General features: G+C 34.4%; 3 protein-coding genes and 1 pseudogene across 3 annotated transcripts in view; 3 read left to right on the top strand and 1 right to left on the bottom strand.

Moving 5' to 3' along the window:
* Positions 1-6,728: 6,728 nt before the first annotated feature.
* Positions 6,729-7,241, top strand: LOC104877662 (phosphoenolpyruvate carboxylase 1-like; the record flags this gene model as incomplete). The annotated part of the gene is made up of 1 exon (XM_010646432.2): positions 6,729-7,241. A coding segment is annotated over one exon (513 nt), but the record flags the coding sequence as incomplete, so codon positions are not given.
* Positions 7,242-23,610: 16,369 nt separating this feature from the next.
* LOC104877661 (phosphoenolpyruvate carboxylase 1-like) lies at positions 23,611-25,966 on the top strand (annotated as a pseudogene).
* A 5,712-nt stretch (positions 25,967-31,678) lies between these two features.
* LOC104877621 (uncharacterized) lies at positions 31,679-33,382 on the bottom strand. Its single transcript, XM_010646264.3, has one exon. The coding sequence runs from the start codon at positions 32,651-32,653 to the stop codon at positions 32,018-32,020; it is 636 nt and encodes a 211-aa protein (XP_010644566.1). The 5' UTR covers positions 32,654-33,382; the 3' UTR covers positions 31,679-32,017.
* Positions 33,383-59,008: 25,626 nt separating this feature from the next.
* LOC100254821 (uncharacterized) overlaps positions 59,009-60,948 on the top strand; it is a 3,354-nt gene continuing 1,414 nt past the window's right edge. The window contains exon 1 of the mRNA XM_002266538.4: positions 59,009-59,361. Coding sequence (XP_002266574.1) covers positions 59,310-59,361 — 52 coding nt within the window. The 5' untranslated portion in view covers positions 59,009-59,309. The remainder of the gene's footprint in view (positions 59,362-60,948) is intronic.

The raw sequence follows: 60,948 nt of genomic DNA, 5'->3' as shown, positions 1-60,948 counted from the left end.
ATGTTTTTAGTTTTAACTAGAAGTTGAAATTGAAGTCATAATTTAAAAAAAAACACTATTGATATTATAATAGCTTTATGAAATATGAAAGAATGTCTTGTATAAGCCAAAATTATTCGAACTTCTATGAGAAGCAAAATTTTGTTTATTTCCATATAAACTATTTTTTTAAAACCATAAGCTTCTTGAACAAAATTTGCCAAACATAAATAGAAGTTTTTATCGAGCTTAAAAAATAATTTTTGACTTGTCAGAAGTTAATTCAAAAAGGCCTTCATTGGTTTAAAAACTAAAATTTATTTGAATTTTAGCCTCCATTGATTTAAAAGCTAAATTGTTTTGAGTTTTAAATTATTTTTTAAAATTACTAAACTTATTAAATTATTCAATAAAAAGTCTTGAAATTCATTTTCCTAATAAAAAATTTGGAAGAACAATTCTCTAGTTTACTTTGTTTTATAAAAATTGTTTCTAAAATCCATCAATAAAATAATGATATAATTTTTTTAAAAAAATCATTAAATCACATGTCTAAATATGTTTTTATTATTTAGTCAAAAGAAACAGAAAAACTCTAAAGGATTTTTTTTTAATGAAAATAAAAAATTATTTTAAAGCATATATATATATATATATATATATATATATATATATATATTATTGACAATTTATTTCTTTTTCTTTTTTTCATTTTCATTACCATATTTACTTGGCATTGCATCACATGCCTAAATAGATTTTTATTATTTAGTAAAAATAAAACCTCTAAAGGATTTTTTTTTAAATGAAAATAAAAATTTATTTTAAACTATTTATAATTTGAGATTTTTTAAAAATAAAAATAGAAATTATTTTAAACCATATGGGCAAATATTATTGGTAATTTTTTTTCCATTTTACTTAATATTAAAATGGAAACAACGTATCATTCTAATTTTGCATTCTTATACATCCAAACATAAAAATTAGAATTACCAAATTCAATCGAAGGAATATGAATGAAAACAAAATATTAAGTCCTGCTCCATATTCCCACTTACCAAACATGCATTTAGGGTTATTTGATTAAAAAGGACGAAATCATCATCAATTTGTAAAATTAACCCTCCATTTTTTTAGCGTAAAAAACCCATTTTGTACTAGAATGCCCTCACTTTTTTCTTACAAAAATGACTATTTCTTTTAAAACACACATGTAAATAGTTGAAGTATTTAAGGGTATTTATGTAAAAAAATGAGCATTTTTTTTTAAGTTAAAAAATGGGAGAAATTAATTTTACAAATTTGGACATCCCTCTTAACCAATTAATTCATAAATTTATAAAGGAAATATAAATTATTCCTATTTATTTCTCTCTCTGTATATATAAAAGAAAGGTAAAAGCCAACAAACTACTTGACTTTATTATCATTATAATCATTTTCTTATATTTACTAATATACAAAAATTGGAATAATAACATACTAAAAACCTTTTTGTTTTGAATAATTTTAAAATAAACATATTTTTTTTAACATTTTAATATGACCAATATCATCTATTTTAACATTTTTCTACATTGTCTTGAAAAGAAAAAATGACGAAAAAAAATTATTAAAAAATTATAAGACAAAAAATGGTATTTAGAAACTATTAAAGTAACATTTTTTGTGTAAAATTTTGAAATGAAACTTCTTTCATTAATATTACCTATTTATTTAAAAATATCATAAAAAATATTATATAAATAATATAAAAAAAATGAAAAAGGAAAGCACAATAAACATATTAATAGACTTTTAGTTATATCTTTTTAATTTTTCTAATTTATTTCTATATTTATATTCTATAATTGAAAAAGTTAAATTTTAAGTAAAAATCAATATTTTCTATAATTTAAATTTATTTTAAATTTTATTCTCTATTTTACCATTTTATTTTATAGTTAATAATCTAACATTTTAGTACATTTTTTGAATTAATTAAAAAATCTTTCGTTAAAATAAGATTAATAACAACATTTTTAAAATATATTTGGAATTGAACGTTTTTTCTATAATTTTTGTATACATTTTAGAATTTTCATATTATATGTATTGTTAATATATGAAATAAAAAAAATAGGTTGAAATCATTTTAAAAATATTTTTAATAGTTTCATTTTAAATTGTGGTTTAAAAGATAATTTAAAGTTATATATTGAAATAAACTTTTCAAATTAAGGTTTTATTTTGCACGCCAGTTTAATTTATCATTTTTTTAATATTTTTTTTTTAAAATTAATCATTAAGAAATTAAATTTAAAGAAAAAAAAAAAAACAAATAGGGTGCACTATAGATGATACAATATAATTACACACCATAAATTTCTTTTATACAATTTGACTATCATTTTGTAATTCAATTCTTTAAAGGCATTTTTGACATTTTGAGAAAATCATATTGTAGACCCCTAGGGGGCTTGTTGTTTTATTTATTTATTTTTTATTTTATCTTTGCAGGTTATTTTTTACTAGGAGGGCTCTCTGATAACCATGTGCTGCATCCTAATGGGTTAAAACATTATAAGACAAAAAAATGGTATTTAGAAACTATTAAAGTAACATTTTTTTTGTTAAATTTTGAAATGAAACTTCTTTCATTGATATTACCTATTTATTTAAAAATGTCATAAAAAATCTTATATAAATAATATAAAAAATGAAAAAGGATAGCACAATAAACATATTAATAGACTTTTAGTTATATCTTTTTAATTTTCCTAATTTATTTCTATATTTATATTTTATAATTGAAAAAGTTAAATTTTAATTAAAAATCAATATTTTACGTAATTTAAATTTATTTTAAATTTTATTCTCTATTTTATCATTTTATTTTATAGTTAATAATTTAACATTTTAGTACCCTTTTTGAAGTAATTAAAAAATCTTTCGTTAAAATAAGATTTATAACAACATTTTTAAAATGTAATTAGAATTAAACGTTTTTTTTATAGAATTTTTGTATACATTTTAGAATTTTCATATTATATGTATTGTTAATATATGAAATAAAAAATTAGGTAGAAATCATTTTAAAAATATTTTTAATATTTTCATTTTAAATTGTGGTTTAAAAGATAATTTAAAGTTATATATTGAAATAAACTTTTCAAATTAAGATTTTATTTTGCAGGCCAATTTAACTTATCATTTTTTTAATCTTTTTAAAAAAATTAATCATTAAGAAATTAAATTTAAAGAAAAAAAAAAAAACAAATAGGGTGCACTGTAGATGATACAACATAATTACACACCATAAATTTCTTTTATACAATTTGAATATCATTTTGTAATTCAACTCTTTAAAGGTATTTTTGACATTTTGAGAAAATCATATTATAGACCCCCATTTAGGGGGTTCATTTTTTTTTTTTTTTTTTTTTTATCTCTGCAGGTTATTTCTTGCCAAATGGAGGGCTCTCTGAGAGCCATGTGTTGCATCCTAATGGGCTATCAGGGAATCACGTTAGTGGTTCCAAGGCTGCAATGAGAGTGAGACACCTGTAAAGGAGAAATCAGAGGAGCGTTCTTTTGTTAGAGGGGAGCGTAGCCAGTTGTAGGGAGGGGGGGTTTTTCATTGCTGGTTTTGGAGAGATATTTTGGAGGGGTTTTTCTTTAGTTTGGGAAGCAAGCTAGAGAAAGTTAGAGGCTGGTTTTGGGGAGAGATATTTGAGGGGAAGTTAACTTGGAGAGCAAGCTCGGCCGAGGAGGGCTTTTCTTTGCTGGTTTTGGAGAGATATTTTAGAGAGGTTTTTCTTGAGCTTGGGCAACAAGCTAGAGGAGGTTGAGGGGGGGTTTTTTAAGATATTTTGGGAGGAGAGGTTAGCGGAGGAGATAAGTTTTGCTAAACACGAGAGTTGAAACTTAACTATATTCACTTGAGGAATCCAGGTATGGACACTGCAATCCTCTCGTTTCTCATTATTCACTATTTTCCTCAGTTTGCTATTGATTTTTTTTTTTCAGCATTATGTTGATTGGGAATGGACATAGAGGGTCATTTGCTTATTATGAATGATTTCTGAGTTGCCTTGATGGGGTTCTAACGTGTTTATTTATTTTATTTTATTTGGTTTTGTTGAGGTTGGTTCGACTCTGTTCTTTAGATATTTGCAACCATGTTTCTTGTTTGCATTTGCAACCCTTTTTGTTCATCCCACTTGCTTCTTCAAGCTCATTGACCACCTGTGAGATGAATATGTGACTCATGGATTTTATATTTTCTTAGTCATGTTTGTTCTAACTCTGTTTTGATTTCTCTTCCTTTTTATTTTTCACCTATTTTGACTTGCAATGGAAGATGGGTATTCCTTTCTTAAGGATTAAAGCGAGCTGGGCAGAATGAGATTGTGGGCTATGAGTTTTGCAGAGAGATGAAAAGAAATAAGCTAACAGAGGAAGAGCAGAATTAGAAAAGTCCTTTGAGATTTGATTGCAAATAAACAGAGGATGCATGGTGGCTTGGTTTTTTAGTTCGCATGCTTTCTGTTGCTGATACACTCACCATTCCGTGGGATTCAAGTACCAATGTCTGCATTGGAGACTTTTGTTTTGAGAGTGGGAGATGAACTTGTAGCAGTGAAAAATGTATGGGGATCAATAAGGCATTGCCATGGCTCATCCAAGCTCAAACCTTGTAGTGAGGAAACTTTCATGGATTACTTTAATGTGTTCTGGGGTTAGAATAAACAGTGAGATGTTAGGTGGAAATTCAAATGTCACTATGTGAGATTTGCATATTTGGGATTCTACAGCTGGGGTACAAATAAAGATTGATAAGAGGAAAGAAGGATATGTGGTGAGTATCATCATAAATATGGGGAGGGTTAAGGTACCTATAAGGTTCACTAAGGGCTCCAGTGATCACCCAGGTGATGAATGAGACCCAAAAGTTATTTTGAAAATAAATGGTATTTTTATAAGTGATGTGGTCTCTTCCTCTTTCAGTGGGCATTTCTACAAACCAATACCTAGACCCAATAGAAGACAACAAAGCTGTTATTGTCGATGTGGACCTAAAATACAACAGCTATAGTGCTGCACCAAACGGTGCTATTGGCAGTGGCTGCATGAGATGGACATGTGGAAGTACCATCTGAGCCTGTCCTTTTGTTATATCACTCCTCCATACCTAGGAATAAGACCAATGCCTTTAATATCCACTGATTATCCATTGCATCCATTTTTATGCTCATGTTTTCACTTTTCATCCCACCATTCATAACCCTTATCTCCATTCCCATGTAAACTCCTCACCAATCATCACCTCATTCTCCATACTTTCCATCCATAATTCGTCTTATGTAGTTTCACCACCACTTATTCCACTTTTTTTCCCATTCTTTTCTGTTCACCACCCATTCATTTTTTTTAATATTTATTTATCCAACCATGATACACGCGACTCATTACATGCATGGCTAGCCTTTATTCCAATATCAATTAATCCGCCCCATCACCATACCCATATCAATGCCCATTAAACCCATTCGTTTATCACATTTTTTTGATACCCATTCACCGGTCTTTCTACATACATGGCCATCCTTCATACTCACAACTCCACCTCTCGATATCCATTAAACCCATCATTTCATCCATCCTTTATTCCACCAATCTCATACCCATTCTTCACTGCCCACTTCTTCACACCCATTTCCATGTCTATACATTCTATCAACTCTTTCAATACCCATCATGTCCACCATTCCCATACTCGTTCCTCTATCCATCGCCACACCATTTTTCTTCACCGCTTTATTTCTTAAACTCCCATCCATCCAACCCGCATGTGCGCTTATTGAAGAGTATATTCCTTGGCACAAAGACACGCAAGACTGGCTTATGATTGAAAGTAGAGTTCCAAAGGACTGTGAAAAACCATAGTCCAAAGAAGGGTCTCGAGTCAGGTGAGTCCGATTGAGTGATGCATCAATATCATTTTAGCACCAAAGAAGATGTAAGAGAAGTTGAATATGTGGTGGCCAAGGTTCCATATCGGCCACAGAAACAAGCAGAGCATAATAATGATACTCTTGTCATTAAGGATACTAGAACGGGCAAGAGTACCATTCATGATGTCATTCTTGTTGGGATGTAAGTCTTACCCTATGCTTAAGAGTGTATTGCAGATTTGACGCCTGAAGAAAATACAATCCCTATGCAAGAGAAAGACTTGCCTCCATATCCTCACATCAACACGACATCCAATTATTAGATTATGGATTCTGGAACATCATTAGAAGGAAATATTGACATGAGAGACCAAAAAGCAATACCGAAAGCTCCTCCTTCGTATTGTGTGTAATATTGCATGCAGAACCAATGAAAGAGAATATGTCTATTGATTTGTCAGAATTCTGGTTATTCCCATTATCTCCTAAATTCTATCCACTTGATCAGCAAGATTGGGAAGATAAAATAATCTAGGACAATTTTTCTGAAGTTGGTGACAATTCTACGGAGAGTTGTGAAATCTCCGGACCTGATTCTGAAGTTGTAGTTGATAAAGAAACATAACTAGTAACCAAGGCTCAAAATCAGAGGTCAAAGTTCCAAGTGGCAGTAGATGACAAGGATGGTAAAAATCTTGGGCTTCATGCAAGAGCTATGCTCATTACTCGTCCAGTAAAATCTAGCACTGGGGATTTTATCGAGGTACCTGTTCATGAAGGTTTTTCCGATGGGTGATTCAATATTGCTAACGAATTGTTGACGTTCTGGACACGTTTCACGTCATAGTTGAACTCCCAATAGACAACTTTGGAGCATACATCATCTCCATGGCCACTACCCCATATGATGTGCTTGCAGCCGAGCTCTTTCAACGTGAATGCCATGTGAAGCAACCATTGAGAGTTGTTCTACTGTTTGAGAAACTTGCTGATCTAAAGGCTACTCCAGTTGTTGTTGCATGTCTGTTCTTAATAGGCTGGTACAAAAATCGCTTTAATGGGAAACAAGAAGTCATGATTGGGTACTCAAATTCTGGGAAAGACGCTAGAAAGCTCTCAACGACATGGGCATTATACAAGGATCAAGAGGAGCTTATTAAAGTTGCTAAGCAATATGGTATCAAGCTAACCATGTTCCATGGTCGAGGCGACACAATTGGAAGAGAAGGTGGTCCAACCCATCTTGCTATATTGTCTCAACCACCAAATACAATTCATAGTTCACTCCGAGTTACTATACCAAGGAAGAGGCGTTTATTTTGATTCGTGAATTCCAGTCACCTAATGAAGAAATGAAGAAAATTGTGTTGAAAGTGATGAAATAGTGTGTGAGGATAGAAGAGGCAAAGATTGACTGTAATCGAAATGACATTTTCTTTGAGTTTTTAAAAAAATTATGGGTGAGAAGGATGGCATTGGATAGGAGAGATTACAGGCAGCTTGTGAACACAACTGTAGAGATTGCAAACAAGGTTGGTGTTGATGGTATAATAGGAAGAATAGTTGAGGATCTTAAAGATGGGACTAAACCATATATGAGAATGGTTGTGGAGACTATCGAGAAGGTGGTTGCTAATTTGGGTGCATCTGACATTAATGCTCACTCAGAACAACTTCTGATTGATAGAATCCTATATGCCTTCCAAGAGTAGACCAACGCTGATGCCAATGTGATGCTTAATGGGTTTGGTGAAATTGTCAATACCCTTGGGCAAGAGATGAAACCCTATATTTCACAGGTAGATGGTTCCTATCATAGACAAGCTGACTATGTTGGTAATGCCCTTAAATGACCTGTCCATACAGAAAGCTCACATGATTCAGTTGAAGATAAGCTATTGGTACAACAAACCCAACAACAATATGAGATTCACACCTAAGTGGTCATTATTTCCCATCTTTTCCACTTATGTATGGACTGTATAGCCACTTTTAGGCCACATATCTTTCTGCCATTGTTCTCTTTTTGACTTTGGAAAATAATTGCCTTATATCCCATTTTGTGAATGTTTTTAAATTCCAGTTTTCAAATAATCCCAACTTTCCCCTCCTTCATCCTTAGAATGTTTAGGTTTCAAAAATCTTCCCATTTTTAATAAAATCTTGCTGCCATCTTCCTTTCTGACAAGCAATTTTCACACCTCCTCTATTTTTAAAATGTTTTAAAATAAGCAAGAAATCAAATCCCGTAATTCCAAATAATGGAGTCATTGGAATTGATTCATGTAAAATAAATTGGGCTTTGGTGGGGGTCCAACATCAAATAAATTTTCTTTAAAATAAAAATGAATTTGAATGAAGTGTCATATGTGCTTTTGGTGGTTCCTTATCTTGTTTGGTGACATGAATAACATATTTTATGTTCGTTACTATGCACTAACCCCATTTCATGATAGCGCCTTATGGCTCGTTGTCCAGGTATGCCTCCACTCCTATTCTGGTCATTCTCTATGCATGTTCTGATTCCTATATGTGCATGATTGATCGATTTGAATATCTATTGATTTTCTTATTGATTGCCACGTAGCTTCATTTTATTAGTAGAGACCCGACTTTAGGGACTTTAGAGGGTCACGCTTGAACTTAAGATGAAACAAACGTGGCGTTTGATGAGTCAATAAGTGGGTACTCATCTCTTGATTGCACATTGAGAGTTCCCGAGTTTTCACTTAGGACATTGACATGTTGATCGTGTTGGTTGATCATCTTGATTGAGGATTCTGATATGACGATTCTTTTTGCGCTCCATTGATATATTTGTTTGAGACATTTGATATGTTGATTATGATGATTTATTTGTCTTGATTGAGGATTCCGAGATAGCTATTTTCTCTGTGCTTCATTGCCATATTCGTTTGAGATATTAACATGCTGATTGTATCGATTGGTCATCTTGTTTTGTTTGGCATAGCGACTCTGATTTTGACATGTTTATTGTGATCCCTTCCTATGTATAGACTCACCATTATATATCGTTTGACTTGTCATATTGATTCTCTATATTACATATCCTTTTGATCGTCTTCGAGCATGATGTCCGTATCACTTTTCATTTGATTGTCATAGTTTATATGTGGACGTGAGTGATATATCTTGTACTTTACTTGACTGCATGTTGCATGACTGCCCTCTTTCTGCATGGTTACATGTCGTTTGTCCGTGTGGGCCGCACATCTATCCCCTTACCTCCAACTCTCTTGGTCTTGATCATTCCCTTCATTCTGGTTCTCACTATTGCAAGTGTGAGGCATTCTGTGTGCTTATTCTCTGACTAAGCCAGAAATTAGGAGTAGGGTCTAGCGACTGGCTATACAGATGTTTGGGAGCATTTTGGAGGTGCTTGACACATTGATGTCGATTGGAGTCCGATCATTGAAGACTTGTATAGCCCGGAGCTAGGTTTCATGGATATTTGTGCTGCCAGTGTGTTTTATCTTTCCGTTCTAGCTTCCTAGGGTTTTCGGATGCACCCACACCATCACTGCGCATTCTAGTTGACCATTGAGCGCTGAGAGTTTTGAGAGGTTTCACTATAGGAAACCCCCTGCGATGTCGAGGTAGTACATGTGTGGAGGTGATGACCACCTTGCATTGAAGCGCCCTGTCTCTTCGGAGGCGTGTAGAGGGTTGCATACCACCGGAGAGTATAATCGTTTCTGTTAGGGATCTTTTAAAGTCCACCCATATCCATTTAGAGCCACCTTGACCTCGTAGGTTGAGCCATAGATCCTTCAATTAGGGCTCCCTCCCTACATGTGGGTGCATCTGAGGGCCTTCGGAGCCTCTGTGGTCACATTTTGGATTCGATACTCTCTCTTTTTAGTCTCCAGTTGAGAGTGCACAGAGATCAATGCGAGTTTGAGTACGGTCGGACAATCCATTTTTGTTTCGATGCCTTGCTCGCTTCAGTTCATATTATCATTGCTTCCATGTTTTCCCCGTGCCACATCTTTATTCCGCTCTTCATGCTTTGTAGGATCTGATCTTCGTTCACAGTCTGGATTCACCTTCTTGGGTCAGAGTAGAGGGGAGATTGGTTCGGTATTTAAAGAGATCGAGTATGGATCAGTAGGTTGTTACAGTGGATCAGTTTATGGCTGCTATGGCTTCTATCCAGGAGGCTTTGGCTAGCCTTAGACAGGAGATCGGTGGTCAACAAAGTAGACCACTAGCTGTTTAGGATGAGACTCCTGACGACTCATTGCCGCCTCCGCCACCTCCACCTATTCCGACAGTGGCTCAGGCTTCGCCCTATTTGTTACACGGACAATCTGAGATTGTTCCTCCCGCTGTAGTTCAGACCACAGTCGTTGATGATGCCCATGCGCATATGGATCGTCTTGAGCAGCGCATGAGGCAGTTGAGAGTGTCAGATGGATCAGCTGATTGAGATGATCTTGAGGGTATGTCGGTGGCCAGTTTGCCGGCTAAGTTTAGGATGTCTAACATCGAAAGATACATAGGCATTGGCTGCCCTCGTATCCACCTTTGGCTTTATAGCACGGTGATGAGAGTTCATGGTTTGGACGAGTCTCAAATGATCACTCTATTCCCACTATATCTGAGTGGGGCGACCTAACACTGTTTTGCATCCTTGGAGTCCTCGCGACGCCGAACATGAGATGACTTGGCCCAGGAGTTTTTACTACAGTTTTCATTTAACACTGTCATAGATGTATTGAGGAGAGAGCTCGAGGCTCTGAGATAGAGGACAGCTGAGTCTGTTTCATCATTCATCTCCCGCTGGCGCGGGAAGATTGCTGAGATCATTGATAGGCCTTCAGAGAGGAATCAGATGCAGATGGTTTTAAGGAGTTTACAGACCAAGATTGCCAGGCACGTGGTCAGAGTACCATTCACAGATTTCGGTTATCTGGTTTTGGCTTTATATGAAGTCGAGGATGGCATCTTGAGAGGATTGTGGACATATTCTTTCCCTAGTGATGTTAAGGGGAAGAAACCCTTCAGAGGACAGAGGTCAGTGGATGTGAGTGCCATTAGTTCTTCCAGTCAGAGATCTCCCAGGCATCATCAACCGATCCCACATCTTCCCGAGGCTCATTCTTCATATCCACCTCAGCAGTACAGGCCAAGGGCACCTCGTCCGACTTATGATCAGACTTACATGCCTCAGACACTAGCTTTGCCTTACTATGCCACCCAGGGCATCGAGAGACCACTTGTTTCATATACGGTCATAGGACAACCATGTTATGTGGCATAGTTCGCCGCGAGACCTACATCTTCCTATCCTAGGCCTAGAGCTCAGTAGACCTCTGCTTCCTTTGCTTTGAGGACACAGAGACAGTTCTCACAATTAGGCATGCCGTTGAGCCAGGCTCTTCGAAAGCTTACCGAGGCTAGATTGATGACTGTTCTCACTCCTAGGCCACCACCTCAGCCTATCCCACCCCAGTTCAGAATGGATTTGCACTGTGCTTATCATCAAGGGCCTGGACACGAGACCGATCATTGTACCGCTCTCAGACATGCCATCCAGGATCTGATCGACCAAGGTTTGGTAGATTTGGGTCAACCAAGTGTTACCATAAACCCATTACCTGCCCACACTACACATGCGATTCCTTCACCGACTGATGGCATACATTTCCTGGAGTTCTATGATCTTGACGACCATATCCATATGCTTAGTTGGGATGACACAGAGCCAGAGCCCATGGTGTCAGATGGGATTTATGAGATGAGTAGGGCAACTTTGGGACCTCGGATGCCTACTCCATTCAGACTAGTTCCCGAGGTGGCATCAGTGCAGATAGCCACTATTGAGCCATTGACCTTTCCTCATTACATTGTTCAGATGCCATTTGTCTTGATCCCAGATGTTGAGGAGGTTCAGACTCCATATGATGATGTTTCTCAAACTCCGAATGTACAGTATATTCTTCGAGGAGACAGGGTATTGCGACAACCGCCCTCCATAGTTGCTAGACCTGTAGAGGGGACATCTGCTCCAGATGAGGTCAGGAAAGAGGACAACGAGATTTTGAGGCAGTTGTAGAGCACTCAGGCTCGCATTTCCATCTAGAGCTTGTTAGCATCTTCCAGTACTCACCGAGATGTACTGATTTGAGCCTTGAGCCAGATCAGAGTCTAGACTACCACCACCCCAAAGGGTTTGATTCATATGGTGACGGTAGGCAAAGCCACATGCATAGTATTTTTGGATGACGACTTGTCGCTAGAGGGCTCGGACCACACGCGTCTCCTTTATATATTTGTTAGTTGTTCAGGCTGCCGAGTCCCATATGTTCTTTTGGACAATGGCTTGGCCCTGAACGTCTGTCATCTGACCACCGCCATTGCCTTCGGTTATGCACCTTCTGATTTCGGTCCCTCTACTCAGACAGTTTGAGCTTATGACAAAACTCGGAGGGAGGTTATGGGCACTCTAGAGATTGAGTTGCTGATAGGTCTGACCACTTTTGTCACTATATTCCAGGTTTTGAGGATTCCCACATCCTTTAACTTGCTTTTGGGTCGACCTTGGATCCACAGAGCTGAAGCCATTCCTTATTCCCTTCATCAGAAGGTGAAGTTTATTCACGATGGCCAAGTCGTCACAGTGCAGTCTGTGGGAGATGTGTTCATTTCTGCCGAGCCTGTACTTTAGATTAGTCACAGTGATGACAACTTACTCCTGACTGGATTCACCTTTGATGAGGTGTAGACCCTAGAGAGGGAGGATTTCTGCCGAGATTTCGTAGCCATGTCGTTTGACCAGCACAGTAGCATAGTGGTGCTCGACATGATGAAGGGTATGTCTTATCTTCCCGACATGGGGTTGGGACGACGTCAGCACGGGCCCAACAAGTTCATGACTTTCCCCGATTATGATGTACCATTCGGGCTCGGATTCATCCACACTGAGGCCGATTATCGATATATGGCACGATTGCGCAGGGAGAGGGTGAGGGCTCGACTGACTCATACGCCCTTTGATTATCTTATTCGCTCATACACATTGAGCTTGATGGATTACTTCGTGAGGGCATTGGAGCCATAGGCACCTTCAGATGGGATCATTGGGAGACTTAGCATTACTTAGGAGGCCGAGCTTTAGTGCCCCGTCCAGCAGTTACGATTGAGTGATGGAGCCCCAGGCACATCGATTTCTGCATTGACCGTCCCTTCCTCTCCAGATCGCATGAGCCTCATGACGCCTTGTTTCCCGGATGAGATCGATGAGCACAGGGCATTTGCTGAGGTCGGAGATTACCAAGGATGTTATAGCTGTTGATAGTTTATTTGATGGCCTTGTTAGCTTGGGTGAGGGAGCGTCCGACTTTGTGGACCCACCTCTTTCCTTTGATGTTTTATCGAGATTTGTCTCTCGTCATGACGATGTTTCTGACTGTTCATTTATGGACTTGGGCATTTTTGAGTATCTACCTATCTGTTATGATATTGCTTTATCTGCACCATCTTCACCCACATCACAGATTTTTGATATTGATGATGAGATTGTACAACATGACTTAGATGATGACTCATCTTTTGTTTCCGACTTGGATCCTATGGATCGGAGTGTTTCACCTGCTACAGGTGATATAGAGCTTGTTGATTTCAGTACAGTAGATCAACCTAGGGAGTTGAGGATTGAATCGGATTTATCTACAGATGAGAGGGATAGCCTTATCCAAGATCATACTTGGACGTTTTCGCATGGTCATATGAGGACATGCCGAGCCTTGATCCATCCATTGTCCAACATCATTTGCCACTTCTGCCCCATGCCAGACCGGTTAAATAGAAGTTGAGACGATTGCACCCTCGTTGGAGTTTGCAAGTGATGGAGGAGATCCAGAAGTAGCTTAGTGTGAGATTTTTGTCAGTGGTTGAGGACCTGGAGTGGTTGGCCAATGTTGTCCCTGTTAAAAAAAAAAAGGGCAATGTGAGAGTTTGTGTTGATTTTTGAGATCTCAACAAAGCTAGTCTTAAGGATGATTTTCCTTTCCCACATATCGATATGTTAGTTGACAGTACAGCAGGTTATTCGATGTTGTCCTTTATGGACGGATTTTTCTAGTATAGTCAAATTCTGATGGCTTTAGAGGACATGGAGACGACGTCCTTCATTACCGAGTGGGGTACTTATTACTATCGAGTCATGCCATTCAGATTGAAGAACGCAAGAGCTATCTATCAAAGAGCAACGACCACACTTTTCCATGACATGATGCATCGGGATGTCGAGGTTTATGTAGACAACATGATAGTGAAATCCCAGGATAAATCAGATCACCTAGCAGCTCTGGAGAGGTTCTTTGAGAGGATCAGATAGTTCAGATTGAGATTGAATCCCAAGAAGTGCACTTTCGGAGTGACTTCTGGAAAGCTCCTTAGATATATGGTCAGTGAGAGAGGCATAGAGGTAGATTCGGATAAGATCAGAGCCATCCTTGACATGCCTGCACTGAGGACAGAGAGAGGGGTCAGAGGCTTCCTGGGTAGACTTCAGTACATCAACAGATTCATTGCCAGATTGATAGACATCTCTGAGCCCATTTTCCAACTCTTGAGAAAGAATTAACTTACTGTTTGGGATGATCAGTGTCAACACGCATTTGAGAGGATCAGAGAGTACTTGTTGTCGCCTCCAGTCTTGGCACTTCCTACACCAGGCCGTCGTTTACTCCTATACCTATTAGTCTCAGACGTAGCATTGGGTTGCATGTTGGCTCAGCTCGACGATTCGAGCAAGAAGCGAGCCATTTATTATCTTAGTAAGAGGATGCAAGATTATGAGACGAGATACGTCATGATTGAGCGCTATTGTTTGGCATTGGTTTAGGCCACTCGCCGACTGAGACATTATATGATCGAGTATTCAGTGCACTTGATATCCTGTCTAGATCCTATGAGATATTTGTTTAACAGGCCCGCTGTGGTAGGTCACCTCATGAGATGTTTGGTACTTTTGATTGAGTTTGACATCCATTATGTCACTCAGAATTCCATTAGAGGAAGCATTGTTGTAGATCACTTAGCCTCATTACCAATTTCCGATGGTAGAGCCATTGATGATGACTTCCCAAATGAGGATGTTGCTACTGTGACTAGTCTGTCAGGTTGGCGCATGTACTTTGATGGTGCAGCCAAACATTTTGGATATAGGATAGGTATCTTGCTGATATCCCCTCGTGGCGATCACATTCTTAGATATGTTCATTTGGTATTCTCGGATCGACATCCTGCCACGAACAACATTGTTGAGTATGAGGCTTGTATCTTGGGATTAGAGATGGCCCTTGAGCTCAGGATTAGACAGATGGAGGTGTTTGGTGACTCCAATATGGTATTGAGACAGATTCAGGGCAAGTGGAAGACTAGAGATGTGAAGCTTAGGCCTTACCACGCATATTTGGAGCTATTGGTTAGGAGATTTGATGATTTGAGATACACACATCTGCCTAGAGCGCAGAACCAGTTTGTTGATGCCTTAGCTACTCTAGCTTCTATGATTGATATTCCTGCTGATGCCACTGTTCGTCCTTTATTGATCGAGTTGAAATATGTTCCTGCCTATTGTTGTTTGATTGACGATACGAAAATAGACGATGGTTTGCCATGGTATCATCACATATATCACTTTATGAGACTTGGTGTATATCCTGAGGCCGTCACAACTAAGGGTAAGAGAGCATTGAGACAGTTGGCCACCTGATTTGTGATTTGTGGCGAGATGTTATACAGATGATCAGCTAATGGGATGTTATTATTGTGCTTGGATCACGCCTCTGCCGATTGAGTGATGAGAGAGGTCTATGCGGGAGTTTGTGGACCACATATGGGAGGGCATATGCTGGCCTGTAAGATCATGAGGACTGGCTATTTCTGGTTGACCATGGAGATGGATTGTTGCTAGTTTGTTCAGAGATGTCCAGAGTGTTAGATACACAGAGATCTCATTCACGTGCTGCCTTTAGAGTTGCATGCATTGACTTCACCATGACCATTTTTAGTATGGGGTATCGACATCATTGGGAAGATTTCGTTGAAATCTTCCAATAGTAATGAGTTCATCTTGGTTGCCATCGATTACTTCACCAAGTGGGTAGAGGTCGCCTTATATGCGAGATTGACATCAGTTGGAGTTGCTAGTTTCATCATATCACACATTATATGTCGCTATGGAGTCCCTCACGAGCTGATCTCGGATAGAGGAGTACATTTCAAAGCAGAGGTTGACACCGTAGTACAAAGATATGACATCTGGCATCATAGTTCGTCTGCATATAGGCTGCAGACGAACGAGACAGTAGAGGTCGCGAATAAGAATATTAAGAGGATCTTGCGGAAGATGGTTGAAACTTCTCGGGATTGGTCAGAGAAGCTCCCCTTTGCATTGTGGGCATATCGAACTTCTTTTCACACCTCTATGGGAGCCACACCCTACTCATTGGTGTATGGCATGGAGGCAGTGCTACTAGTTGAGATTGAGATGAGTTCATTGAGAGTGGCACTAGAGCAGCAGATTCCCAAGGTGGATTGGGCTCAGGCTCGATTTGATCAGCTCAATCTCCTAGATGAGAGGAGATTGAGAGCAGCAGACCACGTTCGTGCATATCAAAGGAAGATGCCCCGCGCTTTCAAAAAAAGGGTCAAGCCTAGACCATTAAAGATAGGTGACTTAGTCTTGAGAGTCATAAGAGGATTGATCAGAGATCCTAGAGGGAAGTTCAGACCCAGTTGGAGTGGACCTTATTTCATCAAGGAGTTAACCTCAGAGCGCTCTGCATGGTTGATGGATCTTGATGGAAACCAATTCTTAGAGCCGACCAATGTGGATCAACTAAAGAGGTACTATGTTTGAGTCCATGGTCGTAGGATGGGTGGCCATCATTTCGGTTAGCCATATCTCCTTATTCCATTTCTGATATATAGACCGTTGTTAGCCCATTAAGCCTCGCATGCGTGTTATAGCCTTTCTTTCTTGTTGCCTTGCTCACACTTTCACACCGAGATAGGGGTCCTTTTAGTGTATGCATGCATTGTTTAGGAGTTTCATGAGCCTTGGACCTAGGGGCGCATTATTCTCATTATCTCTTCCTATCACTGCATCACTACATCTCATTGATTATGTCATTCATCTCATCTTTGTTATTATATATGTCACCTGTTTTGTATCATCTTCTCCTACCCTGAGTGGTGATCCTCCTCAGTTCATCGCATGGAGGATAGTCATGTCATTTCCACTATCTATCCCACGGACGTTGATCCAAGGATCCTTAGTTTGAGAGGGTCACTTCGTTAGGGAGAGTTTATGCTACATTGGTACTTGAGAACATGTTTATCCATTTTTTTACCTCATCTTGAGAGCTTATTGGTTTGCATTTAGAGCATGTACATTTTGTATATATGTAAAAAAAAAAAAAAAATGAAAAATGAAAAATGAAAAATAAAAAACACATGTGTGTTGTATTTTATATTATTGAGTGTGTATATTGATATTCGAGGGTCACTTGATTATGTTTGTTGACGAGAGTTCGCTAGCAGAGCATCTTTTCGAGACTCTTCATTTTTTGTATTCATTTTTGTTGTATATTTTGAGAGCGAGACGAGTGACCTTCTCTTAGGAGCTCTGGGTCATTATCCATCCATCATTACGTTCATTATTGATGTGACTTCCCTTCATATTTGATTTGAGCGGATCATCACTCATTCTCGTGTTCTGTGCTTCATCATCATCCTCGTTTTCACTTCTGATCCATCGTTTTCATTTCACATCTCATTCTTTTCTCACAGCAACCCATTTTCGGGTTTGATACTCTCTTTGCATCATCATTACACATTTCATTATCGTTTCGGTTCCCCTCATTGACACCATGTTCGTAGTAGGCATCCTTAGGTCCATGGCTCACGGGATTTTTTATACATGTTGCATTTCATACATGAGGGCATGAGTTTCTAATCATTGGGTATTTGGGCCTGGTTTCCCTTCATTTTTATCACCTTACCACCCTAGCCTACGTTACGTCCCGTGTCTTAAGACCACCCTGAGGCCATGGGATCAGATATCGTCTTCTACAGCTTTTTCTTGGACAGGTGTTTGAGATCTGGTTAATATTTAGATATCGTCATGCTTCTTCTTTTGGGAGATGTCTCTTTGATGTTTAGATATGATTCAACTGTGTTTGGATTACCGGGATCACGCGTTTGATGGAGGATGATTCGATGTCACCTGTTTTTTTGACTTGTCACACATCCGATGCCATACTGGGGCATATTCCATTTCGGATGACATTTACGAATTTTCATTGAGTTGCCCGATCATCCTTGCTTGTGAGATGTGTACCAAGGCGATGACCCATTCGCCATTTTTATGATGGTTCCTCAGTAGAGACTCTTGGGAGCCATCCGGTTAGGTCCGCACTTCTCGACATTCAAATGTCATCATACTTCCTCTCGGGATATGCCTATTTGATGTTTGTATCCGATTCAATCATGGATTTGGATGACCGGGATTATACATTTGATGAGGGATGATTCGATGTCACCTATTTTTCTGGTTTATCTGATATTTGATGCCACACTGGGGCATATTCCATTTCAAATGAGATTTATGGACCCTCATGGAGTTGCACGGTCATCATCACTTACTGGATGCATACTGAGACGTTGACATGTTTGTTATCTTATCATGATACCTCAGTGGAGCCTCTTCAGACCATTTAGCTAGACCCTCATTTTTCGACATTTGGTTGCCGTCATGTTTCTTATTCCAAGAGACGTTCCCTATATGTTTGGATTTGATTTGGATCACAGAGATCACATGTTTGATGATAGATGATTTCATGTCACCTGACTTCTAACCTACCGTACATTCGATGCCATATTGGGGCATATTTTCGTTCTTGATGAGACTTACAGATCATGATGGAGTTGCGCGTTTATCCCCATTTGTGAGATGTACGCTGAGATGATGATCTATTCGCTATTTTTTACGATGATTCCTCAGTGGAGACTCTTGGGAGTCATCCAGTTAGGCTCACACTTCTCGACACTTAGGTGTCATCACGCATTTCCTTCCGGGAGACACTTCTTGGATCTATGGGTCTGATTTAGTTATGGATGTAGATTATTGGAGTCACATACTCGATGACAAATGATTTGAGCTTATTCGATTTTCGGATCTACGACTCATTTGATGCCACATTGGGGCATATTCCCCCATTTTTGGTTGGGATTTTTAGATTCCCACTGATCCGCATGATCATCCCCAGTTATGAGATACACATCAAGTTGAGATTTGATTTCATTTTGTCCTGATTATCTGGTGGAACCTTTATTGAGTCTTTTAATCATGCTCATATTTTTCGATATTGTCGTGATTCTTGAGTGGAGTTACTCTAGGCGCATAGGTTCCCACATCATCATTTCAGTGGAGTACATGTCAGATTTTTTATGCATCCCCATGGAGTTATTCTTAAGTTATCAGGATAGATCGGGTATATCTGATGCCATACTAGGGCATATTTCCCTCATTTAGCCGTGGAGGCTATCGTTCTCTCACATATCTGTTATAATTTTCATCACTCGACCGAGATATATTATACTTGCTTTATTGGTCGCTGTTTCTGTGATTTTCATCGAGATGAGCTTTTAGTGGAACACGATGTTCGGGTTTTGACCACCCCATTAGCCATGACTCTTTGGTATATTGTTATGTTGAGATTGTGGTATGTCTCTTAGTATACTATTCCCTTGAGACTCTATCGGATTGTTTGTTTGAGATGATAATGGATTCCTCTAGTAGAACATTTCGAGTTAGAGGAGTTCGGCTTATTGTGACTCTTCGGCAGATCTCATGATTTAATCAGGCGGGTTGTGAGACTATGTTCACAATCGATTTGATTATCCTGACTCGCTAGTGGAGCATTATTCGAGACTCATGGAGTCTATTTCAAACCTTTCTAGTGGATTGAGAGTTGTGGCGGCATGCTACATTGAGGCATATTTCCCCTTTCATCATTTCCTTCTAGTTTTGGCATTCAGAGCCACCATTCATTCTCGGGTATGACGTTCAGAGTTATCATTTTTCATTTTGGCGTTCAGAGCCACCATGTCTTCTCGTTTATGATGTTCAGAGTCATTTTTTTTCTCAGCTTGACGTTTGTAGTTATCACTTTAGTTTGGCATTCAGAGCCGTTTGTTTCTGCTTGGCATTCATAGCTATTATTTTTAGTTTGGCGTTCAGAGCCACCACTTCTACGCAGTTTGGCATTCAAAGCCATGGTCCTAGTTTGACATTCAGGGTTATTATATCATTTTTTTTTAGTTTGGCGTTCAGAGCCACATTTTCATTTTGGTGTTTAGAGCCGCTATGTCAGTTCGACGTTCAGAGCCATGGTTTTGGGTCGACATTTAGAGTTATCACATCATCTTTCTGCTTGGCGTTCAGAGTCACATATTTGTTTCAGCATTCAGAGTCACTTCTTCAGTTTGGCATTCAGAGCCATTGTTTGACTTTAGTTCAGTATTCATAGTCATCATACATTTTTTCCAGTTAGGCGTTCAGAGCCATTGTTTGTTCTCAGTTTGGCATTTAGAGCCCCAGTTTCATATCGACATCCAAAGTCATCACCTTTTTCATTTGGCATTTAGAGCCACATCTTCGTTTCGGCGTTTAGAGCCATTACATAATTCATTTCGGCGTTTAGAGCCATCACCCATCTTTCGTTCGGCGTTCAGAGCCGCACTGTCATCTTGGTATTCAGAGTCGTATCTTCAGTTTGGTGTTCAGAGCCACACCTTTAGTTCAGCGTTTAGAGCCGTATTGTCATCTTGGCGTTTAGAGCCATATCTTTAGTTTGGCGTTCAGAGCCGTTGTTTGTCTTTAGTTTGATATCTAGAGTCATTTTCCGTTTGGCGTTCAAAGTCGTTGTTCATCCTCAGTTTGGCGTTAAGAGCCGTTGGTCATTTTTCATTTGGCGTTCAGAGCCACATGTTCATTTTGATGTTTAGAGTCGTTATTCATTTTTTGTTTGGCATACAGAGCCGCTTTTTCATCTTGGCGTTTAGAGTCGTATCTTCAGTTTGGAGTTCAGAGCCACACTTTTAGTTTGATGTTCAAAGTCGATGTCTTCTATTTGGCGTTCAGAGCCACGTTTTCGGTTCGACACTCAGAGTCCTCATGTCTATCTTTCGTTCGACATTCAAATCCATCACCATTTCCCTCCATTTTTTTTTGTGTTTATTGTCATTGGGCATACTCCTTTAAGCCTTTTGAGTCATATTTTCATCCTCCATTTTGGTGTTCAGAGCCGTTTTTCATACCTATTCATGCATTTTGAGTCATTTCTTTCTTTTAGTTTTGGTGTTTAGAGCCATTGTTCTGTTTGGCATTCAGTGCCACCATCACTCTCTAGTTTGGCAGAGCCATTGTACATATTCATTTAGACACCTAAAGTCACCATCTTTCCTTGTTTTTGACATTCAAAGTCATTTTTCCTCGGCCTTGCCATTCAGAGTTATAGTTCCTAGCATTCATATCCATAGGCATTACACATCTGACCTTTATGGTTTTACATTCATCTTCGTTTACCTCACCTCGTTACCCTATGCTTATCGCTTATTCATCATTGTTAGTCCAGATTCATTTTTTCACTGCACATGACATGGTCCTTTGAGTTCATGCCACTTATACTAGTAATGTTGTTGGGCACCCTGCACTTGGCATTTTCATGTAGTTCACATAGGGCAGCCTCCTTTGGGCGTAGTATTTTCAATCTTTAGAGTGGTTCGACCGTTACTCATTTTTGATATGGTCTTTCGAGTCATCTTTGGAGATGTTTTAGAGGGAGCCTGGGTCCCCAATGTTGCTTCAGAGGCATTTTGAGACATCATTTTGTCTTAAGATTAGAGTCTTTGTGTTCGTTTGTTGGTCTGAGTGAGTTTGTGTTTCACTAACATCCTTATGGGGGTCTTCTTTGTTCTTCGGTAGAGTTCATTTCATTCCACTCATTATTCACACTTACTTTTAACTCCAATGTTCATATTCCTTACACTCGTGAGCTCTACCGAAGAGGGGTATATTTGTAGACCCCCATTTAGGGGGCTCGGTTTTTTTTTTTTTTTAATCTCTGCAGGTTATTTCTTGCCATATGGAGGGCTGTCTGAGAGCCATGTGCTGCATCCTAATGGGCTATCAGGGAATCACGTTAGTGGTTCTAAGGTTGCAATGAGAGTGAGACACTTGTAAAGGAGAAATCAAAGGAGCGTTCTTCTATTAGATGGGAGCGTAGCCAGTTGTAGGGAGATGAGTTTTTCATTGCTGGTTTTGGAGAGATATTTTGGAGGGGTTTTTCTTTAGCTTGGGTGGCAAGCTAGAGGAAGTTAGAGGCTGGTTTTGGGAAGAGATATTTGAGAGGAAGTTAACTTGGAGAGCAAGCTCGGCCGAGGAGGGCTTTTCATTGCTGGTTTTGGAGAGATATTTGAGAGAGGTTTTTCTTGAGCTTGGGCAACAAGCTAGAGGAGGTTGAGAGGGTTTTCAGAGATATTTTGGGAGGAGAGGTTAGTGTGGAAGGTAAGTTTTGCTAGACACGAGAACTGAAACTTAACATCTTCACTTGAGGAATCCAGGTATGGACACTGCAATCCTCTCGTTTCTCATTATTCACTGTTTTCCTTAGTTTGCTATTGATTTTTTTTTTTCCAGCATTATGTTGATTGGGAATGGACATAGAGGGTCATATGCTTATTTTGAATGATTTCTGAGTTGGCTTGATGGGGTTCTAACGTGTTCATTTTCTTTTATTTGGTTTTGTTGAGGTTGGTTTGGCTCTATTCTTTTGATATTTACAGTTGTGTTTCTTGTTTGCATTTGCAACCCCTTTTGTTCATCCCACTTACTTCTTCAAGCTCATGACCACCCGTGAGATGAATCTGTGACTCATGGATTTTATCTTTTCTTGGTCATGTTTGTTTTAGCTCTGTTTTGATTTCTCTTCCCTTATATTTTTCACTTGTTTTGACTTGCAATGGAAGATGGGTATTCCTTTCTTAAGGATTAAAGCGAGCTAGGCATAATGAGATTGTGGGTTGTGAGTTTTGCAGAGAGATGAAGAGAAATAAGCTAATAGAGGAGGAGCAGAATTAGAAATATCCTTTGAGATTTGATTGCAAATAAATAGAGGATGCATGGTGGCCCAGTTTTTTAGTTCGCATGCTTTCTGTTGCTGATACACTCACCATTCCGTGGGATTCAAGTACCAATGTCTACATTGGAGACTTTTGTTTTGAGAGTGGGAGATGAACTTGTAGCAATGAAAAATGTATGGGGATCAGTAAGGCATTGCCAAGGCTCATCCAAGCTCAAACCTCGCAGTGAGGAAACTTTCATGGATTACTCTAACGTGTTCTAAGGTTAGAATAAGCAGTGAGATGTCAGATAGAAATTCAAATGTCACTATGGGAAATTTGCATATTTGGGATTCTGCAGCTATTGTACAAATAAAGACTGATAAGAGGAAATAAGGATATGTGGTGAGTATCATCATAAATATGGGGAGGGTTAAGATACCTATAAGGTTCACTAAGGGCTTTAGTGATCACCCATGTAACGAATGAGACCCAAAAGTTAGTTCGAAAATAAATGGTATTTTTATAAGTGATGTGGTCTCTTCCTCCTTCAGTGGGCATTCCTGCAAACCTGTACTTGGACCTAACAGAAGACAACAAAGTTGTTATTGTCAATGTGGACCTAAAATACAACAGCTATAGTGTTGCACCAAACGGTGCTATTGGTAGTGGCTACATGAGATGGACATGTGGAAGCACCATCTGAGCCTATCCTTTTGTTATATCACTCCTCCATACCCAGGAATAAGACCAATGCCTTTAATATCCACTGATTATCCATTGCATCCATCTTTATGCTCATGTTTTCACTTTTCATCCCACCATTCATAACCCTTATCTCCATTCCCATGTAAACACCTCACCAATCATCACCTCATTCTCCATACTTTCCATCCACAATTCGTCTTATGTAGTTTCACCACCACTTATTCCACCTTTTTCCCTATTCTTTTCTATTCACCACCCATTCATTTTTTTTTTATCCAACCATGATACATGCGGCTCATTACGTGCATGGCCAACCTTTATTCCAATATCCATTAATCCGCCCCATCACCATACCCATATCAACTCCCACTAAACCCATTCGCTTATCACATTTTTTTGATACCCATTCACCGGTCTTCCTACATACATGGCCATTGTTTGTACCCGTTCCTCCCACTAATCTGTACCACTCATATCACTAACCCTATGCTTGCATCCTCTTCTATCCTTCATACTCACAACTCCACCTCTCGATATCCATTAAACCCATCCTTTCATCCATCCTTTATTCCACCAATCTCATACCCATTCTTCACTGCCCACTTCTTCACACCCATTTCCATGCCTATACATTCTATCAACTCTTTCAATACCCATCATGTCCACCATTCCCATACTCTTTCCTCTATCCATCACCAAACCATTTTTCTTCACCGCTTTCTCTTCTTAAACTCCCATCCATCCAACACACATGTGCACTTACTGAAGAGTATATTCCCTGGCATAAAGACATGTAAGACTGGGCTTATGATTGAAAGTAGAGTTCCAAAGGACTGTGAAAAACCATAGTCCAAAGAAGGGTCCCGAGTCAGGTGAGTCTGATTGGGTGATGCATCAATATCATTTTGGCACCGAAGAAGATGTAAGAGAAATTGAATATGTGGTGGCCAAGGTTCCCTATCGGCCACAGAAACAAGTAGAGCATAATAATGATACTCTCATCATTAAGGATACCAGAATGGGCAAGAGTACCATTCATGATGTCGCTTCTATTGGGATGTAAGTCTTACCCTGTGCTCAAGAGTGTATTGTAGATTTGACGCCTGAAGAAAATACAATCCCTATGCAAGAGAAAGACTTGCTTCCATATCCTCACATCAACACGACATCCAATGATTAGATTATAGATTTTGGAACATCATCAAAAGGAAAAAATAGACATGAAAGACCAAAAAGCAATACCGAAATCTCTTCCTTCGTATTGTGTGTAATATTGCATGCAGAACCAATGAAAGAGAATATGTCTGTTGATCTGTCAGAATTCTGGTTATTCCCATTATCTCCTAAATTCTATCCACTTGATCAGCAAGATTGGGAAGATAAAATAATCTAGGACAATTCTTCTGAAGTCGGTGACAATTCTACGGAGAGTTGTGAAATCTCTGGACTTGATTTTGAAGTTGTAGTTGATAAAAAAATAGAACTGGTAACCAAGGCTCAAAATCAGAGGCCAAAGTTCCAAGTGGTAGTAGATGATAAGGATGGTAAAAATCTTGGGCTTCATGCTAGAGCTATGCTCATTACTCGTCCTTAAAATCTAACATTGGGGATTTTATCGAGGTACCTGTTCATGAAGGTTTTTCCGATGGGTGATTCAATATTGCTAATGAATTGCTGACGTTTTGGACATGTTTCATATCATAGCTGAACTCCCAACAGACAACTTTGGAGCATACATCATCTCCATGGCCACTGCCCTATCTGATGTGCTTGCAGTCAAGCTCCTTCAACGTGAATGCCATGTGAAGCAACCATTGAGAGTTGTTCTACTATTTGAAAAACTTGTTGATCTAGAGGTTGCTCTAGTTGTTGTTGCCCGTTTGTTCTTAATAGGCTAGTACAAAAATCGATTTAATGGGAAACAAGAAGTCATGATTGGGTACTCAGATTCTCGGAAAGACGCTGGAAAGCTCTCAACGGCATGGGCATTATACAAAGATCAAGAGGAGCTTATTAAAGTTGCTAAGCAATATGGTATCAAGCTAACCATGTTCCATGGTCGAGGCGGCACAATTGGAAGAGGAGGTGGTCCAACCCATCTTGCTATATTGTCTCAACCACCAGATACAATTCATAGTTCACTCCGAGTTACTATACCAAGGAAGAGACGTTTATTTTGATTCGCGAATTCCAATCACCTGATGAAGAAATGAAGAAAATTGTGTTGAAAGTGATGAAGCAATGTGTGAGTATAGAAGGGGCAAAGATTGACTGTAACCGAAATGACATTTTCTTTGAGTTTTTAAAAAATTTATGGGTGAGAAGGATGGCATTGGATAGGAGAAATTACAGGCAGCTTGTGAACACAACTGTAGAGATTGCAAACAAGGTTGGTGTTGATGGTATAATAGGAAGAATAGTTGAGGATCTTAAAGATGGGAGTAAACCATCTAGGAAAATGGTTATGGAGACTATCGAGAAGGTGGTTGCTAATTTGGGTGCATCTGACATTAATGCTCACTCAGAACAACTTCTGATTGATGGAATCCTGTATGTCCTCTAAGAGCAGACCAACGTTGATGCCAATGTGATGCCTAATGGGTTTGGTGAAATTGTCAATACCCTTGGGCAAGAGATGAAACCCTATCTTTCACAGTAAATGGTCCCCATGATAGACAAACTGACTATGTTGGTAATGCCCTTAAATGACCGGTCCATACAGAAAGCTCACATGATTCAATTGAAGATAGGCTATTGGTACAGAAAACAAAGCAACAATCTAAGATTCACACCTAAATGGTCATCATTCTCCATCTTTTCCACTTATGCATGGACTGTATAGCCATTTTGAGGCCACATGTCTTTTTGCCATTATTCCCTTTTTGACTTTGGAAAATAATTGCCTCATATCCCATTTTGTGAATGTTTTTAAATTCCAGTTTTCAAATAATCCCAACTTTCCCCTCCTTCATCCTTAGAATGCTTAGGTTCCAAAAATCCTCCCATTTTTAATAAAATCTTGTTGCCATCTTCCTTTTTGACAAGCAATTTTCACACCTCCTCTATTTTTAAAATGTTTTAAAATAAGCAAGAAATCAAATCCCGTAATTCCAAATAATGGAGTCATTGGAATTGATTCATGTAAAATAAATTGGGCTTTGGTGGGGGCCCAACATCAAATAAGTTTTCTTTAAAATAAAAATGAATTTGAATGAAGTGTCATATGTGCTTTTGGTGGTTCCTTATCTTGTTTGGTGACATGAATAACATATTTTATGTTCATTACTATGCACTAACCCCATTTCATGATAGCACATTGTGGCTCGTTGTCTAGGTACTCCTCCACTCCTATTCTAGTCATTCTTTATGCATGTTCTGATTCCTATATGTGCATGATCGATCGATTTGAATATCCATTGATTTTCTTATTGATTGCCACGTCAGCTTCATTTTATTAGTAGAGACCCGACTTTAGGGATTTAGAAGGGTGCTACGTTTTTACTGTACCTTCCCGATAAGTAACCTGACCCCTGAACCCGAGACGATTCTTCACAGACCACCTTTTCCAAAATAAGGAGTTACACTTAGGGTTTTTTTTTTACTTTGTTTACCCTTTTAAAAATAAAACAAAAAAAAGTGGTGACTCCAAGTCATTTTCTAATAAATAAAATCACTTTCAAATAAAAATTGAGTTTGCCATCGAGTGGAAGCGCATAAGCCGAAATGCGGGGTCCACACATATCCTTCGACTTAATTACACGTGTAGAACCCAAAATAGTCCTAAGCCCATTTCATTTAATTTTGTTTTAACCTAATATTTTAAGCCCACTTTATTTTTATTTTACTTTTTTGTTATTTTCTTTTTTCTTTTCTTCTTTCTTACTCTCCCATCCTTTTCTCATTCTCATTCAAGCAAAAATTGAATTGGAATACTTTTTTGAAAACAAATTTTTAAAAATCATTCCTTTTCTAGCAAAAATAAATAATTTTTTTTTCTTAAAAATAAAATAAAATTCAAATATTTGTCTTTTAATAGAATTATGCTTAATAAATTCTTTTGAAAAAGTCTTTGAAAATAAATTTGAATTAAATTAAATCTTTTGATGAATAAATGAAAACTTTGTGAGTAATCAAATTGAGGTCATAAATGGGGATTCTTCAATGTAAATAAACTCTTTCAAGATTTTTCAAAATTATATTGTGATATTTGAAATAATAAACATCTTTACTAATAAATTAGTTTGTGCACTCTATCTTTTATATATATATATATATATTATATTTTTATAATTTATCTTTTTTTTTTTACCTCATGTTATGTTGTATGTTTACTTGTATTGTACTTTCTTAGTATTCATAATTGATTAATTAATTATCATAATTGATTAATTAATTATCATAATTCGTTCCATTCGTTTAGTAGAGATCATAGTTATGTCAATTTAAAAGGGTGTTATGACTTATGATGGTACATTATCAATAGGTAACTTGACCTCTAAATCCATTTTTAATTTATAAGCTTGTCAAATTTTCAAATAAGGAGTCATACAATGTTTTCTATTTTATTTTGTTTCAATTTTAAAATAAACTAAAATAAACGGTGACTCCAAAATTTCAAAAATTAACTTTTTACGATAAAAAATGAATCTTGCCGTTGAATGGTAATACATATGAAAAATGTGGGTTCATAGTAAGTTTATTTATTTTTTCTTTTTTTGATTTCAATAGTAATTGTTTGTAAGATTGGGCCTATTTGCGGGCTTTGGTTTGGGTATCCATTATTGATGCATATTTTGGGCTTGTTGATGGATATTGAGCTTGACATTTATTACTTTGATGCTTGATTGTTGCTTTGGGCCTTTGTTTTGAATGGGCTGATGATTTTTGCCTAATTTGAAATTTTATTATTATTTCTTTTGATAAAAAATAATAAATTCGTGAGCCTTTTTTAGATAAATGTGTGAAACATTCTTTTTGGGAAAAAAAAAATCTATAAATCTTTATTTTTTTTTTCAATAAAATTTTAAGATATTTTTATTGAAATTAAATAGCTTTTTTTTTCTTCCTAAAAATATTGATTTTTTTTTAAAGGAAAAAAGAACCCCCCCACCCCTTTTTTTTTTTTAAAAAAAACTAAATGAGAAGAAAAACCTTTTCTAAACATAAAATTGGAATCTGTTTTTGGAAATTGAACTCACGTTTTTTAATAAATTTGCGTATTAATTGTCAGTTTTGTTTTATTTTATTTTTATTTTTAATTAAGATATTGGGCTGTCTTTTTTCTTTTTAAAATTTGAATTTAAATTTTGAATTTTTATTTTTATAAACTAAAATTGTTTTTTTAATAATAAACTTGAAAACTTTTTTTTTAAATGGACTAAAGGTTTTTTTTTTTTTTTTTTTAACAAATTGGAACACTTTTTTTTTTAATTAAAATTATCCATATAATAAGTAATAATGACCACTTTTTTTTTTAACCAATGGAAAATCACCCTTTAAAAAAAAGAAAAGAAAGAAATGATTGAATTTTTTTTATATTTAATGCAAGTATATATATAAATTAGGATAATCCTTTTTAATATTAATAAAATTTAAACTTTTTCCAACAAGTTTAAATTTAATAATAAAGATTATAAAATCTTCTTTTAAGAATAAAAATTGGATTCAAGTATCTTTTGGAAATGAAAGTTATAATAAAATCTTTTAAAATTTCTTTCTATAGAATTAAAATAATTTGCATGATCAATAAAAAAAACCCTTGAATGGAATAGAAAAAAAACTTTCTTTAAACCAAATAAAGACAAATTTTTATTTAAGAAATATTTTTTTTTATAAAATCATATAATGAATAATTTTTGTTAAATAAATTAGGGATTAAAGTATTTTTATAGGATTTTTTATTTATTAAAAATCATTTTTACTAAAAAAAAAACAATTGAATTGAATTTTACTATTTTGTAAATAATTGTAAGAGTCTTGTTTCCGTAAAAATAATAAAAATCAATTTGCTTGCAAACAAAATTATATTGAAATATCTTTTGTAGATAAATTTATAAAAAATATTTATTCTAAATAATTTATATAAATCACTTTTCTTCAATAAAAATAAATTAAAATATTTTTGAAAATACAATTGTAAAAATTCATCATTTTTTCGAGTAAAAGTAAATAAAAATCATTTTTCTTGTCAGTAAAATTTTGATTTTTTTAAAAGTTGCATTCAATAAATTCTTTCAATAATAATGAGTAAAACTAACTTTCTTGAGAATATAAGTAGAATATAAATTAAATCAAATCAAATTATTTGTTATACATAAGTTAAAACATTTTTTTGTAAATTGAAATCATTAATTCAAAATTATTTCTAATACAAATAAATTCTTTGAAAATTTCTTAAAATTACCGTTGTGAAATTTGAAATAATAATTTTTTTTTCTAATTAATCTAATAAATCAATTTGTGTTTTTCCGTTTTTATTTATTTCATATATTCTTTTAATATGATTTTTTTACAATTATTTGTATATATTTATTTATATGATTTTTTTTTGTTATAATTCCCTTCACTTACTTGGTTGAAACCATTTTTTTAGGGCTTAGAGGTACCTTATGGTCCTAATAAGTAATTTGACCCAGATTTAAAGTCTATTTTTCACAAACATGCTTTCTCTTTTAAGAAGTCACTTTTCAGATTTTATACTTATTTTGTTTTTCCTTTAAAAAATAAACAAAAATAAGTGATAACTTATTTTTTCAAAAATCGGTTTTTCATAATAAAAAATGAGTCTCACTATTGAGTAGGATGCATATAAAAAATAGAGGTTCCACAACATGTTTGTTAACCTTTGAGTTGAATTCTACATCTTTGATGGACCTTAGGCCCATTATCAACATTATCTATTCCTAAAGTATAACTGTCTCTTATATAAAATAAAAATGTCACATAAAAATAAATTATCAACCATTAATTAAAATACCTATATTATATATATATATATTTATTTATAAACTATAAACTTGATATCAAAACCTTTCTCTTTATACAACATTTTAAGAACTTCATTATGTCAAAATCACATTTTTTATATATATATTTATATGTTTATTTAATTTTTAATTTTTTTTTTGTGTTTAATCAATATATTCTTGAAATTATTTTATTTTCATTTTTTTTTATTTTGGCTTTTTGTTATTGTCTCCTAATTTTTTAGTTATTCATAATATCAAGAAATGAAATCAACTAAGCAACTAAGCTTTTCCATATGGAATAAAAGGATATAAAAAATTGACAAAAGAAATACCTTCATCTTTTGAAAATATAAAATATAATGTAATTTGGAAAAATTCATCATTTAACAATTTTTTAATCCCTGTCTCCAATTAAACATTTTTTTTTAATAATAAAACGAAAAACTATTCTTGCTCTTTCCTCTTCCAACTCGAAGGTTCAAGAAAAGAAAAGCTCCTTAATAATTTTGAGCACAACCCAAGTTGTCGGTAATAAAAAAAATCTCATTATTGGATTGGCTCATTCTTCATCAAATCATATGGACACGATTTCGTCGTCATAAAAGATTTAATGAAAAGGAAACCTTGACGAAGTTTCATTTTTCTTTAAGAAGTATAAAAGTCTAGTACCCTAAAGGAGTGAATGTAAATAGAAACCTCAATTGGGAAAACTTCAATAAAAGTGAAACGCAGAGCAAAAATGTCATCTTTTTTAAGCCGATCTCTCATTATTAATTACTTGAACGGAAAATTCTTAATAACATTAAGATAAATTTTCCAAATATGGATATTCTTATCTATCTTCTTAATATATATATTTTAACCCTATGGTATGTTCTTGAATTAACGAGAACATCCATGCGACAAAATCCATGAAAATGTTACTTGAGTTTACTCCCCGCCATCCATAAAATTTCAAATGAGACTATCAAAGGCCTAAAATCTATGACCATCATTTCCCAAACCCCTCTTTTCCATTCAAACAAACAAGAGGAGAATTTCTTCACCCCTTCACCTAAAAAGCAACCAAAAAAGAAAAAAACAAAAAATATCGACAATCCCATCCATAAACAAAGGCAAGTGGGATTAAGATGAAATGAAGAAGTTAAACAATGGCACTGGGCTCAATGCTTTAATCAGTATCAAGCTTTTGAAGAAGGGTCTCAAACCAAGAACCTAAAACACGAGGATCAAAATTTAGAAGTCTCATTAATTTCTACTTGATCATGCTTCTATCTCAAACCTTGAACACTTGATGGAGCCAATGGAAATGTCAATCTCAATCAAGTTCTCTTCCTCATTCACTTCATGAATCTCCGCTAAGAGTTCCTCCAGGCCTTGTTGCTGCAGAATGGACTCCGGCAAGTAATCCGGCAGATTTGACTGAGGCTTTTGCTTTGGCTCTTCTTTGGAGTAAGCAGACTGCTGGCCTGGGAGGGCAATTTCAATGAGGCTATCTTCATCATCCGAGATTGAACAATCAGAGGTGGCTGGGCTCTGACCCTCAAACTCTTCACTTGTGATCGATTCTGGTTCAGTGCTTTCAGACCCAGAATCCAGGGTTTCAACTGCATTCTCTTGAAGCACACCTCCAACTTCAATGGGCTGGGCAGCATTGATCTTCTGTTTTGCATTCTCACCTTGTATTGATCTTTCATTTGGAATCACTCTTCTCTTTGTAAATGTGACTATGGAAACAGTTGATAGAACCAAAACTGAAAATGTAAGAAGCAAAGGAGAGAGCCCTGGGCTCAAGAAACAAGTAAAAGCTAGAGAAGGAACTATTACAGCAGCCCAAAGAAGAGAGGTTCTAGAGAAATATAATGCGTAGTAGATTTGATTTTCAGCTGAGCTTTCCATGTTCAGAGATCAGAAAGATAACCAAAGACACATGAGAAATGGGTTGGACTACAAGAAGGGGATCTGCCAAAAAGACTATAGTGGATCTAGAAAGTAACAAGAAGGATTCAGTGGTTGCAGAAGAGATTTATAGAGCAAAAAAAATTCCCAGAAAGTTTCTGCATATTCTCATGGTTAAGTGCAAGCAAGAACTCTAGAAAAGAGGAAGAAAGATGGGTGTATATTAAATTTGAAGAAGGACAAGAACAGAAACCGAACAAATGTCAAGAAATTCACTTGCCTCTTTCTCTCTAACTCAGCTTTACTAAAATAACTGTGTCTCCTGTTTTCTCCAAGAACAAACAGTTGAATTTCTATCTGCAACCGATTCTCTTGACAAAAGCAAATTTTGATTTTCCTAAGAGTTTTTTTTTTTGCCACAGCCTCAAAGCTATAAAATTGCAAAATCCATGTGCAAACATCTGAGCTCACCACATGGCACTTTCCCAATTGCAACCCAACTTTCACGCAGAACCCATCAAACTATTACCAATTATACTCAAAAAGGGCCTTTTTCTTTTCTTTTTTTCTTTTTTTTTTCCTTGAAATTTCATCTGCTTTTTCCCCCCAAACACCAAAACCCAATGGCCAATACTACAAATTTCTCCCAAGTTCACCTTTTCTTGTTTTTTTCTATCCCATCAAACAAGCATAGTCTCTGACCAAAAAACCAAATGACTTTGCGGCCAAGTTTGAGGAAAGGTGAATTAGATCCAATGCATCTGATAAAAAAAAAAATAAAATAAAATTTGATGCAATTTGTCGGAGACCCAACACTCAAAAAAGAAGGTCTTGAGTCATCATGACCCATTTTCTGTTGTCTGCAATAAAAGCAATAAAACTGTGATGAGATCAGTCCATTTTCAATTCCTCCATGTTTTCATGGAAGCCCATTACCTTCAACAAGATCTTTTGGGCAGTAATGTCAGGTACCCCATTCCTTTTCTGTTCTCAGAAGTAAACATAACCGCTAAAAAGGGGCAATAACAGAGTAATGGACTTGCAAAGCAGGAGCCATGAGCAACCAGCACCCGTTTGAAAAATGTTAGTAATTTGAAAAAATTTGTTTTAAAATAGACTTTTTTTTTTAAAGTACAAATTGAGCATTTTTAAGTGTTTTGAATAATAATTAAAAATATAAAAAAATTTAAACTTTTTCATTACAAAACTAGTAAACCGTGGATTGTTTTGTGAAAGAATTTTTGGCCCTTTAAAAAGTGGAATTTATGCTTGTAGAAATTATTAAGTAATGATGATCCAAAATTTTGTGAACAATGCGGAGTCGAATTTGCTCGGATAGAAGATATCAAATGGACTACAACAAATTGGCATGCCCAATAAGACATGAGTGGTATTTAAAACGTCTTCCTATTTATATTGCAAATCTTTTAAAGAATTATAAGACATATTATATTGTGATGTATGGTTTGATTTTATAGATTCAAAATGAGAAACTGTCATTCCATTAAATTCGATTGGGATGTCTCGGCTCTATAATTTTTATAGAAAATAAATTAAGAAAACTAATTTCATATTTAAATTTTCAAACAAAATTTTATTTTTAAAAATAATTCAACTCTATACTCTTAAAAATGATTTTAAAGGATTATCAAAGAGATAGTAGAGTTTATTGGCAATTAAGATTTTATATGTTTGGATGATAATGTGAAACTCCATTCAGTGTGCATTCCAAGAATGGATGACAATTTGGAAGTTCAATCAATGTCTAGTCTTCGAATGAGCTTCACTTGTCCCTTAGATTTAAAATTTTGATGATAAGTGGCATGTTTCACCTCAAAATTCGTAGTAGGGTTTGCAACAAGAAATCCAATTAAAAAAAAAATCTTAAATTTAGGTTAAAAAAACTTAATTTAAACTAATTTTAGGTACAAACTAATATCTTTCACAAAACTTAATATTTATTCTTTAACGATTTATGTTGACTTTAATTTCAATTATTCTTAAGTTGTTAATTTAAAATTTATTACTTATTTATTTACTATAAGTATTAAAATTATTTGGTAAAATTAATTTAAATTTTATTCTAAATCATCAAATGGATGTATTTATCCTTATTAATTTTAGCTAATATTTATATTTTTACTAATTTTAAGTAATGAACTAATTTGTTAAACATTCATATTTAAAGTATTGTAAAAATAGAAGATAACTATAAAAATATTTACTACTAAAGTGAATTGCGATAGTAAAATTATAGTTATAAAATATATTTTTATTTAATATGAGTAAATAAAGTAAAAGAGTTTTGAGATTAATAATAAGTTAATTATTTTGATTTAATTATTAAAATTATTTTTTACTTTAAGTTATGATATTAAGTTATTTTATTAAACACGCTTAATCTACTTAATGACTTAAATTAGTTATTAAATCATATTAAGTCATTAAGTTGACTTACGAAACACCCACTAGTTGATTTTACCCCCTTAAATAGTTGGCCTAATATAAACTGTTTACACATATTTTTTACTAGTCCAATCATAATAGTTTGTCATATCCATGCTACAAATTTGAATTTATCATAAATTACTTATGATTTTGATATTTTTACTAATGGTAGATCTTTTTATTGCATATAATATATGAATAATAAAAAAAAAAGATGAATTGAAATATGGAGTGGAAAAATTAATCAACCTTGGAAATAATTATAAACTTGAAAGCAAATTTTATTTCATATTGACATCAATTTTTTTTTTCTATTTTATAAAATTAGGATTATGTTAATGCAAATGTTACAAGTTTTAGTTCCATATTATAATGTACTTTAACTTAAATTCAAACATGCATTATTTTGTAAAATTTATCATTTTTATGTAGAAATTTATTGATTATGTAACTCACGTTGTGTTACAATAAATATAGAGCATTAATTATTTATTAAACTTGTCTAACTTGAAAATTTTGTTTAAAGTACGACAAAATAAGTTTTTAATTGAAATTTATAAGATAAGCTGAAGTTAGGTTTAGGGGGTATTTGGTTTTTATTTATTTATTTATTTATTTAATTCTAAATATAACTTAAAAGTAAATAGTGTTAAATGTTGAGTTGTTTGTTTTTGTAAAATTTTATTTATATTATTAAAAAATAAAGAAAAATCAAAAAGTTATTTTTTCTATTTAGAAAAGCTAAATATTTTGGTTTTTTCTATTCAACAAAAAATTTATAATAAGTCATAAAAAAAGTAAAAAAAAAAAAAAACAACTTAGGGCATATTTGATTGCTATTTTTGAAAAACTGTTATAGAAAACAGTTTCTGAGAACAGTTTTTTGTGTTATTAGAAAAAAAAATTGTGTTTGGGAATTGAATTCTAGAAAACAATTTTTGTTCTAAAAAAAAACATGTTTGGTTGAGTTAATAAAAAAGCTTTTTAGAATAAGTAAAACAAAAGACATGTTTGAAAGTTATTTTTTTTTTAATTAATAAAGTGTTTTCTTCCATTAACTTGATATTATAAATATATGAATAATTTTCATATGCACAATTCATTTAAATTAAAAAAAAATTATTCCATTTTGAAATTTTTACATCGATTATAATTTTCTTAAACAAATGATGATTTTGTCACCATGTGTAAGTATATTAATTTCAATAATTTAAGGAAAAAGAAAGGGTTTGCAGGTGAGGGTGTAGTGGTTGGGTGGAGCTCATCTTTGTGGAAATACAAAAAACTGCTAAAAAAATACAAAAAGAAGGAAGGGAAAACACGAAAAACAATCTATTCTTTGAACGGTGAAAAAACAATGAAAATATATTTTTATTGTTATAAAAAAAGTGGTTTTTGAGAACATAGAAAACACAAAAAACAAAAACACACCCCCTTTCCCAAACAAGTTTTTTGTGTTTTTTATTTTCAAGAACATAAAACAATTTTTGAAAATAAGAACCAAACAGACCCTTAAAGCCTGAAAATAAATTGCTTTTGACAAAAAACTAAAATAACAAACACCCTCTTAAATTAGTTCCCAACCCAATCAATGGGCTCAGGTTTTGCGACACAAAAATGAAGAGTAAACAAAGAATAATGTAGGAAAATATGGAGGGAAAAAAATAAAAATTAAAAAAGGCAAAGAAAATTCATTATTGTGGATATTTCAATGCACCATAGGTGCCTTCAAATAAAACTAAGAAATTTTGTTATGTAATAATCACCATTAAGATGTGTGACACTTTCTCTTAGATGTCCATTACATTGAAAAAAATGTCTCACCAAAATCTTATTGGAAAAAATTTAGCAAAGAAAAAAAAAGTAAAATATTCTTGTAACTTTTTTTTTTATCTTGGTCTTGGTTTGTTAAGGCTGTCTTGTTAAAAATCTTGTTAGTAAAACTTAATAAGACAAAGTCTAGGTAAAGGAAAAAAAAGAGCATAATACACTAATATTTTATTATTAATATACTCCCTCTCATGTTGATATAAGTATGATTATTCTATTAAATCATCATGAAAGATCTTTCAATTGACGCATCCATATTTTTCTTAAATGTTGTAGTCGATAATACTTTTATGAATAAACATTTTGAATTATCCTTTAAATGTATTATCTGAACATCAACATAAATGTTGTAGTTGATTTAACCATCTTTAATATAACCTTCTTTAATTTGTACAAATCAAGCAATATTTTCTTCATATAATAGTGTTGCATTGTCTAATTGAGGAAATCCACATTATTCTCAAATATATTGGATCATAGCTATTTTCATTCATGACTTATTTTATGGATTGTAAGTATCATTGAATGATTTGAAGAAATAACAATAATTATTTGTTTTACATATCTCCATGATATAATAATGTTGTTTTATAAGTAAATATATATCTTGTCTAAGATCGAGCTTTATAAAGCTTTAAAAGATAAACCACTTTTTCATATCCAAGTAATTGTGATTTTGAATTTTTTGAATAAAATAAACTCACATAAATTGTTCTGCAAAGATATCACAATAAATTCTTAACATAATTTCAATGTCTTCTTGTTTGAGTGAAATTGTACTAGTAAATGGATATAAAATGCAATATTTGGTTTGTATACAATTTTCAAGATACATAAGTGAACAAAATTGTACTAAGACATGATATTTTGGGTTTTAATGAATGCTACTTACCTTCAAGAAGGTATTTTTGGTAGTAATGTTGATACCCCACTCCTTGTCTATTTTCAAAAGCAAACATAACTTTCAAACAGGACAAGACCAAGCTAGTGAACTTGTAAAGCAGGACCTGAGCAAATGTCGCTAGTTTGAAAATAGTTTTATGTTATAAGATAAAAAAAAAAAAGGCTTTTTAACCTATAAAATATATTTGATACATTTAAAAAAAATAATTTTTTAAAGAATGTGTTCTATTTTTGTTAACTTAGAAAATATTTTTAGTAGATTTTTTATATATAAGAATTTGTTTTGAAAATGGATTATATTTTAGAATCAATTTGAATAGTTCAGTTGTTTTTTTTAGAATATCGAGCAACAATTACAAATATAAAAATATTTTAAAAACTTCTCCATTGTAAGTACATATACAATCCTTTATGGAGGATAAGTCAAATAATTTTATATTTGAGTTCCCCACAAAATTTATTCTTAAAAATAATTTAAAATTGTTTTTAAAAGAATAATTTTAACAATTATTTTAAAACTTTGCTAGAATTTCTTAGAAATTAAGAGCCCATTTAGCGAAATATTTAAAAACTGTTTTCTATTTTTAAAAATAAAAAATAGTCTTTAAAAATTCATAATATTGTTTGGTTAATAAGTAAAATGTTATATGCATTCAATGTGTAGATGATAAAAGAAAACTCCATTAAATGTGAAATAAACTCCTGTGCATTCCAAGTTTGGATGACAATTTGGAACTCCAATCAATGTATATTTGCACATCTTCAAATGAGCTTCACTTGTCAATTAGATCCAAAACTTTGTTGGTAAAGTCCTAGGCATATTTCACATCAAAGTTTGTTGCTTGGTTGCATCATGGATGGATAGAGTACAGTCTAGAGTAGAGTCTAAGCAAATGCAAATCCAACCCCCCAAAATCATAAATTTTAGATTAAACAAACTTAATTTGAACTAAGGTTAGGACTATAAATATGTTACCATTTCACACATTTTTTTGTTCATCTAACCATAATAGTTTGTTACACATGAAACAAATCTGAAGTTATTATAAAGTACTTATGATTTTTTATTTTTTTACTAGTGGTAGATCTATATTTTTATTACTTTTATTGCATAAAATATATGAATTAATAAAAAATAAAATAAATGAAGTAAAACATGAAGTGGAAAAATTAATCAACCTTGGAAGTAATTATCAACTTGATAGCAAATTTTATTTCATATTCACATCATTCTTTTTATTTATAAAATTAGGGTTATGTTAATGTGAATGTTATAAGCTTCATTGTTATATTTCAACTTACATCCAAACATGCATTATTTTGTAAAATTTTTATCATTTTATAAATTTATTGATAATGTAATCGTGTTATATGCATGTAATTCAGAAAAAAATTATTCGAAGTACGACCAAAATCAACTTTGAGTTGAAAGTTTAAGGTAAATGAAGGGTTCTTCCTACATGTCCTAGTTTTGTCATCATAAACTACCAAAAGAAAAAAAAAAAAAAAGGAATAGTAGATTGTTAGCCTGAGAATTTTCTAATCAATTTTTTATGATAACAAAATGAAATTAATGACACTAATGATTTTATCAAGCTTATCATTTTAGATTCTAAGAAATTAAGCCCAATTAAGTACCAAGATAGGACAAACCATATTAATGAAGACTTGGACATTTTAAAGACCCTAGGAACCTTGTGTAAGATTAGTATATAGTATACTAGGGTTATATGCACTTAACATTTTTAAAGTCCTTAACATTTTTAAAGTCATTCATATCATGCCTTAATTTGATTTTAATTTCTAAAAAATGGATGAATTCATATTTTTCTCAAAACCTAGGCTTAAATATTCTCAAAAACATGTTTAAAGGGTTTATAAAAGGTTTTGGAAGCTTTCTTGTTATTCCCCAACTTTGATTTAGTCGCAAATATTACAAATTGCTTCAACTAGTTACGTTGTAGGAGAGCTAGTTGATCTAATTAGGCTCAATTGATCAAGAGGGTTAAATGCTCCTTGGTTGACAAAATGTTTTTCTAATTGGTTGAGGTAGAAGCCTTAACCAATTGAGAACTAGTTGAACCAGTTCCTTGACTGGTCGAGTCCTTGGACCCTAATGGCCACCTATCAAAGCATTTCAGCTAGTGAATTAGTTCAATTAGTTAATCAATCGAACTTAAATTGTATATATCGGGTATTTTAAGCCTAATCCATGGGAAATATATGATCACTTTAAGATCTTACTCATAGGTTAAAGTCACTGCTAATTTTTGTACAAACTCAATATTCTCTCAAGGTTGAGAGATAATACCATGCAGCAACTTGGTAAAGTTATGATTACTTGGTAGCTTTATGTCATGACTCACCATAGGTCTTATCTAATGTGTAACTACACAAGCTAGTACACTCACCATGGTAAACTCTTCCTGATGGCCAAACCCAACCATTCTTCCAATTAAGAGGTAGTGCACCATAACCTCTAATGAATTACTTAAGTCTATGAACTCGGTACAATCAAATCATCTACTTGCAAGGAACCCATGACTTAGATCTTTCATGCAACTCTTAATGCACCCAAGTCATGTACAATGTAAGAGATGTAGGTAAGAGTGCTCAAAAAGTGTAATGCATGGAATAATGATAGATTAAATTGGAACTTTATTAATAAATAATATACTTCAAGTTTGTTATATTATTTCATGATTTTAAGGACTTTATCCTAACAAAATTGACCATCATCTAATTCACTCATTTTCTTAGGTGATTACTTCTATTTGGATTAACTTGATTTCATATGCTAAACTTTTAATTCACATTGATTATTACGATGATAAAAATGAAACAATGTTGGTGCGTTTCAAGAAAATTCTTATATAACTAGTTTTTCTTTGCTTAATGGTAAGAAATTAGTCTTATTAAAATGACAATTTGTAAAGCATGTTGTAAAAACATTACCTATAGGAGGTTTAAGATACCTTATTTTAGATGAAGAATTAAAACCTAAAAAAATTTCAAGTATTTATTGAGGACTCATTTAAGTACATTGTGTAGGTGCAATTAATATATGAACAACATAATCAAAGGTTTGTAAATGCAGAGTATTTGGTTGTTTTTCATTTACGAGTTATGGAAGGTAGTATTCATGGAATGTTGTAGGTTGAATGTAGATTATAGTCACAATAGGCATGATAGCATGTACATAGATAGAAGTTGTTGAGAATTCCAAATTATTCCATTCCTTAACCTTGGATCATATAGGTACATGTTTTTTCTACCTGAGGCTTCTTTAGAAACTATTACAGTGGAAACAATGGCTTCAAAACCATAAAACATAGATTTAGAGAAGTAAAAACCATACCTTTGAATTGGATGATCCTAGACCAATTCCAAGTCAATGGAGATGTCATAAAAGATTCCATAACCATAGAAAATTTTTTTAAAAATCATTTGCCCGGTGCTCTTCTACTCAATTGATACTCACAAGGGTCTGGACAAGAGAAAATGGTGGACTTTTCTTTTTAGAGGAAGACTAGGGTTTCTCTCTTGGAGGCTGTTTGAAATATGATCGGCAAAAGTTGGAGCCTTAATCCTTAAATGGGTATATATAGAGCTCTTTGTGGGCTTAAGTGACTTCAACCCAAATTAGGCTTGAGTCACCAAATCCAATCCGTCAATTAGATCTAGTGGAACCTTGCATTTTTACCAAAATGCCGTTATGTACACTTATGAACTTGAAACCCAAAATCCTAAAAAAAAAGGTGCTTCCTTGATTTAAGAGTTTAAGCAAGGACCATTAGAACCCATAGGAAAATACTAGCTCCCTTAGAATCTAATTTTGAGGTTGACTCAACACTCTATTAAAAAGAATCAATCGCATTCTAGTATCCTATGTAATTACAATAAAGTGAATGCTCGGGTTATTGACTTACTATCTACTGCATGTAGACTCCCTATGAATTGATATTCATAATATAACAAGGTAGTGCTATCACCTATCAAGATTACTTCTCTAAGCCTTGAGTTATAGATTTCACTTATTATGTGATTAATTGACATACTCTAACTTTAAGGAGCATGTGTCAAATTTTCACAAAAAGAAATGCTATGACCATGGTCTTCTAGATCACATGTCCTTTAGATCACCTAAAAAGATAGACTATCTCATTCTCATGAGAAACATGGTGCCTCTATTGAAAATACCTGTTACCACCAAACTCCATCAATGATGATTCAATCTATGGGATATATGATGATATTAGGGTCTCACCCATAGGTTAAAGTTTCATGTTGATTTTGAAACAGGCTCAATATCCTCTCAAGGTTGAGAGTCAATGCAATTTAGTAGTTTGATGAATCATGATAATCGATAGCCTTATGACATGATGCACTATATCATGTTTAGTCTAATGTGTAACCATCATGGGAAATGTTAGAAACCTTGGATTACTTCGTTCTTAAGCCTTGGATCATTAAGGTACATGAAATCCTATTCTAGGCTTCTTTAGAACTATTGCAGTGGAAAAATACGACTTAAAAAAATAAAAGCATACATCTAGAGATTAGTGCCATACTTGCGACCCAAATGTTCCTGGATCGAATCCTGTTGGTGTAGAATACTCTAAAGTCGTAACATATCTCATAAACACATTAATCTTCTACACGATGACTCCTACTTAAGTCTAGGCATTGAGAGGATGGAAATCTCAAGATTGGAGGCTAGAGTTATCTCTTTGGACTTTAGAGAAAGAATGACAAAACCTTAACTTGAAACCCTAACCCTTAAGAGGGGTGTTTATAGGTTTCCTATTGAGCTTAAGTGACTTAAACCTATTATGAGTTTGAGTCACTTAATCTAGCCCAAAAAGGTTGCTAATTAATTAATTAACTCAATAGGGCTCCAATTAATCTATTAGCTTAGTTCAAAGATACAACTCACTTACTTCTATGCAATCTTGCGTAATCATCAAAATGCCTTTATGTACATAGGATAGTACTAGCTCTCTTATAATCAAATTCTGAAGTTGACTCAACATCCCATTGCAGAAAGTTGGTGTATCGTTGTAATATATATATTACAACGATACACCAAATGCTTAGGTTCGTAACCTACTATCTACTATATATAGTTTCCCTATGAATTGGTCGATCATAATCTAACAAAGTGAAAACTATTAGCTTTTCAAGACGATCTCTACAATCCTTAAGTTATAGATCTTCTTTTTATATGATCTAATGACATACTCTACCTCACTGAGAGCATATGTCAAATTCCACTAAAGAAATTATTATGGGCCCACGAATTTCATGATCACCCATCTTTAGGATTACCTAAAGGGACATACCATCTCAAAGTTTATGAGATATCATGGTGTCTCTATTGAGAATACTTGTTACTACCGATTTCCATCAACAATGACCCAATTTATAGGAAATATATGATCAACTTACGATCTCATTTGTAGGTCAAAGCCATTGCTAACTTTTGCAAAAGCTTAATATTCTCTCAAGGTTGAGAGATGATGCAATATAGAAACTTGGTGAAATCATGACTACTTGATAATTTTATGTCATGACTCACTATAAGTCCTATCCAATGTGTAAACATACATAATATTGTACTCGCCATGGGAACCTCATCTCGATGGTCAAGATCAACCATTTCTCCAATTAGGAGGTGGTGCACTATAACCTCAAATGAATTGCCTAAGTTCATGAATTGATTATAAACAAACCATCTATCATCTACTTGTAATAAACCCTTAATGCACTCAAGTCATATACAATGTAAGAGATGTTAGGTCAAAATACTCATAAAGTATAATGCATGAAATAAGAATAAATAAAAGTGAACCTGAAATATCATTAAATGAAAAATAAATTCCAAACTATTGCATCATGTTATACTTTTAAGGGCTCTTATTCTAATAGGGAACCTATCTTGACGACTAAGACAACTCATCCCTTCAATTAGGATGTAATATACTACATTCTCTATTGGATTGTCCAAGTCTATGAACTAACTATAAGCAACTTATCTATTTACAAGGAATCCATGACTTTTATCCTCTATGCAACTCTTAATGTACCTAAGTCATGTACAATACAAGAGATATTGATATGTATGCTTAAATAAAAAATTAATGCAAATGGGATAATAAAGGGAAACCAATAAACATTAATAAATAAACAAATTTATAAATAAATCTCAATATGTTACATCATGTTAAAATTTCTAGGACTCGATCCCAAATGAAATTGGTTTGCGTAAAGGTGGAGGCATTTCATGAGAGATTTTGCTTAGCCATTATGGGTATAAGGTGAGAAATAAGATGCTCAACATCAATTACAATTGGCATACAATAGTCCATAAACATTTTGTATTTAAATTCACCAAAACTATTGAGAGATATTATCTAATTGGGTGATCTAGAATTAAGCCCATAATCAGATTATTTAAGTAAGGAGTTTGGAAAATGAAACATTATTTGAGTTAGAATTAAGCCTATACAATATAATTTTTATTTTAATTATTGAAAAATAATATATATTCCATTTTATTTTTTTTATTCATTTTATAAACTAAATATATACATAATATAACATATCTTATTGGATATGCTATCTTAAAATATCATGTCCACTAGATATGATATTCAAGGATATTATATTCCATTGGAATCAAATGGAATATGATATTGTAGGATATACATATCTTATCCTACCCTATCTTATCTTATCTTGCTAACCAAATGTAGGCTAAGGGATTTATATAGGCTTGCTTGTAGGATTAAGTGACTTGAGCTTGTCTTGGGTTTGAGTTACTTAATTTAACTCATTGAGTCCTAATTAATTAATTATCTCTATTAGGTTCTAATTAATTAATCAACCAAATCCAAAAAGACTATTTATAAGCTCTTATGCAACCTTGTGTTTTTACCAAAAGACCCTTATGCACACTCATGAATAAGAAACTCACTTATCCCTCAAATGGTGTACCACCAAGGAATGTGAGCTCGAGCAGGAATTGTTGGGACACATAGGGAAATATTGGCTCTCTTAGAATCTACTTTTGAAGTTGACTTGACATTCCACTGTAAAGAGTACCAACATTACCACCAAACAACTCTGTATCCGAATCCCACCAAACATTACCACCCACAATACGAATGACTCTCACAACACCTTGATTAGGATCAATTGTTTTTGAATGCGATTACTAATTCATTGTCTCTTGTGATAATTTAGTCATTGTCTCAAGTGAAAATTCATTTATCTCACAAGAAAAAACTGCATAAGAAACATGGATAATTTTAGCCACCACATATACTAGCCATCTTGAGGACAAATCAAACAAGTTAAAACCCAACTCAAGAGTCTTACTAAGGGACCTACGAAAGTCACCAAATTCCTTTAGACCATCAAAGCTATAGTTGATGAACTTGCAATTCTTGGTGCATTAATTGACAATAAGGATTCCACAGAAAAAAATAATTCTAAATGGTCTTGGAAAATACTACAAAACCCGATTCTTCATATTTCCTTATTATTTCTAATCCATCAAGTCTCACCAATAAGAGTGGCATAACTTGTTCAACTCTAGTCATACCTCAAGACACACCAACAATAGCTAACATTCATTTTTAACCATTGGTAGTAATAATATGGGTTGGCTCCCATCACTTACCTTTGGTATTTGTTTTCCCACATCAACAAATTTCAAGCCTAACATTTCTCACATAACCCATAATTCTCCATGACCTTATCTTGGCTACTGTCAAATCTATTGAATTGAAGGACATACTGTCAAGCGCTACTCTTCATTCTGTCTAACACCTCTAATGCACAAAGGCCACTTGTGAGTGTTTAGCTAGGTTGGCAATTTCGGACAAAATTCCTAAGTGTCCCCTAACTCGGCTTTCCAATTCCTCTTCGGACTACTTGACTTTGAAGACTAAGACTTTGCTAAGAGGCTGATGTATGTAGTCGAGTGTGTGGTGATTGAATATGAATTAACCCTGTTTTTAATCTTTAAATGTGTTAGAAAGCTGGGAGAAATGGTTTTTGGTGCAAGGCCTTTTATTTCCTTATTTGTGGATCGATCCAGGTGCAAGGGTAGATTGATCGAACTAATTTGTTTTTAAGATCAAATCTCAACCATTAGATTAAGGGCTTCTTTTTACACTTTAAAAAACAATATTCTCTAATTTTCTAGGTAGAGACTGTAGAAAACGTGGAGAGAGTTGCAACCACTCCATGTGTTCTTCATTTTCTTATATCTTTTCCTAATTTGGGGGTTTTTTATTGCAAAGAAAATTCACTTCTCTTAATGTTTTCCAAACTAGTTTTTAATGGATTTTCTTGCACAATAAATGGGTTGATTCATTCATTCATTCATATCTCAATCTCTCATTCTATTTGGGTTTGTGCAAAAACCCATTTTCTTCTTGTGTGAATTCAAGAAGAGGTCAAGATTGAGCTTGGTGAGGACTCCAAGTGTGCTCGGGAAGATGAAGGTGAGAAGCTGAAAGTGAATGTACTAGTCAAGTGGTCTGAGAAGGATTGGTTGGCTTGAGTTAGGTGAAACCTTGTACTCAGTTTTTATTCTTCATAGTGGAGTTTTTCAATCAATGGTAGGCCCGTGGTTTTTGATCTCTTCGGAGGTTTTCCATGTTAAAATCCAGTGTTAATTGTCTCTTTCTCTCACTCTACACTTTGATTTAATTTATGTTTTTGATATCATTGATTACTTGGGCAAACATGTCGAATGGAAGAAATATGAGGTGATATAAGTGTGATGATCCATAAAATATCCTTAATAATTTTTCTACTCATTTTGGTTAATGATATCATGAAGTAAATTGATATGAGTTGAGGAGATATTTGTTTTTATTTATTTATTTTTGAGGATTGTTGAAGCATTTGCATGTGTATTGCATTTATAAATTGTTGGGAGAGTGTTGGTGCATACATTCTTGCTAGTGGATGTTATGCTTTGTTGGATAGTTGTTGGAAAAGAAGTTTCTTGACATTAAAAAAGTCTAAGGTTAGGTAATCTTTGTTGGGAGAATTTTTAAATTGTTCTACAACACCTATTCACCCCCCCCCCCCCCCCCCCCCCCTCTAGGTGAAGTCCATTATTGAGATTCACCTTTTCAATTGGTATTAGAGCAGGTTTTTAAAGAAAAAAAAATCATTTTTGGTCCTTGAATCTCAATCATGGAACCTCATCAAGAGAGAGCTTTCATTGGGAGATCACCATTTTTAAATGGCGAAAATTATTCTCATTGGAAAGTGAAAATGCAATATTTTCTCAAAATGCAAAGTGAAAATTTTTGGAACGTCGTTGAATTTGGTTGGTCTCCACCTAAGGTGTTGGATAGAGAAGTTAGACCAACTAATGTTATGAAGCCTAAATTGGAATGAGATAGAAGTGAAAATGAAGCAAGTGAGAATAATGCTAGAGCCATGTACTCTATCTTCAGTGACATTAGTATGGATGAATTCCGTAGGATTGTTACATGTACTTCGGCTAAGGAGGCTTGGGATATCCTCCAAGTGACTCATGAAGAAACAAATGTCACAAAAGTGTCCAAGTTTCAAATGTTGACATCTAGGTTTGAGACCATTAGGATGGATGATCATGAAACTTTTGGAGAATTTCATGCAAAATTGATGGACATTGTGAATTCTAGCTTCAATCTAAGTGAGCCCATCTCTAACTCTAAGGTGGTTAGAAAAATTTTAAGATCTCTTCCAAAGAGATTTAGAGCTAAGGTCACCGCCATTGAAGAGTCTAAGGATATGGATTCCTTGAAGATAGATGAACTTGTAGGTTTCCTCCAAACCTTTGAGATGACTCTTGTATCACCTAGGAAAGCTAAGGGAATTCTTTAAAAGCTATTAAGAAAGAGTCCCTAAGTTCCAAAAGTGAGGATGATGAGAAAATGTCGGAGGGTGAGCTTACTACTAAGTTTGCTAAAAAATTCAAGAAGTACATGAAATTCAGAAAAGCCAAGAAAGAATCAAATAATGGTAAAAAATGGAGGAACTCAATTGGAAAAGAGAAAAAAATGGAGAAATGTGTGAAAAAGGAGTTGAAAATTAAGTGCTTTAAATGTGGGGGAAATGGTCACTATGCATTTTGATTACTACTCAAAAAGTGCTATTTCATAGCTTGTAATTAACTCTTTTAAAGACTTTTAAGTAGTAGTTATCACCTTTTAACCCAATTAACATATTAAGGACTTTTGCAATTAATTCTAATCAAATTGTGTTAAGTTTTGGTGTTTTGATAGCTTTTTGATCACCAAAGCAATCCGAGATTGAGGAGAGTTCTTTGGAATCCATGGCAAAAGATGTCCGGACAGGGCGTCCGGACACACTATCGGATGGCGGCGGAACGTGGGCTGTGGCATCGCACATTCCAGCCGGAGGTCTCACATCCGGAATTCTGATCCGCCGATAGTCCACCCGGATGTCTCATATTCGGAATTCTGCTCAGCCGACATTCCACCCGGATATGAGGATAACATATCCGAAATTCTGCTCCGTCGACATTCCACCCGGATGTCTCACATCCGGAATTCTTCTCCGCCGACATTCCATCAGGATATTTCGCATCCGGCTCTTGACGCCGGATGGGAAAGAAGGACGTTTCAACTTCTCCGGTCAGACATATCCATATCCTCTGATAGCGCTTACCCGGAGAGTTTCGCAGCCATTTTGCACAGTGTCGTGGTGTTCTCCTAAAGCTTCTCGATATTTGCGACCGACATTTTGAGATATTTTGCTTTAGATATTTGATGTCTAAATCTGTTCTCCTGAAGCTTCCAGATATTTGCGACCGACATTTTGAGATATTTTACTTTAGATATTTGATGTCTAAATCTGTTCTCCTGAAGCTTCCAGATATTTGCCACCGACTAAGTTAGATTTTTTCTCAAGATATTTTGTGTAAATTTCTATTTTCTCCTTATAATCAGTCAAAGATATTATTGGGATATTTCTTAGAAAATATCTTCTCTATATATATCTTTGAACCAATGTAAAGAAGGGATATCGATCATATATCGATCATATATCAATCCTTTGTATAGTTTTGGAAGGAAGTAAAATACAGAGCACTTGCTCTGCTTTTCATATATATATTTTTTTTCTTGTTCTTTTTCTTTCTAGCCAATCAAACTTTGAGGATTTTTCCTCAGAGGATGAAAGGCTAGGCTCTTTGTCTTTTGGAGTGAAGAAAGTTGGGTAAGTTTCCGAATGCAAAATTGGAAGTTTTGTTGTTTTAGTTTTTAATGAAGAGAAAGTGTGACCCATTAATGGTTTTTATCTTTTTAGTTAACTTAAAACGCCTTTAAATCACCTAGGCCAACACTTGGTAAGGCAAGTGATCTCCGTCCATGGAGATGCACTAGTTTATCTCTTGCGAGCCTTTGAGAGGTGGTTTGAAAGTAGGATTTTCTAAAATAGCCAACACTTGGTAAGCTTTTGGACTCTAAGAATACATCCATTAGTTATCTCTTGCGAGCTTTTGACAGGTAATCCAAGGTTAAAGATCACCTTGAATGGCAAGTGCTAGGTGAGAGGTATGAGTCATTGCAAGATGCATCAGTGAGAGGGATTTAGTGTTTGAACCCATTAATGGGAAGCATCTGTACCACACCGGTTCGGGAAATAACTATATGTTAAATCCCCAATGCGACGAAAAGAAATAAGTGACCGAAACTTTCCTTTTTGTATGAAGAATCTGAACCCAGTGATCTAAACTCCAAGAAACACTTTTCTTTGTAATAAAAATCAGTCATTATTTTTGGTTAGCTTAAAACCAACCTTTTCCACCAAAAATTATGTTTTCTTTTAAAGCTAACCTTGAAATGAAAAGACACCAATTCATCTTTGAATTTATATCAATTGTGAAGTGAAAACCCATCCCAGTGAACGATCCTAGAGCCACTATGCTATAATAACTTTGTCTTTGCTACCCTAGTTCATGGTGTAATAGGTTATAAATTTTGTTGATTACTCCCTCAATCAAGGAGCACCAACTGGACATGAATCAACTGATACACCAACTGGGCACGAATCAAATTTGAATGTCCCTCAAACAAAAAAGATAAGAAGGTCATGCAAGTTGCTTGGAGTGACTCCAAGTCTAATCAATCAAGTGAAAAGGAATCCAATGGAAGTGAGGAATGCACTAACTTCATAGCCTTTGTTGTAAGTGTCAACGAGGAACATCTTTTAAAATAAACTTCAAGTGAGTTAAGTGAGTTAAGTGACTCCAATGATGATGACATGAGTTTTGACACAACATATGAGACTTTGTATAAGGAGTGTTTGAGCCTTAAACAAGAACAAGTCAAGTGGAAGACTTCTAAGAAAATTTTAACCAATGAGGTTGATGTTTTAAAGGGAGAAAAGAAAGTCTTGCTTGATAAAATTGCATTTCTTGAAAATGAACATTTGGAAGTGAAGGAAAAATTTGATGTGTTGAAAAGTGAAAATCAAATGTTCAAGGATGAGTTAAGTCTTAGGAAGGAAGAGTTACATCCTAACTCTAAAAGACTTAATGAGTTGATTAATTTAGGGCATATATATTTTGATAAAAGAGGCTTAGGATTTCTTGGTGGAAATGCTACTCGAAGTAGTAGCAAAACAATTTTTGTTAAGCCTTATGAAAAAAAATTTCCTAAGAAAACTTAGTCTCAAATCAAGTTTCATTGCAATCATTATGGAAAAATGGGACACTTTTTTTATAGATGTTATGCAAGATTGTTTGATAATTTTCAAAGGAAGTTGACCAACCTAATGAATGAAGGTCATGCTTTGAAGAATAGGTTGTTGAATGAGAATAAGAGCGTGTCCAAGAATAGCTCAAAGATCTCTCATAATGGTGAGTTGAAAGGAAGCACTTTGAATGAAAATACAAAAGTCTCAAATGTTAAACAAATTTGGGTGAAAAAAAATGAGTTGAAGTGTTTTGTTGTCCATACATCACTTAGAACTAGTGAGTCTCACTCATGGTATCTTGATAGTGAATGTTCACATCATATGACTAGAAATAAATCTTTGTTCACTTCATTCACTGAATTTGATGGTAGTTAGGGGGAGATTCTTGTATCTTATATTTTTTTTTTGGATGTTGATATGAATACTTGATTTTTGGGTATTTGTTTTTTGTTGAAATGTGGATGTTAGTTGATTTGGATGTGAGATATTTTTCTATTGAATTGTCATCCATTTGTTTTTTTTTCTTGGATATAAAGGGAGAGATTATGACCCTTTGTCTATTTCTAGGACAAAAAACGGAAAAGATATTGCAATTATTATTTCGGTGATTGGATATCCACATGTTGATGATTATTTTGGATATTGGATATTTTGAGATACATGTTGATGTGATATTGTCTTATTTGGATTTGAATATACATTAGACTTTTTGGATATACTTGTTGATATATTATGTATATTAAGTTGCTTTACACAGGTGCTATTAATTGTTGCTTCAATTACAGGTTTTGTAGTACCTATGTTGTGGTTTTGAGTGAGTAAGTGGCCTTGTATGAGAGTTGGGTGGGGCTTACTTGTACTCATTTGTGTTGTAAAGGGTTTTGTCCCAGAATTGCCAAATGGGGAGATTGTGAGTGTTCAGCTAAGTTAGCAATTCCGGACAAAATTTCTAAGTGTCCCTTAACTCAGTTTTCCAATTCCTCTTCGGACTACTTGACTTTGAAGACTAAGACTTTGCTAAGAGGCCGATGTATGTAGTTGAGTGTGTGGTGATTGAATGTGAATCAACCCTGTTTTTAATCTTTAAATGTGTTAGAAAGCTGGGGAAAATGGTTTTAGATGCAAGACTTTTATTCCCCTGTTTTTGGATTGGTTGGCTTGAGCTAGGTGAAACCTTGTACTCAATTTCTATTCTTCATAGTAGAGTTTTTCAATTGGTGGTAGGCCCATGGTTTTTTATCTCTTCGGAGGTTTTCCACGTTAAAATCCGATGTTAGTTGTCTCTTTCTCTCACTCTACACTTTGATTTAATTTATGTTTTTGATATCATTGATTACTTGGACAAACATGTTGAATGGAAGAAATATGAGGTGATATAAGTGTGATGATCCATAAAATATCCTTAATAATTTTTCTACTCATTTTGGTTAATGATATCATGAAGTAAATTGATATGAGTTGAGGAGATATTTGTTTTTTTATTTATTTATTTTTTAGGATTGTTGAAACATTTGCATGAGTATTGCATTTATAAATTGTTGGGAGAGTGTTGGTGCATACATTCTTGCTAGTGAATGTTATGCTTTGTTGAATAGTTGTTGGAAGAGAAGTTTCTTAACATTAAAAAAGTCTAAGGTTAGGTAATATTTGTTGGGAGAATTTTTAAATTGTTCTACAACACCTATTCACCTCCCCTCTAGGTGAAGTCCATTATTGAGATTCACCTTTTCACCACTCTCTCCATGGCAACCATGAGCTTATTTCGTTACTAACAAGCCAAATGCAAAAATAACTTTTGGACAATGGTGTTTCTCATCACATCACCTTCGACTTGAGCAATTTACCACTTCATGTACCATAGAGAGGCTTTAATGACATTATAATTGGAGATGGCACATGAGTCTTCCAACAACTTACATTGGTTTCATATCTCTCAAAACTCTTAATGCTTAATTTACACTAAATAATGCTCTTCGTGTACCTAACAGGAAAAAAAACTTGATTTCAATTTCCAATTGTTGCATTTCCAACAATGTTTTCATTGAATTTTTATTGTATTCTTTTCTTGTAAAGGAACTTCATATGGGGGGCAACGCTTTTGAAGGGCCAAATTAAGGGTGGTGAATATGAGTGACTAATATCCACACCACTCTCACCACTATTTGCTTTATCAAGTGTCAAAACCACTTTATCTAGGTGGCATCACAAATTAGGACATCCGATCTTTCCTATTTTAAAGTATATTATTTCTAGTTACAATTTAAATTTATCAATTTCCATGACCTCATATTTTTCATGTAACACAAGTCATTACAACAAGAGTCACAAACTCTCTTTTCCACTTCTACTCTTGTTTCTACTTAACCACTTCAAATAATTTTCTTTGATGTATGGACTTCTCCGATTATTTCTCAAAATGACTTTACATATCATTTTACTAGGTATATTTGGTTTTATCCCCTCAAACAAAAATCAGACATTAAAGAAATCTTTATTAGATTCAAAGTAATAATAAAAAAAATATTTCAATCAAAACATCAACACCTTATATTTCAATAAAGGTGGTGAATATGTTGCATTTGTTAATTTTCTTGCTTTTAATGGTATATTTCATCTTACTACACCCCACACACTTGAGCATAATGGTTTCTTCAAGCTATTTCATCTTCACATTGTCGAAACATGTCTCATTTTACTCTTTTATGCCTCTATTCCATTAACTTATTGATTTAATGATTTTGTTACTGTAGTGTATTTGATCAATAGTATGCTAACTCTGATAGTACAACTCATTTCTCCTTATGAAAAGGTTTTTGGTGTTCCTCCTAATTATTCAAAATTCAAAATATTTGATTGCACATGCTATTCTTGATTTCGCTCATATACTTCACACAAATTTGACCAACACTCCAAATCATGCATTTTTACTCTTTAACTCAAAATGCTTATTTTTGTTATGTTCTATCGTCAACAAAAATCTTTGTTTCTAGACATGTTAAGTTCATTGAGTCAATTTGTCCTTTTGCAACCTTATTTACTCAAGCTCCACGTTCAAAGTCTACAACTATTTCTACTTGGTTCCACTAATAAAACTCAATAACTCTCCAACATCTCTCGTGACACCATCTGAAGTTGGTCCTCCTTAGGAACTTCAATGTGCAACTCCAACACAATCACCTACCTCAACCAACCAAGTAGACAATCCCAACCAACCCACAATGATTCCCAAACCCAACTAGTCCCAATGACCTCCACTACAAATCCCTCACAAATCATCACTCAACCAACCGAGACACACCTAAACCAACCCATCCAATGTGAACTACGACTAAATCCAACATTCATAAACCTATTAAAAGCTAAACCTGCACACCGAACTATCCCAATCCTTTGACCTTGAGCCCACAACATTGACCCAAGCTCTCAAAGATCTAAAATGACATCGGGTCATGTCTCAAGAATATGATGCCTTTATTTGGAATGAGACTTAGGAGCTAGTATCATCTAATTTTTATCACAATGTTGTTGGTTGTAAATGGATTTTTGTATTAAGCGTAATTTTGATGGTTTGATTGACAGGTTTAAGGCTTAATTGGTTGCAAAGGGTTTTTACCAACAAGAAGGAGTTAATTATCATGACATTTTTAGTCCTGTAGTTAAACCTAACATCATTTGACTTGTTCTTACTTTTGCAATAAGTTGTGTAAGTCCTTCTCAATGAGCATGTGTATATGAGTCAACTACTGAGATTCATTAATTGAGATTTTCCTTTATATGTATGTAAGCTAAAAAAAGCTATTTATGGGCTAAAGTAAGCCCCTTGAGCCTGCTATCAAGAACTGCATATGTTCTTACTTCACTCTAATTTCAAAAATTCACATATCGATACATCTTTCTTTGTCTTTAACTTTGGTGGACATATCTTGTATTTGCTTGTCTATGTTGATGATCTAATCATTACTAGGAATAATGCAACAATTATGAATCAGTTTGTTCATTTATTAGTCAACTGATTTTCTCTTAAGGACCTTGGCTTGCTCTTTTATTTTCTTGGTGTAGAGATTATTCCTAATGAGCATGGTTTTTTTTGCTTTCTCAACGTTGCTATATGTTAGACTTTCTTGTTCGCACTCACATGTGATTACTACCAAAAAGTGCTATTTTGTAGATCTAATTATAATGGTTTTAAGCACCTTTAAGTAGTAATCATATTCATTTAACCCAATTAATTCATTAAGGTCCTTAGTAATTGGTTTTAACCATTTTGTGGCAAGTTTACATGTTTTTATCAGCTTATGAATCGATTCAAGCATGCCAATTGATGGAGGAGCTATTTGGGCGAGTTAATCAAGGATTTTGGATGATTACAGGCTTGAATTTCAAGTGGAAACACGAGCACAAGCAATGGAGAAGAGGAAAACAGAGTGAAGAAAACAGCTGCAGTCTTCTTTCGCACTTTTGAAGCACTTCCCGAAGTCCATTTTTTGCATGCTATATACCATTTGAAAGCTTAGGAAGTCAAGAATCCAAAGCTTCAAACCTTGTATGATTTGGAGCTGAAATGAGGAAGATATGGCCTTAGGAAGGCAACTGCATCATGTCAAATGACCAATTTCGCAAGGTGAATTTCACATTGCGAAAATTTCGCAAGGAGATTTTCTTCATGGTGCGAAATTTTGCCACTTCGCACCATGAAGAAACACCTTGCGAAAATTTCGCAAGGAGGATTTAGGCACATTGCAAAATTCCTTTGAATCCCCTGTTTTGAGACGTTGTTGATGTTATTCCACTACCGGTTCTCCAAGATATTTTGCTTGATTTTTAGCTTTGTAAATACCTATTTTACCCTTGTAATCAACCAATGAATAGGTTGCTTTTGTAATAGCTCTTGTAATTTAGCTTGTTATTGTCTTTAAATAGAGGTGAAGAGCCTCAGATCATCGAATCTTGTAACTTGTAACTTTATAAGTTATAAGAGCACTTTTGTTCAGAAGCTTCTTTTCTCTTTTCTTTCTCATTTTCTTAGTAGCCAAACACCCTTGGAGGATGAAATCCCCAAGGATGAGAGGCTAAAACCTTTTAGTTTCTTGAAGTAATGGATGCCATGTGAAGCTCCCGTGTCAGGATGGAGATTTCCAAGCCATGAATGTAAGTAGCTGAGCGTCATAAATGTTTTCATTCAAAGTAAAGCTTTTAATCCCTCTGACTTGCTTTGAATGACCAATACTTGATAACCTTTTGGTCTCAGTGGATTCTTATTGTTAGATCCACTGATGTTCATTAGTTATCCCCTACGAGCCATTGTATTGCAAGTCGAGGAGATGACCTATATCATTAAAAGAGCATTTATGAGGTTCAACTACCCTTTTTGTAAGTTTTCAAGGACTAAAACTCAGTTGTTAAACTCATACCGGTTCGGGAAGTAAGCATCACCTTAGTTGCTTCCCCAACTCGAGGTGAAAAGTCCCAAAATCTCCATTTTTACATAGTGAGTTAAGCATGGCTATCCAAAGCTTTGAGAAACTTTTTTTTCCATCTTTTAACCTATTTTCATGTTAGTTTAGTTTACACACCTTCATCTTTATATGTTTTCATCTTAACCTAATTTTTATTAAGAAAAGTTCACTCCATCCTCCGAACTTCACCAGTTAAAGTAAAAACCCTTCCCAGTGTTCGATCCTAGAGCCACTATGCTATAGTAGCTTTGCTACTTTAGTGTAAGGACGTTAGGTATAAATTTTGTTGATACCCTTACATGCCAAGCTACCAAGAGTCGGGTTATCAACATGTCTGATGCTAAACTAGTACAAACACCTTTATTGATTAGTTTCTTCCTTTCACTACATTATGGGGCTCCTTTATTTGATCCTACAAAATTTAGCATAGTTGTGGGTAGTCTACAAATATCTCCTACTTACCCACCTTGACATAACCTTTGTCATTAATAAGTTGTCTCAGTATATGCATAAGCCAACCACTGACCACTAGGCTTTTGTCAAACGTCTACTAAGATATCTTTGTGGCACTCTTAGTCATGGTCTCCAACGCTTCCGTGAGTCTCCCATATCTTTGCATGCATTCTCCGATACAAATTAGGTAAGAACCATTGATGGTTTATCCTCTATTGGTGCTAATATCCTCTATCTTGGTCGTACCCCTATCTCTTGAAGTTCCAAGAAACAACAAATAGTAGCTTGTTTCTTTATCAAGACGAAATACCATTCCATCACTAATACTACTACCAGAATAAATTGGGTGTGCTTCATATTAACTGATCTTAGACTTTAAATTTCTACACGACCAATGATTTATTGTGATGATATTAGAGCAAATCAGTTGTGCTTTAATCCTATTTTTCATTTAAGGATGAAACACGTTGCTATCGACTTCTATTTCATTACTAACTAGGTATAAAATGAGACTCTCTAGGCTGCTCATTTATCCTCCATTGATCAACTCACTGATATTCTAAAAAAGCCACTTCCTTGATCTCGTTTTCTATTTCTTTTGAACAAGATTGGACCCTCTTGTAGAATATCATCTTAAGGGGGCATAATGAAGGACTTCTCTTTCAACTATTTTAGGATTACTATTTCAGGATTTCTTTTTCAAATTCTAGTTCTAATAAGATTTGTTTCTTTTGTATTTTAAATTTCTTTGACTTTATCTTCTAGCTACTTCTTGTAGGAATCTTCCAAGTATTCCTTGTTTATGGCACTTAGTTTGGTTCTGTTGGTTATCTTCTCAACAATTATATATATATATATATTTCAATGAAAAATATTTTCCAAAACATCATACCCTGCTAGTGGGTACATGATGGTGAATCCATGCATGTCTAAATAGTGGTGTTTGGTCTTGTACAAGCCTTTACTACTATGGAAGGCCTTGGACAACCTACATAATATTTGAATTGTAATATTCAAAAAGTCATAAACTTGGTTGAAGTAGGGAGGAAAACATCGTGATATTTTGGCGATATATCGCCGAAATATTGTGTATCGGAGCATCTCGACACGATAATTTGGGTGGTCAAATGAGGATCAATGCGGTCAAACTTTCAAAAATGCCTTAGGATTTCCTCCGCAGGGGCTCGAACCCCAGCCAAAAGGTTTGGCTGGCAACGAGCCAATCGTTGGGGCAAGTTTGCCCCTTGATATATAATGTGCACCAAATATATATAAAGTCAAATTCATCATATAAACATAATTTTAAAAAAATGTTTTAAAAAACAAATTAATTATAATTATTTTGTAATTAAATAATTTTTTTTCATCTATTCGAATACTAAAAATATAAAAATTATCGGGATAATTTTCTTCATAGTGTTTTTAATATTATTAATATATTAATTAAGTATTAAAATTTATACATATATCATCATTTATTTTATATCATTTAATACAATTAAATTAAATTAATTATAATTTTAATATTAAATATATTTTAAAATTAGACATATTATAATCAAATATCACAAATATTATTATAAATAATATTTGATATAATTTAATAATAAATATATACTTATGAAATTTATAGTTTTTTTTATTAACACATATAATATTATTATCAAATATGATAAATCATATTATACATATATCAAATTATTTAATAAAATAATTTAAAAATATCATTATACTTCTAATTACATTTTTATGAAGTTTTTCTTATATTTTTATAAATTTTGATCAATTTTAAGCTTATCAATATTTTTTTCCAAAATATTCGCTGATATATCTCCGATATATCGAATATATCTGTAAAATCGAAATACCGATATATCCGTCATCCTTGAGTTGAAGGGGCTGATAAAGAATATGTGCATAACAATAGTGGGGCCACATACTGTGGACTAACCCTTTCAAACATGAATAACTTTATTATTCTAAAGGGTTTTTCATTATATGCTTCATATCTTATGTGACATGAAGGTTATAAAGGAATGGAATGTAAACAAAGCATTAACAAAAATATAAATACGGTGTATAATTTATTGTACCTTTAAATTTTTTCATATTTAACAAAAACATTAATATATATAACATAAAACATATAATATGAAATCAATTTAGATATTTAGTTGTGTTTGTTTTTTACTTAATTCTAAATAGAAAAGGACATTTGTTTTTTTTTTAATTTTTTTTGAAAATAATTTGTTTTTATATGTTACGTAAGTTATTTTTTAATTTTTTTAATTGAATAAAAAAAATTAAAATATTTTATTTTTTCTGAATATTAAAAGTGAGCCCCTAGCTATGAGTAGAATAACCTGCCTGTCAGACACTCAAAAAAGTCACAATCATATTCCCCCACCATAGATCTTAAAAAAAGGGACAATATCATGACTGGACCCACTTGAGCAGACCCCAGCATCCATAATGAAGCAAAATCTACGGCCACGATTTCCTCTACACACTATAGATCTCACCTACACACCTACCATATCAAAATCCTCAAATTCGCTACTCTAAAATGACAAAACTACTCTCAAACTCTCGGAGACCAGAAAGGGTATTTTCGTCATCTAAAAATCACATGCCCTTTGAAATCTCCCTCTGACCACCCTAGGGTTAGGGTTTTTCCCTGCACTCTCTCCTACAAAGTTTTTAGACATAAAACGCTACGTTTCAGTCTTTTTGATAACTTGAATCACAAAAGTGTTGGTTTTGAGCGGTGGTTATTCGTCAAGTTCTGGGCTTTTGCGCCCGTGGTCGTTCAAATCCATGATCATCTGCATCCCATGGATCAGTCTCCTGGCCAAACCACTCCTCCGATTGAAGAAGACGAGTGGGGTATGATATTTTTCTCATTTTTTCCAACACATGTCTGTTTATTCCTGAGAAAATCGAGAAAAAGAAACAACTTTGGTTCTCAGAGGGGGTCCAAGTAGTTGATTCTTTTACAGCGACACTAGGTAAATTTGATCTATTTAGTCATGTATTATGTGGCGTTTCTCTCATTTTCCCCATCAATCCTGTTTGGTTCCCGGGAAAACTAAGGAGACATGGGGTGTGGCATTACCTTCTGTTTGGTTCCTGAGAAAACCGAGGAAATAAACAATTTCTGTTAATCTAGGTCCGTGTTGTTTAAATTTATTCTCTTTTTGTTCTTTTGAAGCTTTTCTGAGCAGCCAAGCTAAGGTTTAATTTCTATATAAAGAGGATTATAGCATCTCTCTTATATTGCACTAACCGTCTGTTTGGTTTCTGGGAAAACAGAGAGAAAGATAGGGATTTATTTTCTCCGATCCTGGATATCTGAAATTTCTTTTCTTTTCATCATTTTACTGAGCATCCATAAGAAGTGTGAAGTTGTTCTACTAGGATATGGGTTGTTGATGCTTTGATTGAATGAATCTGCAGATTCATTCAATCAAAGCATCAACAAACTATGCATGACGCTTTATCAAAAAAAGAGAAAAAAAAAATCTGTAAATCACATGAATGCCACTTTACTGGACAATAATTTTTATGGGTATTTTTGGTATATTAATTGTGATTTGCTTTTATGTTTTCATTATTAATACAGGTTTTTTTTTTTAATTCCAATAAATCTGTTGTGATGATTATAAATGTGTGGAGATCCTGATTAGGAAATCTTTTGTTAAAGGGTTTCATTTTTGCTTTTTGACTTGGGTCACCGTCTTCCAACACATCATTGGTTGGACTTCTAGAAAAATAGAGAACTCGTGTAAATTTAGCCAACGGTTTTCGTTGACACCAACGGAGAAAATTCAATGCTTTCCCATGCTGACATTCTATATCATTTAGAGAGGGTTAGGCTTGACCTTGAAGTAGTGGGGACAACTTTTTAGAGGAAAGAATTGAATTTAGAAACGCAAGTTTTGAGTCAGAAATTGAGAAGAAACTTGAGATGGGTCGTGGGCAGTAATAATGGATCATAGTTATTAAAGGTACACCTAGGCCCAAGATGTAGTGACCCCCAGCTATGATGCCTAGTTGGACAGGAGGGCCTCATCTTTTGAGACAGAGATTGGGAAGAGACTCAGGATGGATCATGGCCAGTAATAAGGGATCATAGCTGTTAAAGGTAGACCTACGCCCAAGGTGTGGCAACCCCCCAGCTACGATGCCTTGTTGAAGAGGGCACCTCATCTTTTGATACAGAGACTGGGAAGAAACTTTAGATGAATCGTGGCCAGGAATAATGGATTAAAGGTACACCTAGGCCCAAGGTGTAGCAACCCGAACTATGATGCCTTTGGGGAGATTTATATATGTTGTGTGCACGCGCGCCTGTGCGTGTGTCAAAGCACTGTAATGTTGCCCCTTTTGAAAACCATTTTACCCCTTTGAAAGCAAAAATGGTTATTCTTGTGATGCGTTGAAAAATGCCAACATTCAAAAAAGTGTTTATAC

The sequence above is a fragment of the Vitis vinifera genome, chromosome 19 (genome assembly GCF_030704535.1).
Source record: "Vitis vinifera cultivar Pinot Noir 40024 chromosome 19, ASM3070453v1".
In the NCBI taxonomy this organism is placed as follows: domain Eukaryota; kingdom Viridiplantae; phylum Streptophyta; class Magnoliopsida; order Vitales; family Vitaceae; genus Vitis; species Vitis vinifera.
Note: the sequence above shows the minus strand (reverse complement) of the source record. Positions and strands in the feature narration are given on the sequence as shown.

What these genes read in the sequence shown, in the direction of transcription:
- LOC104877621 (XM_010646264.3), bottom strand. Translation starts at nt 32,653, where the DNA reads ATGGAAAGCTCAGCTGAAAATCAAATCTACTACGCATTATATTTCTCT.